This window comes from Crassostrea angulata, chromosome 8, assembly GCF_025612915.1.
Source record: "Crassostrea angulata isolate pt1a10 chromosome 8, ASM2561291v2, whole genome shotgun sequence".
Lineage (NCBI taxonomy): Eukaryota > Metazoa > Mollusca > Bivalvia > Ostreida > Ostreidae > Magallana > Magallana angulata.
Window position 1 is genome coordinate 40,338,818 of NC_069118.1, and position 59,318 is coordinate 40,398,135.

The following is a 59,318-nucleotide window of genomic DNA, read 5'->3' on the forward strand; positions in this document are numbered from 1 at the left end:
CTTTTCAAAAGGAGAAATATTTATTCTTTTTGATCAACCTTTTGCACGGAAAATCGCATATTTACTGCTATCTTTATAGTTCTGAAGCAAGTTTAAAATCATTCAATAGCTATTTTTGAAACTTGGAAGTTATATGGTGTGAATTTACTTTCCCGATTTCTCTTCTCTTTTATACGTTATCAATACTTAATTGTTATGAAATTACCGATGAAAATAATCGCTTTGACTGTCTCACTGAAAAGTTCCAACTACAAAAATGTTGAGAAAAGATTTTAACAAAAATGGCATCTTGTATTTATAGATTTAAATTTACATGCACCAAGTATGATTCCCTCTTTTTCTTACGAAAATTGATTGTAATTCACAGCTGTGTAGAAACAGACAGGACTGAAATCTCCTCGATACAGTTTTAACCATGCAGTTTATCAATTGGTCGAAATCTCCAGCAACCGAAGAAATATCACGGATTGCACGAACTAATCATGATGATGCCAAACTCAAATTCCCATATAAGACGCTTTGACTACAGCTTTCATCTAACGTACTGGTGTACATTAACAATAATTTAGTGACTTTTACTTACTTATTACGATCAATTCAATTCATTAATTTATTAAAAGAAAGATGTAAATATAAACAAAAAATGCTTTCTTCAGTGATACATGCGGGCTATAGAGACATCCACATTACAGAACGCGGGTTACGTTAATTTTTTCGGTATTGATCGCTACCTTTTGTTTATGTTTATTGTTTAAACATACTCATACACACCTAATTAAGAGTATCAAATACGACAGACTAACTAAATCCACCACCACCCCCCCCCCCTTCAACGTACTGAATCTACAATTCTATTCAATCGCTTTGTAAGTTCATGCGTACCGTTGTATTTTTGTGATGCGATTTTTATAAACCATAATCGTTGAAATAATTAATTATATATAAGATTTATTTTCTTTTTTTTATTCAAAATGCAAGATTGCATGTAACTTTTTTAAAAGACTTCTGCATTTATTATGTCCATTTTTGTTTACACTAATCGATAGTACAGTGCCGATAGACGTAGCTTATATTCAGTGAGTAGTAGCATTTTTACATGTTGACTTCATTTAATTTTCTTGCATTGTATTATCGATGTTACAAGATGAATGAATTAATGTATCTCTGCATTAATTTACTCTCTCTCTCTCTCTCTCTCTCTCTCTCTCTCTCTCTCTCTCTCTCTCTCTCTCTCTCTCATTGAATACGAATATCGACCGAGTGATTATCAATTTTTAAAAAAAGATGAAAAATTAAATAAGAGTCGTTTATAGAGTGCATACAGTTGCATACGGTAATCCGAAGTTTTTAAGAAATATCGCGATTCTCGGATTTTTTTTTTTTGCTGTACATTGTAAATTGTAACATACACACATAAGCATTGACTTCGGTATCATCGAAATTTGTTTCTTGTATAAAAAAGAAAAGATGAGAAACCATCATCTATGAAGATGAATTGTACGTCCATGCATGTTATTGATTGTATAAGTGTCGCACATCTAGTGTTTAAATTATATTTATCGATAAACATGAATTGTTTATTCATAAAACGGCAATTTTTTCGACTTGATATCAAAAGTATAGTAGTATAATGACTGCATTTACCAACCTGTTTAGTTTTAAGGAATTTTGAATCATGTACGTTACTGATTTGAGATGAATATTAATAATCATATAAAAATGCTAGAAATCCATGAAAATGTGGTGAGTTTTCAGGCATGCTTTGATTGATTTTTTTTTAAATTTTACGTAAAATAGCTCAAAAAGTACACATAACACGTGGATTTGGGTTGTTAAATTGCACAAGAAAATAAAATATGCTGCGCACAAATAATACACAAGTTTTTCAATCGTACAGGCAGATATAATTTTAAGTTGTTTCATTAAAGGCACTTTACATGAAAATGTCACTAAGAATAAGATTTTTCCATGAAATCAAATGCGATACATCAGAGTAGATTTTTACGCTGTGAAAAAAATCTCAAACTTTTCGAATCCGTTAGTTACATAAGTTTTAATTTGTTAAATAATTTCAAAATTTGATCGCAACTTCTTTAGTAATAGAATTATGCGAGAATTTATTTTGTATGGTGGTCGTAGCACTATAATTGAGACATAGCCGCTTCTCTCGTGTTCCTTCTGACTTATTTAAGAAGTGGTGCAGAATCGTCTCCCGTAGGGTGAACTATTTAAAAAAAAATCTTTTGAAATATTTGGCTTCTATTGTTTCACAGTAATTACTGCGCAGATAATTGTTTGATTTGAAAAATACTGCTCTGCATCGAATCGGTATATCTCAGTCTTCAACCCCTCTTATCAACAACGAGTATGCAGCGTAGTTTTTGTTTTTCACTTAAATAATTCATACATGTATTGCTAGTGCAAACAAGAGTACTTTATTAATCATCATCGTAAATCAACGATCAGTCGCATTCAATCATATGCAATAAGTAAGCATATGCAAGACGAGTCTTTGGTTTCGATTTATAAAAAAAAACTGATATCCCAATTAGAGCATATACATGTAAGTGATTTCCAAATTAGAGCATATTTTCATCACACAGCAGAATGGAAAATATGGTGTTTAAGTTTCATAGCTGATGCAAAAGCAGCATTTTTATGATATTTCAGCATCAACTTGTGTGCAATATTACGCGTTCGAAATGTGTAGATATTGACGTTACATGTGTATATTTCATTTATTAAATGTTAATTTTTTAAATCAACATGTAATATTTGATTAAAAAAATATTAATCGCGGTATAAAAACAAGGCTAGACTCTAGTTATTCAAAAAGCACAACACAGACGCAGAAAAAAATAGAAAGAGCAAATAGAAAAACTGCGTTTACAATGCCGCTACTTTGACGTCGTTTTCTGAGCATTGTGACGTCAAAAGATAAGGGCCCTTTTCTCATGACGGTAGTCATTTTTTTTTGTAAACTGTATCTTATTATATTGAAGTATTTTAGAAAGATACAGCATTTATTAGATTGGGCGAATAGTGTTTTTTTTTTGTAACAATAAATGATTAAACTGTACAAAACACAATCCAAATCAAAAAGGGAAAATCAAAATTCCTTTTTTTTGACCCCGTTTTTCATATCTGCATCCATATACACCCCTTTTTGCCAAAAATAAGCCTTTACAAGTCAAAGTTATGGAATTTTCCTGAATCATTGACATTTAAATGCATTACACAGGCATTTAAAATGAGTAATGTTCCTCTTATTCTTATAAAAACTTATGAAGCATCAGAGGAACGTTCCTCTTTACCTAAACTAAAATCTCTACACTTCATCTGAGGAACGTTCCTCTTTTCACTTCAACAGAAATCTTCACAAAAAATATGAGGAACGTTCCTCTTTTCACTTCAACAGAAATCTTGACAAGTCATCTGAGGAACGTTCCTCTTTTCACTACAACAGAAATCTTGACAAGTCATCTGAGGAACGTTCCTCTTTTCACTACAACAGAAATCTTGACAAGTCATCTGAGGAACGTTCCTCTTTTCACTACAACTGAAATCTTCACGAGGAATCTTGAGGAACGTTCCTCTTTTCTCTTTAACTGAAACCTTTACATGGTACTTGAAGAATGTTCCAATTGAAAGTAAAAACAGCAATAAGCAAAATACCGGTAATCTTAAATTAAATAAGCATTTAAACATGTTATACTTTACGTAAATATTAAGGATGTTAACAAGTACTCGAGTACTTGACTATCGCTCAGTCCTGAATAAAAACAAAATAACAGCTTAGACATACATAGGCATGTAATTAAGAATACCAATTTATTAATATTTCTTTTTATATTAAATATCAAGTTTAGTTTGTAATTGGATTAGATGTTTATATAATTAAAAATTTAACTATATTAATAATTGTCTCAGTGCATATGATTTTATAATTACTAAAAACATAAAGCTCGCATCCATCAAATTCAGGATGGAGTTCCCAAGTAGAGCTGCATTTTCCAGAAAGCACTTTCACTTAATTTGGTCTTCGATACATGGTTGACATGAATCAAGGTTTATCTTCTGTTCTGTTTATCTTCTGTTCATACTGTGTGACTGGCTGGATGGCTTTTGAACTTTTCTGTGGCCTCATTGATTTCCTCCCAGGGGGGATGTCCAGATCTTCTATAGAATCTATGTATAATACATATTTGCATTAAAACTCATCATCGCTAAATAACTTCCTGTTATTTCATTTCATAATGAAGATCTGGTGGTAATGCTTATTTTTGTTGATAACACACAAATTCTCAAACATACATTTGGGTATTGACATTCTTTAAGAAGAAATACCCAGTATATTAAAGGTCACATAAGTTTTTCACTGCTTAACTTGAAAGAGAGAGAGAAATTAGAGAGATGTAGCACAAGAGAGAGAGAGAGAGAGAGAGAGAGATATATTTGTACAACAAATATTTCTCTTCAGATATAAATACCTATATACCTAAATACGTTTAAACATTTACAGAATCCAAGCAGGATACTTAAGCATGAATTTGATTTGAATCTACCAAACATCAATATACTCTTGAATTTCTGCTCTAATCTTAAAACACATTGGTATTATTGCATTATTTTTTTTGGATGGCGACAGATCTTAACACTTCACATCAAATCCCAAAGCTATTGTTATCGGGGCCGGTCATTCTTGTGAGTATGAGAATGGTTCACAGCTCTAAATTATTGGTTTTAAGCCAGACAGCTGAGCAGATGGAATTTGCATCACTTAAATAAAGCAGGAATTATTAACCACGTCAAACAAGAAAGCTGTATAATTCAGATTCTGTTCATCCTATCAATTTAATGTTGCAGCAAGGGAATACTAGATTCAGTAAATAAGCTTGATGAGCTTCATCAAACTTATTTTTTTTTTAAATTTAGAAGCATAAATTATTCAGAATACTTGCTCATCATAAATTCTGACTTGTTATACTAAGGACTTGATGTTTGTTTCATCAAAATTCTCTTCAATTTTTTACATGCTCCCAAAAAAATGGGGGGGGGGGGGGGACTCCATGTTTATTCACTATTTGATATGTAAATTTAAGAAAATTGTTTTCTGTGAGAAAAAGTTAAGGGGGGGGGTCCCCCCCACTCTTTACATCCTGATGCTACGTGCCTGCTTAAAAGGGTTGATTTAAAAATAGGGTGTTTTTTTAAAAAAGAAAACGCTGCAAATAAATTTATATTGACTGATAGAAGAAGTGAGGATAAAAGGCAAAAATTTCTGAATGAAACAGCATTCTCATGGATGATTTAGCATCAATATTCCCAAATCACTTAATTTGCGGTAACTCCTACCCCCTACCCCCTTCCCCGACAAAAAAAAATAAGATGAAGAAAACACCTAACATTTCTCCCCTAAAAGAAAAGCTAATTTTGTGGAGGGATAGGACAAATCATCCAGTCATTCTTTAATTGAGTATTTATGTAGTATTTATTCCTTTTAAGATATCAGTAATTCTCAGGCATGAATAACTTAATTATCATCAGTGCACTAGCTATAACTATATACCCGCTATCCATCTGCGCGTGCAACCAGATAATCTAAAACAATTGAAAAAAATTAAAAGTCTACACCAAAGAAATTAATTGAAGAAATATATGTATAATTTGATAGTTCTAATGTTTTCAGTTTAGAAGTAAAGTGGATATATTACAACGAGAGGACATACATAGGCTAGCTATGCCTGTTGTCCAATCCTATTGAATTTATTCAATAAAACATGTTTAAATAAATTAGAAGTAAAGTGAAAAAGTCTTAATGATACCCGTTATCTAGTATTTTTGTTCAACTTAAATGTGCATATATAATTCATTTCAATATAATATAAACAGTCACCATGTTAAGTTTGTTCCTAAAACATCAATTTACCTGTCTTAAAGTTAAAATTCATAATAAGTAATGAACTTTAAGGAAAAAGTTCTTTCCTAAGATATAACTTTAAGTCTTAATTAAGTTTGCTTTGTGAAATGGGCCCCTGTGCACTCATTAGATTAATCCTTTCACATTTGTACAGGTTACAATTGTGTGATAATTCATTTCGGCAGATTAATCATATATTTAATATTTAACTTTTTCTTAAATAGAGCATGTTCCTATTCCATATGACCTAATATCTGTTTATGATTTTCCTATTTACAAAGTCTGATTTGAAAGATTTAAAACTCACATCATGTAAATGGAGTTTATAGTGTACAGAATTCATTTGTCCCAAGAGGGCCATTTTCCTAGCAATGGTGTTGATAAGCATTTGTAGGGGAAATTGATAACCTGTAAAATGAGAAGTGGCTAGCCGATTACTCTGTTTCAAAAGAGCCTTGTGGGAGTATTAGTCCCAGAAGGACAGCTATAGTGTGAGATTAATTTTAAATTAAGAATAACAAACCTTAATCTTCAAGCATCTTTCATCTCGATCAAGCTCTGTCCAAATTAATGCTACCCATCCACCAGACCAGCAAACAATTCAAATGCAGTGATTTCAAACCAAAATCCACAAGGCAAAATATTTTGTCACTGCCAATCATCATCACCTATAACATTACATTGTATTATGATTATATTTTAATTTTGCACATCATTTTCAAAATTTGATGATTACAATAATTTTTTTAAATATCAGATAATCAAGGATTTTGTATCAATTTAATCTAAATGCTTTAGATTTGCAATTACCTTGATTGTAGTAAATAAGCAGAAGAGCAAAAGAAACTCAGTTATGTATTTTAAACGTTTGGATATAATAAAAGTATTTATTACCTTGATTCAAGCATCCTGCGAAGTTTGCAACTGCAATTTCCAAACAATATTTCTGTTCACCTTCATAAAGTACACATGCAGCGTTGATCTTAAATTAAATTTGCGACCACATTTTGCATCTGTTCCTAAAGCAGTGATCTGCTGTTGAAAGCTCTCAAATTTCACACAGTTACTATTATTAGCACACCCCGAACATCTTATCAGCATCCAGTTAGTGATTGACATCTGATAGAGGACCTTAGCATGTGCATGAATGGCCGGCGGTGCATGACATATTAGCAAACCAAATGTAGCAGAGGAATATGGGCTTTAGGTCATGACATTTCTATTGACCATGCATGCTGAGAAGTTATTTACAGAATATACTGGAGTATTTTGATATTAGATATTTTCTAGTTGATAAACATGAGGTACTTCAAGAAAGCCAAAAAGTGAGTTGGGTTTTTTTTACCTAAAATATCCTACTAATACCAGAGGTAGATTTGTAGATTTATCTAAACTATGAGTACAGTATTGAATTATAGCTTGTGTATGTTGTGATTTTATTAGGAAGGGGGTGGGGGTAATTGTTAGCTAGTGTAAGATATAATTTACATATATATTGATATAATGATTGCATTTCATATGAGAACTGTAATTCAAATTTTACATCCTTTTACTATAATGTTTGTTACTATCATCCAGCTCAAAGAATTTGACAAATGCAAATTTCTGGTAACCTGATTGTTTTCTCAAAGCTTAGGTCCTGTAACACCAGATTGCATTCCCCCAGAGTTTCACGATACTGTTATATTTCTGGAATTGCTGTGGGTTCGCTGGGAAATTCAAAAACATTGTACAGTTGTATTTTAAATTTTTACAAGGTGAAAATGTGACAGTTGACCAAGGGATTTCTACTCAGCTCCTGCGGCGTGTAACTGCATTCCTACAAACTTTGACTAACAAATGACTGCACTCCAACTGAGTGCTCATAATGTGCTTAGAGTTGTGACCTCGAGTTTACGGTGTGTGTGTGTGTGTGTGTGCACCCTTTTTCATCAGTCCTTATATTACTTAACCAACATCATATTGTTGTTTCAGCGGCTTGACACAAAGTTTTTGATTTTATATTTAAAATTGTTAAATTATGGGCTGCAAACCCGCTATCATCAGGAGTAATTTTGCACACTTGTTAAACAAGTTATTTAATAAGTGACATAATTAGCATGTCTTCTAAATTTCAATTGTGCTTATTAGCTACATGTGCAATAGGGGTGAAAATCATCCCTGCAATAATAATCACCGCAATGTATCATTATATAAATAGTGCCTGTTTGGGAGGGTAACAGTTGAAATTGACACCCCGAGGAAACCATTGTCAACCGACGCGAAGCGGAGGTTGACAATGGTTTTCGAGGGGTGTCAATTTCAACTGTTATCCTCCCAAACAGGCACTATTTATTTTGTTATACTGAATGTCTTAATTTTAAAGAAAACATCACTGCTTTTAGATAGTAATAACGTGAATTCTACGGCGAACCGTACGAGCATGATTTTCGCGCATGTAACATTTTTAATGTTACCCGTTGCTAAGTGCGTTGCTAACGCTGAGGGTAATAGAACGGATTATGAACTGCGTCTTAACCAATCAGATTTCAGTATTTAACATGAAAGTATAACAAATCAATTTGCATCATGATAGATATTAAAAATAAAATCAGGATTTTCCAGTAAAATGTTGACAATCGCACATCAATTATTTACAATTAATTTAAGCAAAACATTTTTAAGTCCAATTGCACAGAAGACGAACAGACGGATATTCGGACGGACGGACGGACAAGGTGATTCTTATATACCCCCCAAACTTTGTCTGCGGGGGGGGTATAGAAACAATAAACTTAAGGTCAGTCGCGGGTTTACAATGTTGTGCCCTCTGCACAGGGAATTGCACATAAAAGGAAATAGTTTTAATGTCGTAAAACACAAATGCAGAGTAAAATGTTCTAATAAAGATTTCTGTTGAAGTGAAAAGAGGAACGTTCCTCAGATTCTTTGTGAAGATTTCTGTTGAAGTGAAAAGAGGAACGTTCCTCAGATTCTTTGTGAAGATTTCTGTTGAAGTGAAAAGAGGAACGTTCCTCAGATTCTTTGTGAAGATTTCTGTTGAAGTGAAAAGAGGAACTTTCCTCAGATTCTTTGTGAAGATTTCTGTTGAAGTGAAAAGAGGAACGTTCCTCAGATTCTTTGTGAAGATTTCTGTTGAAGTGAAAAGAGGAACGTTCCTCTGATGCTTCATAAGTTTTTATAAGAATAAGAGGAACGTTACTCATTTTAAATGTCTGTGTAATGCATTTAAATGTCAATGACTCAGGAAAATTCCATCAACTTTGACTTGTAAAGGCTTATTTTTGGCAAAAAGGGGTGTATATGGATGCAGATATGAAAAACAGGGTCAAAAAAAAGGAATTTTGATTTTCCCTTTTTGATTTGGATTGTGTTACAATGTTTTTATTTTGATCTTTATTGTATTTGTTTTTTATAATTTGCCCAGAACCCAGCTGTCCAGTAGGTTGCTGTAAATAAATCAGCAGTAGGGGACGGGTAAGGTTTATCTTTTAGTTTTTATTATACGTTACAAAATTGAGATGATTTGAAATCCAGCATTTTCTTCAAACGCAAATGTAAAAAAAAATGTGATGAAAATCTGTTTCATACTTTAATTGGTAAAGATTTGCAAGTTTAAATCAGAGATGACTCGAAAGATAAAAAAATTCTGGTAGTCAGTGCTATCAAATAACTCCCAGATTATGTGTGATACTTTGAATAAGAAAGTGCGCAGGTAGGTTAAGGCAAATCAGAGTTTAATGGCCGTCGATATTATGATCAATTAAAATATTGTTTATCTTTATGAGAGCAGTGATGAATATTAATAACAAGTGATAGTGATATGTTCTAGATAATCCTTACAGCAATGTTATTATCATGTTAATATTTTACAGTTGTTGTTACCAGTCTTGATTAACAGCTGAATTCATTGTACATAGGAAATTTTTTCTCATCAATCAATCATCATCATTGTCATCATTTTCATCATTGTGTATTAACTTATGAAATCGCATTCAACTTTGACGGATATCATTCATGTTGTAAAAATTGATCATGACTGCTTATATCATAAGAACTTTGTTTCTTACCGTCTTATTTTTTATCAGCCTATGATTTCTGAAAAGACGAAAGACAGGAGAGATGTTTAAAGTAAAGGAGCACTCCGAGATGTGAAAAATTACTTTCTGTTGCGTTTATTCCCTGGTCAGGTGTAAAAGCAGTGATCTATATGTTTATTGATATTAACATTTATTCAATTGTAAGCAAATTTATTAAGGAATAAATTATTTTGTTAACGTGAACAACGTTTTCTTATAGTATTTGAATTTGTTAATAATGTGCCTTAAATTGATTAATGAAGTAAAATAATAATAAACTTTGGAAGCATGATTCATCCTATAATTGATTATAACATACAAGTACCAAACAAACATTATTTTTTTTTTAAATCCTGGAAGCAGCATGTTTTCTCCTTTCAATATCATTGCAAATCAGCCAAATATATACATCCAATATACCAATGTTATCTAGTTTTATGGTTTTTTTCCACCTTTCTGGAAAAAAAAAAACTAATTTGCCTAAAATACTGTCAAAAAGCATTTTTATAATAGGTAAACATATATTGTAGTAAGAAACCTCATACCATACAAATCATAATAAAGGAATATTAAACAAATATCTGTAGCTTTTATCAAGATTTTTTTAATCAAGACAATAAAAGAAGTTTATTCAAAAGTTTTAAACAGTTTTTAACGGATATCTATTTGTCTACAAATAAAAAGCTAGAATATGAAACTCAATTTCAGTCAATTTGAAACTGGTTGTTCTTTCAAATAAAATAAGAAGAGAATCTTAATGCAAGCGTCAAAGATATCAGACCGCTAAACTTTAGAAGACTCGTATAATATTGCTGGGTAATATTTATTTTAGACTTTGAGATTTATTTTTTCGTATATTTGTTTATGTTTATTTTTAAATTAATATTTAAGTTGCAAATGATTTTTATGCCATATATGTATATATTATTTTCCATTAAAATTTTGCAACGATAGAGGTGTCTTTTAAACGCGCCAATCTGCTTTTAAAAAAATCTGAGACCGCGTTCTCAAATGCAGTTGTCCATGGGATGAGATGTTTGACGTTCATATCTTGAGATCAGTGGCATTTCACAATCAGCTGAAATAAATGATAAACAGATAAATAAATGATGGATTACATAACCCGAAACAAACACCGTACAAGTTCCAATCTTCGGGTGATCTAGTTTACCTTCTATCAGTGTAATCTATTTATGAAATAGACAAACTATAGAAGACTCTAGCTACAGTATCAAAGTACAACTCATATTTCTTTAATCGTTGTAATTTTCATTATCAAAAAATATTAATAAAACTTATATGCTCATATTTTGTTTAAAACAATCGTTACATTGTTCATGTAGAAACGCATGTACAAACTCAGTCCTGCAGAACACAATAATGTAAATACTGAAAACCCGTATTAGGACAGATCGCGCTTTCTTTGTGCGGCCTGTAATAATTTTCTACAATTTAATGATTGTTTGCATAAATATTGTTATTCAAAACCATCATTTGATCTTGACATTGATATTGATATCAATATAATAACAGTTTAAAGTATACATTAAAAGCATAAATGGAAAGCATGTAACTTCCGGATAAAAAAATACCGAGGAAATATGCTGTTATGTTCATCTAAGCACCAAAAACTGCCGATTTAAAGATTCATATTAACCATTTTTGTCAAAAATTATTTTCCCGATTTTAATTTTTACAATGCTTTCCTAGACATTTCTAATAGACTGGTTGAGAGTCAGTCGTTGAGTTATAAGCGAAATACAGTGCTAACAATTCTTTGCTATATACATGACTGTAAACAACGCATACGCCATGTTTTTGTTGACATTTTGAATGTTAAAGTGAAAACTCAGTATCAGACATTAAATGAATGAGGTGAACGTTAAGAAATATTTATTTTTTTTAAAAACGAAATAGGAGATATACAAATTTGATAAATTTTTACTAGTATATTTAACCGAATAAATGTGAACAAAAACAAGACAAGGGCGTTGTTATCATGGCAAAGAATTGTAAGTTCTGTATCTTGCTTATAGCTTTCAAATTTCGATTGATCATTTGAAATACATTTCTAAAGCATTGTAAACAATAAAATTAAACAATAAGAAAAGAAACTATTATTAAAAACAAAATTGTGACAGTGTCTCTTTCAGAAAAAATGATACTTGTATTTTGCTATTCACTTGATAACAAAATGATTCATTAAAGTTGATGAGCTATAGACCGAATATTCAGTATACGTCGCACAGAGTGATTCGCAAACTTTCGACATGATAAAATATTGATGTACACTGTTAACCAGGCATCATTAATATATTCATACCTTACATGTCAAACTCGTGTATTTGAAAGCGAATAATACATATTATCTGATCAAATTTCGATTTTGCAGGTGTTTAAATACCCAAGTTCTGTTTTATTGCAACACAGATCTCTCTAAAGCAGGCATTCTTAAAGTTCTGATTATTTCCTGTATTCCATATTATAATTTCACAGTTCAATTATTGATTTGTTTTGCTCTTTAAATATTTCAACATATTACTAATATGCGTTGTACTTATTTATATGAAGTGTATGAATTTTTTTCGACGTCGACACATATTCAAACTCAATGTACCCATGTAGGAAAAATAACTTAACTCCTATATACATTTTTTTATTGTAGCTTACAATGAAAGCTGATTGAGCCTAAGAAATAATTATCATTCTCCTATATGATTTTCATTATTTTTAATTTCACCATAGAAAACTGCTAGGGTTAATTTATTTTTAGATTGTTAAATTTCGGTACATTTCTTTCTGCCTTATTTATCATTCTATGCTTATGATAAATTTTCTTTTGAATTATTTACAATGAATAAAAAAATGTGGATATTCAATTTAAACATAGACCATAATTGCGTGATATTGTAAAAATAAAATGAAAGTGAAAGTATACTTCTTAAAAGGCATACGTATATCATGTACGCACATTTATCTTTGCTTTCTTGTCGCAAAGTTTGCAAAAATATTCTGATATCAGCACATCTTCATAATTTTAATGTTTTATTTGATTACAACAAATAAAAGTCATCAATATTCTAAACATCTAACTTTTAAAAAAAGATTAAATTTATACATAGTAGTGTATATATACTATTTCTTTATCAAAACACCACAATCGGCTGCCAAACATTTGAGTTACACATATATATAGATCCAATTTACTCGTCTTATGGAGTGCAATGTACCTTGTCATTAAAGCATCCGGATGCGGCCACATATATTGGTCACAGTGGTTGTGTTTAATGGTGATCTATCGAACGGTATGCTACCCCCGACGGTGTGCCCCTCCCGGCGGTATGCTCCTTTCCGTTCAGGGTCGTAAAATACATTGTAGATCGTGACCATCACATTAATTTGGGATTAGTGTCCCTATTAAAATCAATGATGTAGAAAATAGGGCAGTCTACGTCGAATTATCATGTGCGAATAATTGAACCGATGTAAAACAATTGACATTGTTCGGCAAATTCAAATTACCGTCTGTACAAAAATCACTGTACAATATTCACTGTACAAGGTTCAGCTGTGTGCGTGATGTGTTACAGACGATCGAATGAATAGTACATAGAGTTGTATGATCATGCGCCCCTTAAGCTTCACTAATTAAACATCTGACAGGTACTACATGCACTTCATTTTGCTTGAAAGAAATCAATATTACATTCCTTCTAAATTTGTCGTTGCACCATTAGAATATAAGCAAGGGTTTTCAGTGCATATTGTAATCTTAATAATTTTGTGAGGAGTTCAGCTCCGATTTTAAAATAATACTTATTCGGGTATGCGCGTCGACACGTATAATTTTTTCCCATTAAATATGTTGTACAAAGAGAAATTTTCAAACTAAAAGAAAAAAAAACCACGAAAAATGAAATAGATATACAAATTGAGTAAAGCCTCAAAATGACTGAACTATTATTTCTTACTTTGGATGTTTCTTAGAATTCTATGATATTGACCGTATTAACGCGTTGTAAATATTTAAAACAAATGCGTTAATCTGCTCCCAAAATTTATGCATTTTGAAATTGATCAAAGTGCATATTTAAAATATCTAAAATTAAACGTTAACATTACCGCCTATGGAAAATGCATTAGTGGACTACACCTACATGCTAACATTTACTATACAAAGTGATAATGCTAAATTCTGTTAAATTTGGTATTACAGGATGGTTTTATTCAAATGTGACAAATTGTAGCTCGGTTAAATTCACCGGATTTTAATTTATTTTTCTCACAAATTTTACTATCATAATGTTGATTGGATCTGTCATACCTCCTAAGGCCATCATATATATATTGTTTTCTTGCATTGCTTTTTATAACAAAAAAGTAACAAATTAATTCTATAAAAAAAATTACACATCGCATGTTTTATGACCTTGTAAAGCACACTTTCATACGTAAGTGTTGTATCTGTTTACGTTCGAAGTTTACTGTCGTTTCATCAATATTCGTTTAATACCAATTTTCATGGATTTCGTTGTTAAGTTTTTCTATGAAATTAAATGTTCATTGAAGTTCAATTTCTATTAACAATTCGTATTGATAAAGTTATTGGCCACAAATGTACGTATCTCGGAAAATGTGATTTTCACTTTATTACTGATAATTGATACATTAGCCTTGAATATTAATGAAACCACAGTATATATTGAATAATTGTCATGAAACAAAACAAATAACAATCAGCGGACGGTAAAAACCCAATTATGATATACCACCCCTAATACAAATTACTAACTTGCGAAAGAGATAGAAGAAAAAAAATATATATAGACAAAGAGAAAATAGAGAGAGAGAGAAAGCGAGAGAGAGAGAGAGATAGAGAGAGGTGCATGGTTCTGTAAATAAATTAAGATGATAATTAACAATGCAAGGCTAGTTCTTTTTTCTTAAAATAAATTCAGATGAGAATTAACAATGCAAGGACAGTTCTTTTTTCTTAAATCGATTATAACATACCAGACGAATATAAATAAATATTACTCTTGTTATTATTATACAAAATTTATAAAGCGCCATATATAATTTATATTAAATTACTCTATAGCGCTGTACATAATTATAAAAAGCTATTGGCATAAAAAGCTAAGACCATAAATGATATACCTAAATACACCAAATTTAAAATGAAATGTGGTAATAAAAAACAATACATACATGTACCTAAATAACACTAAATTTTGTTTCCATGTTAAAATCAATGCTGTGCTGTCTCTGTACTCAATGAAATCAAGTTTAAAATGCGTAAATACATAATAATAGTCTGGATAAGCATTTCTGAAAAGATAAGTTTTCAATAATTTTTTAAAACGAATAAATTTTTCCCTCTAATATATGATTTTGGGGAAGGTTGTTCCACAATGTAGAACTGGCCACGTCGAACCGCCTGTCCCCATACGACCTAGTCCGCGCACGCGACTGAACAAGGTGCATAGAGCTCTCTGAGCGCAGAGACCTATTTGGCTTGTAGACCTGGACCAGTTCTTGTATATGAAATGGCGAAGTTCCGTGTAAGGCTTTGAAAGCATGTAGAATCAGCTTGTATTGAATTCGCTGCTCGATTGGAAGCCAGTGTAACTTGACCATCACTGGTGTTATGTGGTCATATTTCCTAGTACGCGTTATAATCCTAGCGGCTGTGTTTTGAACCCTTTGAAGTCTTGACAAGGAACTGGTACATACACCGTGTAGTAAGGCATTGCCGTAGTCCAAACGAGAGGTCACAAGTGAGCATACAAGGGGTTTACTAGCGCTTTCTGATATTAAGGATCGAATGCGACCAATGTTCCGTAGTTGGTGGTAACATGATTTTGTGATGTTTCGAACCTGGTGATCCATGTTCAGTAACGAATCAAAAATGACACCTACATTTTTTTACAATTGATGAGACGCTACTTTTATTGCCGTCAAAATTGATGCCGAGTTCTTTGAAGTAATTAATTTTGTGTTTTGGAGCGAAGACAATTAGCTCTGTTTTTTCTTGATTAATCTTCAAATAGTTGGAACGTATCCAAGAACCAATGTCAGACAGGCAAGTCTGCAGACGAGATGTTATATCTATCCATTTGCTAGTAGGTGTAATTGCCATATACAAATGAGTATCGTCAACATAGCACTGAAAATACATGTTGTGTTTACGGCAAATATCACATATAGGTTTAGCAAATAGGCTGTAAAGCTTTGGTCCAAGGACCGAGCCTTGTGGAACACCAAAATTCAATTGAAAGTATCTAGACTTAGACTGGCCTATAGCAATAATTTGCTGTCGATCACTGAGGTATGACTGTATCCATGACAAGGCATGTACATTCGTTCATTAACTTTTACTTAAGTATGATATGTACAGTTTTATAAATCACTATGATTGTAGATAAAAGCTTCACGCTCATTAATCAAGCCACAATCCACTATGCCCTTCAAACTAGGCAAACATGCCTTTTCTGCTAAGAGCAGCTGCGTATCCATACTACTACATTAAAATAATAGACCCGAATTTTTCGCCTTTAATACCGATGAATCGGAATAGTACTGTTTTTGATTTTAAATTTGAAACACCATTAGTAGTAAAATATTACAAATTTGTTTTTATATTTTCTCAATTAAGCTTAGCGAATTTATAATCAAAGAACGTTCCTCAAAATAGTCAGGAAATCATCTGGATTTCTTTGGATTTTACAATGTTGCGCGTGCGCAATACATTCACGCAAATGGGATCTTTAGTTGATGTTTCCACAATATCGTATTTGCATGAATATACTCAGAAACTATAATACAAATATGTGTAAATTTGCTTTATATTCTATTCATATACATTTATGATTTCTTACAAGAGAAATTGTAAAATAACAAAGAAACATATCAACTTAGTACTGACTTTTGTCCTCGTAATACTTGAATTCAAGCCAAAAATATTCACATTACATTTCTTAGGAGAGTGAAGATAGAATGTTTTATCGTTAAAATGTCCTACGGACCCGGTTTTACCATAGGATGCGTTCCGTATATTGTCTCTGTAGCAAAGAAAATACGTGTACGTTGGTGAAAAAGTGTTGAATTTTCCCATTATATGGAATCAATGTTTGGACGAAAGATATTTACATTCTCTACTTAATTTGACTATAATGTTCAATGCAACTTCTGTAATTTTCTCCAAAATCATTTTAGAGCGATTCTGCAATTTTCTGCTACATTATGGGTATATGGGAGACATTCTAACTGCGGTGAGGGCCTTTTCCGAGACACAGTTAGATTATTCTAACTAAAGAAAGCGTATTAAAATAAATAGCATTATTGTAGTCTTATAACTTGGTTATGTAAATGTCAACAATACGATGTGTCGATGTCTCTATTTCGTCAATGTCCGATTGCAATGTCAACCCGTGCACGCACGGTTCATAGACCCTTTAGTAGTATCCAAGGGAATAGCACTGAAAATGACGTCTCAAAAATATACTTACAAGTAATTTTATTCCGTAATACATGTATATACTAATTTATCTACTAGTCATATGTACAACATATTTTAGATCTTGTTTTCTTTAATTATAAAACTGAAAACTATTTAAAAATGTTACACGATTTGGTTCTAGTTTTTTATATGAAGATAATGCAACCAAAAATGTATAACTGATGATTCAACCACAAAAATGGAATGAATAATTGACATTTTAACGAATGAACGAGAACATCTACTTTAACATACTTATTGAAATACCATACAACGCTGCTTTCTGAAACTCTGGCACATGTTTAAAAATGCATTTTTGTCATAATAGATATTGTTTCACTTTAGATAAAAGTCCATCTGATTTAAAACAAGATACAATTTGTATTTATCAGTCTCCAGTCGTAATACAATGTTTACATATGATATCCGTTTTTAGATAAGATATAATGAATGTTTGTTAAAATTTAAAACAAGTATTTTGTTAATATGTGCATTCTTCAAAATTCCGAAATACAATCAACTGCTAGGCATTTCTATTCAAAAGCAATATACTATGACCGATCACAAGTAAGTGAAGTGAAAAATTATTCCAAGAAGTCGTTGATCCCGGAATCGCTATCTCAAAAATTTAAATCCTTTTAAATGGTAACAAGAATTATGTAACAATTCATTTCCTTTTTAATCCCAGTTGTATTCAATGAAAACATGACGAATACCTGTCTGTTTTTTAATCTTTTTTTTTACTATGAAGCATTCTCTTAATCATCGATCATTGTCTAGCTGCAACATCCATATTTCATACTTTATCAAGCTTTGCTAATTTGGCATTAAAACAACTGATTGAAGAAAATGTGCATTTTTTTCTTATTTGATTATGAAAGATGGAAGTTTGTTAATTAAGTTCACTACTCAATCATATAGCAATGTTAAACTTGTTAATGCATACCAAACGTAATCCCCCCGGGGGGACAAATATATATCCCGATTTCCGGGGAAAAAGCTACTATGGGGGAAAGATGCTATACAACAATGGTAACCATGTTACAATGTATTTGCAGTTAAACAGTACCAGTACCATACATGTTACGAACGAACATTCAGAAGTTAAATAAAACATTATGTAAACATTTTACCATAAGCAGGTAATCGTTACAAAGCTATAATTTATATACGTAAATGATATGTATCTAGAAACTAATATGGTATCTGACAGGAGTTACTTTCAAAGTTAATGTTTTCTTTAAACTTAAATATCATTTTGACCATGATATAGAGTATATTTCTAATTTTTTGTAATTTGCGTTCAAGGGGAGTGGGTCTCATTTACCTTGAAAGTATAACATATTTTGATCAGAGTTATCTTAATTTTTTTGCAAATAGTTCATTAGTGAACAATGAGTAGTAATGTATTATCTGTATGTATATTTGAATATGATTGAATATTTTTATGCTGAACATATTGCCAACATTTTTATGCTGATATCTGTCATTATCAATTACAGGGGTTAATCCTTTTATTAAATTGGAATAAATAAAGAACCCTATCAGTGAAATTGTTGGTTTTATTTCGGGACAACTCACTATTAAATAATTCATACGAGTATATTTTCATTACTGATACAAATACGTCTGTAAATTTGAAAATGTTCTTTAATCAAGCTATTTTAAATGTTCTGTATTAAATATTTTTTATATGTATACATATGAATATTCAGAAGGTACACATATTTCTTTGCATTTCAAGACTAACGTGCATTTTTTAAATACAAAAACTATTTAATATACAACTTAAACTGCTTTATTTTGATATCAAGATTATAAAGATATAAGCTACAGTTTTAGTCCAGAAAAGAAGCACCAATCTCCATGGGCAAACTGTCCCCAGGTGTCATGAGTTCGGATCCATACTTTATCGCCTTTCTTCATTTTGATATTAGCATGTGATGTTGACATATCAAATCCTATGCGACCTCTTCCATCAGAAAAGTTCTTTGCAATAATTTCTCCATTCCGCACAATGTCAGTGCCGAAAGTTTTACCAGCGTTTGATAATGTTGTCCAGGTAAAGAAATATATTCCATTAGATGGTGCTGTAAATTTCCCGGATATCTTGTCGTAAGCGTTTCCTTCGTTTAACGAAACCTTATCAAAAACCACAGTTGATCGGGAACTCACGTATTTCAAAGTCTTGATAAGTGACGATTGGAAAGCAATGGTATCTATTTTAAAATAATGAAAAAAAAAATCTGTTTTGAGAGGAAAAGTAAGAATAAAAAGATCAGAGAAGAAATGAATTTAACTAAATATTATTTTTTTACCTCCACATTAATCTATTTTTTTATCAGTTAAAATGTAAATAATGCGGAACTTTCTAAATCAAAAGACCCATCCTTTTAAATAAGTGAATTTTTAAATTATCTTTGGTGATCTACTAGACAGCTAGATTTCCCATGCTCAGAATTGGGTTAGTATGGTTTTATGTGCAATTTGCTCAGGTACTTTGTGTGCGAATTGCAGCAATCAAAACAAATGGGTGATTTGAAAGGAATAATTCTTGTTGCTGACCTTTTCCACATTCGATATAAGATATGGCATATTGAGACGAGTAACACAGTAACTTTTACAGTGACAGAGAGTAACTTACTTTTGGGCAAACAAGCTTCCAGTGACGCTGCTGCATAATTAAATAGGTCACGGAAAAGCAATAAATACTAAAATGAAAAGATGAGAGAGAGATGGAGAGAGAGAGAGAGAGAGAAAATACCTTGTCATATTCTTATCTTATCTGAGAGAAACAATACTGACAGTGTTTAGTTTAGGAAGATTATATACAAAAGCTGCAACCAGTTTTATTATTGAATTTCAGACATCTCACGCAAAACAATCATTTGTTGGAAATGTTATTCTCTTCTTTATATCAATTTTGAAAGGCTTCGTTAGCAGCAAATGAAATGAAATCAACTCTCATATTTCTATTTTATCTGATTTTATTGACAAAAAATGTTATAAAGACACTTGCCCTCCACTTATCCCATGAGTTCAATAATTCATATCTTATATCGAATCTTGATGATTTATAATAAGTATATATGCTTTTGTATCAACTATTCAATAAGATTCCCGGTAAAACCTATTTCAGAGCCTTGCAGACATAAGCACACTGAATTTCATTACAATCAATTTGTGTTTAAGCCTCAAGGTAGACAAAAAGACACAATTAAAATTATTAACTTATAATTTTACCTTGTTGACCATGGTTATGTAAAATTCGATTTTTTGTTTGAATATAAGCTGTATACAAGAGGTTCACATGATCAAACTTTTATTAAGTTTTCAAATTGCGTTGCAAAATTTCTTATATTAGAATTTTAAAGCAGGTACATGTAGCTGATGTCCTGTTTGTAGAGTAACATCACAATTCGTAGCAGACCTTGTAAAATATTTAAAATTCAAAATGTTTTACTTTGCATTTCTTTCCAATGGGTCATAACATACATACATATTTTACAATAATTATACAACATGATACTGCAAGCTCTTGGAATATGTACAAATCTGTCATCCCTCCTAGGGCAATCAATATCAATAATAGAGAAGAGCAGACCAGACATGATTTCATAATCACTATTTTGTATTCTTTTTATATAAAATTGTGTGTGGAGAGAGAGAGAGAGAGAGAGAGAAAGAGAGAGAGAGAGAGAGAGAGAATAACAGTGAGAGAGAGGCATGGTTCTGTAAATAAATTTAGATAAGAATAAACAATATTATGTTACGTCGTCTTTAAATCGATTAGAACATATCAAACAAATATTGGTATTATTCATTTATCAACCTTTATTGACTAAAGGCACGAAACATCAGATAAATACATGTACCTAATTTACAAAGCGAGAATTGATTGAAAAATATGATATGAAGAGCTCTAAATAAAATCAATGTAAATGTAGCTTACCAACAGTTGCACGTTTGTAATTCAAGCCAAGATCTACCACGACCTTCACATTGGATAAACATGCCTTTTTATCTAAAAGCAGTAGCTTATAAGGTTTATATAAAATGACCTCCCAGAAGCATCCCACGTAGTGACGCTGATAATGACGTCTCTAAAATATTCTGATTCATAAATCAATTAAATCTTTATTTAGTCATACACTAGTGGCAGGGATAGCGAATTCATGTTTACATTTAGATGAATACCTATACTTGTACATGTATGTATATTGGAAATATCAAATGCTATGGTTTTTGTTTTGAATATAAAGATAATACGACTTAATGTCTTTTAGAATTTTTTACCGTGTTTTTGTGTCATTTCTTTTCAATTTCATTGCAAATGTTCATACTCACTAGACCAATGTTGTTTAGTTTAAATTTATATATGATTTCACTAGAAAAAAACAACATTTTCTTTAAATCCTGTCAAAAATGCTTGTTTATGATAAGAACAAAATATATTGTAGTTTCAAGCCACGTATTTATCATATTAAACGAAATAATGTCGGAAGCTTTTTCTAGACTTGGTGAGTCAGGACATGGCAAAACAAGTTTTTTATATAAGACATCCTGTTTTCAATAAGTGTCTTTTAAAAGAAATATCAGCTTAGTATGATTAAAATAGTTTTATGAATGATTATCATAAACACAATTGAATAAGCAATAACATTTAATGACTAAAATGCGTGCCTAAAGAAATAACTTTTTTTTTGTGGATCTATCACCCACCTTATATATCACTGAGTCATGGTCATGTTAATTAAAATCGGAATATTTCGAGATAAAGTTTCAAATACTCCTACAAGTATTTATAAGACTAAAGGATCGAACTCATGTAACTTCAGGAAGGAGGTGGGAGAGGATGGGTATTTCTAAAACTAAGGAAGAGGAATCGTATCCACGCAGTGTAAACTGTACTGTTTATATATATATATATATATATATATATATATATATATATATATATATATATATATATATATATATATATATATATATATATATATATATAGACAATGGTTTGTAGGTACACATGTAAACATCCTAATATATGTTCATTGACTTTTAGATGTTTCTCAACAACCACTTGTACCTTAATTAATTGCACAAATAAATATAGATACATTTTTCAAATATGAATACAAGATATTTTCTCGCACAAAATTCAATGATTTTCTTATTTGGAACGTGTCATTACATTCCGATCAAACATAATATTTGCCGCTTATTGTTTATGTGATAAAATACAAACTTCAAAACGCCCATGAATATCTAGAAAATAGTTATAAAAATGTAAAAATAAATCATCAATCAAAAATAGGCCTCGGACACCCTCAGGTAAGCGAACGAAATTATTCTTGCATATATTTTTTTGTATTATTTTAAAAGTCAAATTAAATAAAGGGTTTACGAATATCTAAGCATATTAAGTCATGAAATTTAAAAATGCTGTATCTTCACACAACATCCATATACATGTTCATATTTAGTCTGTGCGCTTATCTATATAGCAAAGTACAACGACATGACGTATAATTATATATGTTTGCTCCCCTTTAAAAAAATGGTTGTTCACAAACTCCATATTTATTAATGACAATGAAGAGGTATCGTAAAATAGGATTGTTTCGTGAAACTGTCTTAAGCCTAAGATACGTCCTAAGGTAAATCTGAGACACATTAGTCGAAGATAGATTCATGTACATAGCCATAGAGTAAAAGAAACGCAGATGCATATATATCTTTATCAAGTAAACATAATTTGACATTGATGATATGGAAATTAAACACTTCGCTGAAGTAAAATTCTAAAGACAGTATTTAAAATCGCACAGACGATAGCTGATGTAAAAAATCAATATACTTCCATGTTTTCATATTGATGTCTCAGCATAGTCTCAGCATAGATAAATGTAAGACGGGACAATATGGAAGCATTAGACGCAAAATTTCATTCCCGAAAAAATCAATCGTTAGCTCGTATACATGTACATGTGTTTACAGAATAGTTCAAACTTATTTTTAAATCGATCTCAGATCACTCTTGGGTGCATAATACCTTTCCTTAAATTTATCATTTATTATTAATTTTATTACAAATTATACAACACGTATAGTTGTTGCACATTTTTTAAAGTCATTTGCGTCTTCAAATTATTTTTAACACGATCCTAATCATCGTTTCCCCTTTTTCGATACTCATTTTCAAAATACATAATAAATTATTGGCTTTTATAAGGATTTGATTCCAGGTGTATCCTGTGCTTTCTATTAATTTATGAAAGAGATGGGTTTGTAAAAGTTGTATACTCAATCATTTTCACGTAATGCCTCTAATTTTACTATACATCTAACACCTTTCTAATGATTCAATCATTCTTTTTTCAGTACTGCGTGATTTTATTTAATTTATTTTGTTTTGTACTGTTATTGAGCTACTTCATGAACAAAATAGAAATGTTTAGTAACTGCTTAGGACATGTTGTTCATCACTATGAAATAAATTATTTCCTTAACACACATTTTAAAAACTGTACAGTTTCGTTATACAATGTAAATGCTATTATGTTTAATTCCTATATCATTTTTTCTTACATCACGCGTAAAGTACGTTTTATTTTATATCAATAGCCTAGGGGTGTCAAATCTACTAGGAGGAACAAGTATTTCTAAAACGAGTGTCTTTTCCTATTGTTTGATATTTAATTATAATGCAACAAATGAAATACATCAAAATTCTAGAAAGAACTATATATGATACAATGTAAGAGTCAAATTTGGCCCCCATAATTCACCAATTTTTTAAAGTGTTTCGGGTACAAAAAAATGATATGTTATAATTTAGAAGAGTTGATATCAATATATTTTTTCACATATTTGTTTGATTTATTTGCACTCACTTGCAGTATATGACGTCTGAAGTGACGATATTTCTATAATTCAATCAAAATTAGTCGAAATTGACATTTTTCTCAACTTTTTACGAATGGGAAAAATAGAGCGCATGCTTGAATCAGGACAACTTGTTTGTCACTTATTATACTAAGTCTTGTCTAGATACATCTCTGATTAAAATATTTTGTTGGTTCAAGCATGCGCTCTATGTTTTCTGAAAGAAAAACTGCTTGAAAACACGCTTTTTTATGCTAAAATGCGAAACTGGCGGGAAAATGTTGTCTTTACAATGCCGTATTTCTAAATTGTGTGCACTTGAATCAAAATGATCATTAAGTTAAAACATCACATATATGTCTGTACAAAGAAAACAAAGAATTACAGTAAAATAATGATATTCCTTTTAGGGGGCCATTTTATGCCCATACCATATATAGTCCAAATTTAGGGCACCAATGGAAAGACTGTAACTTACGGATCAAAAAAGCCGACTCGGGGAAAAGAAAGCTGTCATTTTTATTCTTAGCCCCCAAAAATGTTGCACAAAGAGAAAACATATTTCGAATTTTATTTTCTTTATAACATATGATCGACTAAGATGATTGTTGTCAATGCTCGTCTTAAGCATTGTATTTGTATCCGTAGAATTGTCAAGGTGCTTTATTCTGACGAATTGAGAATCAATGATATGTCAAGATAATTGCATATCAGTAATAATATGCTTCACACCATTTGTGTTCTTGAAAATTATTAAAAATTACTCTTTGTAAAAACTTAATCTCCCCATTGTTGCACAAATACAAGATATGCCTCCAGAGATTCTTGTTGATATTGATATTGATTAAGGTTCTTTTTAAGCAGTTCTTTAAATATTGATTCTTCCCCGTCGTTCTTAATTTGAAAATGCGGATGCGGCTACTATTTACTGGTCACAGTGGTGTTGTTTAATGTACTTGAGAACATTTAAAGTCTTAAGAGCAATAAGCACCGCGCGTTCAGGGCCCTTATAATTATATTTAGTGACCAATCATATTATATACAAATTATTGTCCTTCAAATTCAGGGATGTAGAATGTATGGCAGTCTACGTCAAATTTGAGGAAAACCTTCTGTTGTACTAGTCATAGTTTGGGTGTTATTCTACACAGATTATTATGAAATCGAATATACCATTTAATATCTGACAGGTACTACAAGCGCTTTATTAAACGATATATTTCCTATAAACTTTTATTATAAGAGATTTCACAAAATTTATTTGCGCTAATTGTATTTATTAAGTTGATAACAAAAGAAGAACTCAATATGTTAAAAATTCTTACAGTTATGTGTAAGTGTAGATTTATATCATACTGATCTTTGCAAAAGAAAATTTGCAACCAAAAAAAAATATATATATATATATATATATATATATATATATATATATATATATATATATATATATATATATATATAAATGCACACACATGTCTGAAAGTCACATTTGCTAATCTATGTTACATGTTCCTCAACTTTGATCCTCCGATTCCCATATGTTCTATCATTGATTACAATTGTGATACCCATAAACTATATGAGGAACATATTTTGCATCCAATTTGGGCAGTAAAGTACTAATTGTGATCGTTTCATCACCCATTCTCTGTTCAAGAAAACATACATATGTCTGCATATAGTATTCCAAACCTTATATGTACTGAAAGTAATATGTATTTACGGCCGACCAACTTTTAACAATTTATGATTTTTTACATTATAAATCAAAACAGTTCACTCTTATTCTTTCAATATTTCTATCAATCAGAAAAAAAATCGGGTGAAAAATGCTTTGTTTAATAGTTTTGATAACGGCGAACACTTCGTTTTTACCCAAATCAGTTAAACAACTGGTATAAGAAACTCAGTGTGAAGGGCCTCAGAAGGATTGTGGACTTCGAGACAAATGCATTAAAATGTATGGATAAAATGTGTTCTGATACATGTACATGCCAGGTGATAAAATGAAAAAATAGTATCAGGATATTATCATAAAAAAGAAGAAAAAGAAAGAAAAACCATATTGAAAGCGGAAGACCTTAATAATCAATTTCACGTTTCACACTTTTTGCACTACCGTAAGACTTGGCGAAACCGTTTGCATATATAGAAGACGGAAAAATCTTGCAAATATGACCCTTGAAGGCTTTATACAGTGTCAGCACTTTGGTTTTTTGTCGTAATTATCCATCAAAAGAGGAAAAAAACTTAAATTATTAGTTATTAACCTTTTATCCCTAATAATCGCTGATAATAAAGACCGAGTACAGTACAAAGGCCCAAGAAGAAATGCAATGTATCTCATATATGTGTTGACAAAATCTGGATGTGTGGCAGAACATCATCATAAGGTCAGACATGACATACTTGTACCTTCCTTTATTGTCAATTTTTTGTAATTACTTAATGTGACATTATATACTTCAGTTATTAAAATTCATTTTACTTTAAACTATTTGGATATAAAGTGTCAATAAAAAATATCTATTTTAACATTTTATTTGCATTTGTATGCAATTTTTATGCTATGGTAAAGGCATTTCAAAATATTCGAACTCCAATGGACCTAGTAATACACCTTTGGTGTTTGTGTACATGTTTAAATGCAAATTTAGATAAAAAATAAATTTTCATGGAAGTTTATCTATAATTAAGAAACGTAGCCTGTCTCATCTAGTCTCGTCTCATGTGTCCTTAAAGCATAGAAATATGCAGGGAGAACTACTGAATTTAATCAAAACCCATTCAAACAACATGCAACATTACACCAACGTGATGATAAATAGCGCTTTTTTAATACTGACATTGATAAAACTTTGGCCAAAGTGAACATTTTAAGGAGGCCGAATCGGGTTTTTGTTTGTGTGAAATAACTACAATAACAAAACTTTTTAATTTTTAGCCATATGTAAATTACACCAACGTTAATTTATTTGCAAAAATTCACGAAAATCGACCGGCTGCTTCTTTTTAGGGGTCATCTCAAAGTACAGGTACATTTATCTAGGAATATATAGGAATGTATGATATTTCGCAATTCGAATTAAAAAAACCCAAAAGCTTTTCTTTCTCAAATTGCAATATATGATGAGTAACATATTTTTTTTTTGGTGTCTCTGCTTGTGATTTCGGAATCCAGTATATATACCTTTTTCTTTTTTACAGAGATGATTTTTCATTCATTTTAAAATACCATTGTTTAGACAGTGTTTTAATTTCTTGGACAGTATAACTATGACGTGACCAAATGTTGTAATCTATAATGTTTTATTTGTTGAATTGGTGAAATGTGGTGGATTTTGTCAGAGCGGTGTGGACTTTCTAGTATGGAGGTTTACTACAAATACATCTAAAAGGTGTTGAAAAAGATATTGAGAACTATGAATATTTTATAAATCGATTTCAACTTGAAGTGTAAGGTATTTATTTAGGTATGGAGTAATCTAATATCAATATAATACATTAAGTGGTTATTATAAAGAAATCAAGTAAGAAAAAAAAGTATTTCTATGTTTTTTCACATGCAAAATAAAACTCTTCTGGTTGTTTTTGTCTGTTCTGACATTTCACTAAACATTTAAAAATTCTACTATGTCGTTACTTTTGGATAAGCAACGATTGAGGTATATAGTGAAAGGTCTTTAAAAATATATATGACAGCGATTTGAACTGTTAAACCGAGTTGCCGTTCTCCCTATCACCAAAAATATATATGTGGTATAAAACCGACAAAAAGTGCCTTTATTTTTGACAATGATTCTCGGTTTTTTCTATGGTATTTCTTATAATCGTCACTATTATTGTAACATGAAAGATCTAAATGTTTTCAAAGAAAACATGTAACAATTATCTAATTAACAATAGAAACAAATGATATACGAAACAGTATATTTCATTGCACTTTTATTTTCTAACGCAAAAATTGTACTAGAATTTTATTCCAGAGAAATTGCACCAATTTGCACCATAAACATACTGTCCATAGTTGCGGTGGGTTCGAATCCATACTTTATCACCTTTCTTCATTTTGATGTTAGCATGTGAAGATGACATAGGGTATCCTCCACGTCCTCTTCCATCATTATGATTATATGCAATAGGTTGACTATTCCGCACAATTTCAGTGAAAAAATATTTTCCTCCTATTGTTAATGTTGTCCAAGTGAAGGAATAGATTCCTTCGAATGGTGCTATAAATATCCCAGTAGTCTTGTCGTAAGCTTTTCCTTCGTTTAATGAAACTTTATCAAAGATAACAGTTTCTTGGTTTTTCATATTTTCCCGGGTATTTGTGATTGAAGATTGAAACGCAACTGTATCTGTTTTATCTGTATTAATTTACAAAGAAAAAATAAAAAATTAAATGAATTTTGAATTGAGAAATTACAAAATTTTTGCAGGTATTGTTAAACGAAAGTAATAATAATTATTAAAATCACTGATTCCTTGTCATAATTAACCTTTTTAAATTAACTAATGTTTAATTTTTTGTTGTTATTTTTTTGTCGGCTGTCGAAAATCAACAAATATAAGTTGAATTAATTTGAAAATGAATATTCTAGCATGCATTTATCATGTATTTGTATCTTACCTTTGCAACCCAAATTTTTATAACCCAGTCCATTACATATCGCCTTATAATTGTTATATCTAGATACCACTTGTTGGGGCGTTTCATTGGCAGTTCCTCCCACAATAAGAAGGACGCTCAACAACAAAAGGTGGACGCTGAAAATTGATATCAACAGAGTAATTTTCAAAACACATGAGCACATTTTTATATGGATAAGAGAGAGAGAGAGAGAGAGAGAGAGAGAGAGAGAGAGAGAGAGAGAGAGATACCTTTCTGTCATTTTTGTCTGAAATATCATATGCAAGCTTTGGCCTAAAAATATTTTAAACTCATTTATATAAAAGAAACTGTTATCACGGTCAAAGTGTTATATTACATGTTGCTCACGATATACAATCATTTGTCTCGTTTTCAAACTGGCAATTAGCAATTTATACATATCAGGTCTCATAACACAATACGCATATAAATATTCTAGAAATATTTGTCTCGAAACCAAAATTAAAAATGTTTTCTGATTGAAATTATTTCATATGTGAATATCAATCTAAGTTCTCGACGAAAGTGAAAAAGTACATACTTATAATAGGTTTATTTAAACATTCATTTTTGGTCTTGCCATGTATTATAAAGAGTAAAAATGCTCACACTTTTGGCTATCTTGCATTCGTATGCTCAGTGTGTTTTAATTAAATGTCCTCCAAGCAAAGATATCAACTAAGTCATGCATGCACGCACTAATGATTTAGTCTACGCTATGTAAACAATGACATGTATATTCATGTATGTTCACACACTTGCATTGTAAATGTGGCTTTTTACAGCATTGCAAAAAGTCATAGCGACCCATATTTTGACGTTTATAGTAACCATCGTCTGACTCAGAGCAAGTTTTCAGTGTGGAAAATATAAAGATTAAATGATAAAATGTTGCCACAGACCAACAAGTCAAGACAGCACCTTCTCATCCTTAAAGTAAAGTCAAATTAGACATCATACAACTTTTTTGTTTTTATGAAAACTCTTATATAAAACATTTTTATACAGTAAGTGTACTTACAAAAAAAAACTATTTTGCGTAAAGGGCAATCACTGATACTATTGAATAATTATTTGTGCAGAAGAATATCTATTTTGTTCGTGTAACTTTGTTGCATGCGAATAGAATTATTTTTTTTTAAAATGCGTTTTCTAACAGGTAATAGACAACTTCAGAATTTCAGAAAACGACATGATTACTTTTAGTTTAAACCATTATAATAAATATCGATGAAAATATTTTTCAGGCTCTGATACAATATTCTATACACTCATTTTACAAGAGCGCAAGCATTAAATATCACATGATGAAATGTAAGACATAGGAGCTGGTTGATTATTAAATTTTTGTTTTGTTTTAATTAAACAAAGTTCTCTGAAAAAGAGTTTTTTTCTTATAGTCTTGCATTTGTTTTTTCCCGTTGCCCTGATCCGGTAAAATGTTTGTCCCATATAATACCATTGTTGTTAACTATTGATTAGTTTGCCCTTAAAATATATCAACAGATTGTCGATATGCGTTGTAATTTCACGATATTTGCTCTATTTTTTCAACGATCAAACAAAACCTGTGATAGAAGATTTGATGGGTAAAACACGTGTACCAGCGAAAAAGAAATTGGCATAAAGACGTATCATACAAATAGGGTATAATTCTTTATACTTAAGCACGTTAAATGTACTTACGTATTGAATGCACACTATTTATAAGTTAATTAAGGTCTTCCGTTTCTTTGTCCATTATTACCTCTTTTTTTTCTTACGTATTCTTGTGCAGGCGATCTCTCAGCCATGGCTTGATCGATTTTCACGAAACGTTCAGATCCGATAGATAATCATTCTAACTAAAAATATTTTTTTTTTAATTTTGATGACTCACTTCCGTTTTCTAGTTTCTAAGTTTAAACGATTTTTAAAAGGCAAGCCTGTCCTGGAAACGCCTCCAAAACCATAAAAGTTATCAAGTTCAAACTTTCAGGGATTATAGACATGAGATTGTAGATGGGTCATTAGGCATGTATATTTGCCTGGCTCAAAAGGCATTAAAGCTCGCCTGGACCTGAAAATTAAGAATAAAAAAGGCATGTATTTATAACATGCACAGTGCCCAGTTAGTGAATAACTCACCAGGCTGAGTTGTATTGATCGCAGTGTCGGCGTGAACGTCCGTCTGTAATCAGGGTATGTGTACAACTTTCGATTTCGCGCACCTGATCAGCCGATTGTTATTGAACCCCGAACCCGATGTAAATAAAGCACTACATTCCTCCCCAATTTATTTAAAAGGACTGGTATATAAAAAGATATAAAAACATATTAAAACAATCCAGCTTGCCAAATGACACAAATTACATTCAGCTATGGAACAATCAGACATTCCGACTGTATCGACAGCAATATATAAGTGTGCCATAGCAATGAGACGCATAAAAACAAAATGAATATACAGAACTATACAATGAAGTGCTTTATCCTAAGCTTAAAATCCTCTATCATTTCTGCAAATTCTTCCAGTGTTTCGTCTGCCTTCTGTTGCATCTCTTGCAGTTGGCGACGAATTATGTGAGGCTGGTCCTTCCTGTCAAACCTTTCTTTAAATTTCTGACATAACAACTTAAAGTCCTTTTGTACATTCTCTGGTCTAAAACTAAAGAATTTTAATGCTTTTTCTCTCAAACATTCAATCATCTTGTCTAGTTTTTCTCTCTCATTCCACATGTATTGTTTAGCAATATGATTAAACTGAATGTAGTAAGGCTTCCACTCTGTTTTTCCATCGTAAGTTGACAACTTGGGTGGTGTGGGACTGTTTTGTATTTTTGAACCTTTTCTGTCCTCAACTTTTTCACTGATGGGGTTGTGATAGACACTATGTGGGGCCAACCTATTTATGTTTGAGATAAACTCTTCATGCTCTCTTTCTTTTTTCATTTGTCGTTCTCTCTTTTCTATTTCCTTCTCTCTTTGATCTATTTCTCTCATTCTTTTACTGAACGACTCTTCTCTTTCTGATCTCTCTCTCTCTTCTAATAATCTCATTTTCTCTTTCTGATCTTCTAAAGTCTGTAGCTGTTCATCAAATTCTCTCTCTCTGATTGCCAATTTTTCTTTCAAATCTTCCTCTCTCCTTAAACTCATCAGCTATTTTATCTCCTTTTTCTCTGGTTGTTTTCATGCTTTTTTGCCAAAATGATAACTCTTCCTCTTTTTCATCTAACGTATGGTCTTTTTCTTTCAATTCATCCTCTCTTTCTCTGATAATATTCTCTCTTTCTCTGATATCATTCTCTCTTTCTCTTATCATTTCTTCTTTCTCCACCAGCTCTTTCTTCAACATATCAATTTTTTTTAGTAAGTCTTGTTCTTGTGTACTAGACCCTTCTTTGTCCCCTGTGTGTACAGATTGTTCCACATTGCTGGTTTTTACTAAAGTTGATGGTACAACAATTAAACCTTCATCTACCAAGGGATCCCAAATTGAGCTGGGAATGCAGGGAATGATTTTGAGATCTTCTAAAGTAATTTTACCTTTGATGTTTCTAATATCGATAATTTTCTTTGCTCTTTTGTCCCCAATATTTCTAATGTTTTTTAACTCTTCAAATGTTGCTTTATTGATATCAATAGGAGTAGCCATGATTTTGATCGTTTACTCCTGCATACACCTTCTCAGTATTGATCTTACTTTATGTATAAACTAAATCACCAGACAATCCGACGAAATAGTCATGTTGTGATCTTAAAAAACATGAAGGTGTACACTAACGCAATAGGACAAAAAAAATCAAAAAAATCAAGAAAAAACAATACAAATCCTTCAATAATATACTAATACTTTAATTGAAATGAATAAATATCTTCCCGATCGAATTTGGAAGACAAGAAAAAAAAAATTCAATTATGGCGCCAAAATGCACGAACAATTGTGCGGGGTATTTAATCTGAAAAAAAAAAATAACAGATCTATACGACAACTTCTGACACCATTATAGTGAAGGTATGTATTTATAACATGCACAGTGCCCAGTTAGTGAATAACTCACCAGGCTGAGTTGTATTGATCGCAGTGTCGGCGTGAACGTCCGTCTGTAATCAGGGTATGTGTACAACTGTCGATTTCGCGCACCTGATCAGCTGATTGTTATTGAACCCCGAACCCGATGTAAATAAAGCACTACAATATTATAGTGAAGGTATGTATTTATAACATGCACAGTGCCCAGTTAGTGAATAACTCACCAGGCTGAGTTGTATTGATCGCAGTGTCGGCGTGAACATCCGTCTGTAATCAGGGTATGTGTACAACTGTCGATTTCGCGCACCTGATCAGCTGATTGTTATTGAACCCCGAACCCGATGTAAATAAAGCACTACATTCCTCCCCATTTTATTTAAAAGGACTGGTATATAAAAAGTTATAAAAACATATTAAAACAATCCAGCTTGCCAAATGACACAAATTACATTCAGCTATGAACAATCAGACATTCCGACTGTATCGACAGCAATATATAAGTGTGCCATAGCAATGAGACGCATAAAAACAAAATGAATATACAGAACTATACAATGAAGTGCTTTATCCTAAGCTTAAAATCCTCTATCAAATAATCATTTCCTATGTCAGAAAGATGAACACCATCATCTCTGAACAAATATGATTTTCTTGCAATAATTTTTGGATGATGTATGAAATGTTCTCTATCTAAGATTTTTTTAACTTCTGAATTAATAATCGTTCTTTCTTTCTCCCCTTCTGTCCATTTTAAGTTCCGCCAAACAAGCCTAGAAAGTATTTCTGAAAATAAAATATGACTCGAAGAAAAATTTTTCATAACAGCATTTAAATCCCTCTGAATTTGTGAAAATAACCTTTTTGAGCATGCAAATTTTATATCATTGGAACCAAGATGGATTATAATGAAATCTGGGTTTGGAAATTTTGATTTACAAAATTCAATGATATCTATTAAACTCTCCCACTTCATTCCTCTAACACCTTTCCAAAAAATCTCAAGAACATCTTTATCAAACTCTAAGTTTTTGACTCCTAATTCAGTTGCTCGCTTTTCACTCCAGTATACAAATGAAGAACCTAATATCCACACAACATATTTTTTGAACACTTTTGTAAGTAATTCAGCACTATTTGACAAATTAATTAAGATACTTAAAATTTTCCAATGTAATAGACAAGCTGCATTTGTAACAGGATATGGAACCAATGGTATTTTTTCACCTTGTGAACTTGTGATTACGAAACAAATAAAGAGTCTTTTTACAAGAGCGTTCGTTTGATGAGAGAAAAAAGGACTGACTCCTCAAATTAGAGGCTGAGAGGGTTTTAAAGTCTTTAATCATTAGCACTTTACTGGGAAATATTTTATCATATGTTATAGTAACGAAATTGTTTATCTCTAATTTAACTATAGACTATACAAATTTTCTCATGTGTTACGTAATCAGGGGATTTAAGGGCCAGAAGTCGAAAACTTTGATGACTTGTATCTCAAAAAGGACAACTATTTTGAAAAGCAATATAGCATAACAGATGCTAAAAATGATGTTGTCAACAATATTTAACCATTAAAATGTCTTTATGTGGTCCCAATAATAAGATAAGGGGTCGGCCCCTTGATCATTTTTTCCCAAATAGCTCAATAACGGTAACGGATGTCTAAACACTTGTTAAATAAAGTGTGTTAAGAATTAAATGATCTTTTATTTTATATAAAAAAAGGAGCTGGCCCCTAAAATGAAGGAACCAGAGGACTCTCAAGTCTTTTATTTGTAATCCTTTACTGAGCCATATTTTGTGAAAGGTTATAGAAGCAAATATGTTTATCTTACAGTTATGTGTCCAAGCAATGTGATGATTATATCATGTGTTACGTAATTAGGCGTTTTCGGGTTCAAAAGTTGAAAATTTTGATTACCCATATCTAGGTAAGTAAAAATATTTTGAAATTTAGTATGGAAGAGAAGATGCTAAGAATGATGTTCTTAACAATATGATATCTTCAACATTTCGTTAAACAGACCCTATATGGAGAAAGGAATGGACCCCTAAAACGTTCTTTCCCATATATCTCAAGAACGGTAACAAATTTCTAAACACTTGTTGAACAAAATGTGTTAATAATAATTAAATAACCTTTCATTTGATATCAGGAAAAAGGAGCTGGCCCCTAAAATTAGGGGACTAGAGGGCTCTAGGGTCGTTTATCTATAGCCCTTCATTAAGAGATATTTTGTGAAAGTTTATAGAAGCAAATATTTTTATCTTACAGTTATGTATCCAAGCAATGTAATGATTATATCATGTGTAATGTAATTGGGGTTTTTAGGGGTCTAAAGTCAACACTTTTGATCACCCGTATCTCAGAAGGAAAAATATTAAACTTTGAAATACAGCACAGAAGACAAGTATCTCAAAAACAACGTAAGAGAACTTATGAAAAGCGATAGAAAAGCTTTAGTACTCCAGTCTTTTTTCTAGATAATGTTTTGTTGTCGAAATTGAAAGTCGATGATGTCATACATGGATCATTTTCTTAAAATCAGACAAAAGACCTCTTCGTTGCTCGCAACGAGTTTGTGTCTAGTTTAAATTTACATTCAATAATAAATATAAAATCATTTTCTGAAGCATCAAGGTTTTCTTATCACCTTAATGTTTTACTATAACTGTAAATAATTCACAACTTTATCAGTTTAACATTGAATTGATTTATATTGTTTCGACTATTTACTGTGGAATCATTTTGATTCGTTAGGCTCAATGTTCATGGCTAGTCAATTTTCTTTCTGGTTCGTAGGGACGAAATTTCGTTGGTAGTGTAAGCGGGATATTTTTAATAGATATAAAACAAATGATTGTACAAACGTTCGCGTGGATGTGAACTCGTCGGTAAGGGTTACCCACGAAAGCCATTAATATTGAAACCTCCCCCCCCCCCCCTCCGAACAATGATAATTCCACAGTATTTACATTTCAGGTAGCCATATTGGCAGTGAAACATATGGTTTTATTTTTAACTACATTTAAAGCTTGGTCTAAGTAATGTTTGCTACATCCTCTTTATTTTGATTTTCGCCATCTTGTTCGTGATAGGTTTGAATTGATACAAACCGAATGATAAAATTTCATATTCTGATCTTTAATTTTTTGTACAATTAATATTACCTTAATAAAATGTTAAAATGAATTTTGAAATTTCTCTGAAATAATTTCATGTATAAAAAGATTGACATTTTTGACATATGGTTTTAGATTCAATTATTAAAAAAAATAATCTTTTATAAATTGGACATACCGTTTTCAAAAGGCAAAACAATGGCGACAAATATGGCCAAAGAAATGATCAACCGATCATATCCCGCGCCATCCAGGTGAGCTGCTATCTACTGTAGAGAGAACATAACTATCTCTACTTTTTCAACTATTGTGTAGGTGGTTACATTTTGAAAAAAAGAAAAAAAAGAAAAACAAGGGGAAAGAAACACGTCTTATTGGATCGCTGTTCACAATAAAAAGGGATATGATCCCACCACACAAGTCAGGTGACTTCAGGTATTTGCAGGAAAATATATAAAGTACTGGTTTTGGGGGTCATAAAATAATCTCAGTTTTGGTCTCAGTTTCACTTTAATGAAAGGAACATACAGTAGCGAGATTGAGATCAAAATGATAGCGTAAAGTTTTGTAACTCAAGCTCTGGTGTTTTATTGGGAATAAAAGTTTTTGAAACTGTTTATTTACTTCATATTGAATTCCGATATTTAGTCTTTTTGTATGATTTTGGATGTAAGGAAAAGAAAAGTAATTAAAATAAATTTCTTTGAAAGTAGCAACTTGTTATTTTAATATGTTTTTTAAGTGAACTATTGAGAACAATAGAGCATGTATTGAATTAATATGGCTTATACACTGTACTGTGGTTTCATCAATATTCTTTGAATTCAATTTTCGTTGAAAAATTATATTTATTGAACTTATACATCCCTGAAACTGTGATTTTTATCAAATCATCATAGCAAAATTGATGGCCATAAATATAAATTAAACCTAATACATTGGGGCATCAAATATCCGGACGCCAGATAACCGGACGCTTCGGTTTACGGACGATTTTATTTGGGAACAGATTTTTTTATACGTTATTTTGTCTCATTTATCCAGAATTCCGCGTCCCGGATCCGGACGGTCTGTTTTTACCACAAAACACTGATTTACTACTAATCTTGCTTCATTTAACCGGACAGTAAAAATTGATGATACTCTACTCAGTACAAAAGATTACCCCGTCAATTAAGTTTCACACCTTTTATACATGCTAGACCCTCATGAGTAGCTTGTATTCACTGACTTCCAAAATCACTTTCAAAAATTGAAAAAATTGCGAACAACAGTGTATCACATACACATCACACTTAGACACAAAGAATTTAGCTAGATTCGGTTATCATTATTGTCAGGTTAATATTTCATGACAAAAAAATAAAATAAAGCAGAGTTCTTTATATCTAAAAACGTTCATATCAACAGACAACTCTAGCATGTGTTGCTATATGGTATGAAAGACAAAAAACCTAGTATTAACACTGGGAGCCATTGTATACAAATACATTATCATTCAAGACAACAATTGACACATTTCAGATATCCGGATGCTTCACCTATCCGGACGATTGGACTTGGGAACGAAAGCGTCCGGATAACTAAGGCTCCACTGTACAATCAGTAGTGTTTTTATTTTGAATCATTTTATGATAGAGACAACAATTTTCTTTATTTTGATATAAGTTGTATATGATCTTGATTTTTTGGCTCCTGATGGCCAAAGTCAAGCTGACCATAAGGTCGCAGTAAAGAGAACAGTAGGAGGAAATAGGTAAAGATTTTGTTATATCAATTTTACAGACAGGAGAGGACTTGAAATCAAGCAATTACTTCAAACTCAAATGCAGATAAAAAAAAAGTCACATAAGACATGGTGTCACATAACGCAGTCCAAGATGTAGAAAAGATAATTATGTGATGAAATTCTGTTTGGTAGTTTAATAAGTTAATAAGCTTTTCCAATTTAAATCGGAGACGATTGGAAAGATCAACATTTCTGCTGGAAGTCAGTTTTATCCCAGATTAATTTGTAAGAATTTGAATAAGATTTGCCAAAATTTGGATGCCTGGAAGAAATCCTATAGTCTGTCCCAAGATATTCTGAATTCAGATTTTGCTTAATTGCTTGCTATTTATAAATACCCTAGGGTTCAAACGATGTTCATTCAAAAGTATGAACAATTTCCAAGATGTCTCAGTCTAAACGCCCAATTCAGCTTGTCAGGTTTAAATACAATGCAAAAAATGTGATGTCTACGGGGATTTTGTATTGCAGCAAGCCCGGATGATAACGTTGAAAAAATTGTGCGATGTATTCTGAGTGTATTCCGAATGGAGAAAAAATATAAATATTTCCCATTAAAAATCTCCGTAAGGAATCTGTTTTTGTTCCTGTGATTTTTTCCGAGTGATAGATGATAATGTGTCAATTAAATTATCTTGGACAATATTCCTTTTAACTATTTCAATTGCAATTCTTTCACAGTATGTGTATTTTTATTAAAAATCGCCCAAATGTACTGCATAAATGTCTTGGGACAGACTTGAGTTAATAAAACTACAATATAAGCAAAATACTTAATGGTGTTTCTGATATTATGATGTGAGAGTTCTGAGAATTTAACAAAAATCACCATTAACTCTTAATCGGTAAAATTTTGTAAAAAAGATATTCAATTTACACGACTTAATGTGAAATATGGTATAATTTGTGTCCCAATCAGTTTGTGTAGAAATTAGAAAAAAATGATGATGTTGTAATTATTTTAATAGACCTCAAGTAGTTTAACAGCAATGTTTTCATCATGTTTAAGTTCTTTAGTGAAATTTTATTTCTGTTGTTACAAATCTTGAATTCGTTGTGCATAAGGCATTTCTCTCATCAAATTTCATCATCATTATCATCATTGTAATCACTGTGTATTAACTGATATAATCGCACTCAACATTGACGGATATCATTCCTGTTGTAAAATGTGACAGCTAATATAAATCATGGAGGCTTTTTTTCTATTTCTTTTTTTTTAAGCCTAGGATATTATCTAAAAACTCAATTCATGGTTCAATACGTTTTTGAAATTGATTTCTTTCCATGGTCTTCTTTTTCACTTCAAGTGGACTAAAACTGACTTTTTAACTGAGCAAAACATAGGTTTACCAATGGTGAAATTTTTACAAGTAGATGTAAATGTACAATGTGTATTAAGAATTGCAGGGGAGTTACATGTTCTTGGTGAGAATTTAATACTTGTATTCCTACCAGAGAGACAGTTGTTTTAAATTGCAATTCTTTGTTAATTATTTTTTTTTTTTTTGTTATGACAAAAAAATGTGTCGATGGCTTTTAATTCTAGAAGTCAATTGAATTGTTTTATAAGTACATGTATTAGGTATTGACGAAGAAAAGAATCTGTGTATTTACAGTTCATTGACTTACTCATGGGTTGTGTTTACAAACATTTACAACATTATTGTTTTAAAATCTAGGAAAAAAGATTTTCAATTCTCAGCAACTGAAAATAATTTGTTGCTTTAAAAAATATGATGTTATTCTTCAAAACTAATAGAACACTGTGAAATACTCGCCCATATTTTTTTTTTATGAGAACTATAATACTGTTCACTGATTGGTGGACTGTATCGGAATCACGACCATATTTTTCTCCCAGCGCAGTCGGTGTGCTACCAAGTCAGAATGTCATAGATCTGTCAAACTATTTTGTACATAAGCTGTATATGTTACAATTAATTAAAGTCAAAATGAAAAAATTAGCATACTTGTTTTGTGTTTTGTTAGCTCTGACACTGGAGCTGAAGTTTAAACCGGTTTTTTTGCCAAGTTTGAAACAAAACCAGAAGTTTACCAGTAAAATGAGCTGTTTACTGCGGAAAAAATGCAACACATGTTTTATTTGTATTAATTTAGTTCTAATGTTAATTAACGTGATGAGAAATGAACATATATAAACTATTCATGTACACTATGTTTGTTTGCGCATGTATGCACTAGAAAATTAAATACATGTTAAGTTCACTAAAAAATAAAAATACCTTTCTGACGTGGAGAAATTGAGTTTATTATTCATAGGTATAACTCAATCTCAAAATGGCTCACCTGTGATAGATGTGACATTTTTGTTTTTTTAAACACGATTTTATCAACCACAACATGCAACATATCCCATAGTCGAGTGCATAAAGTGTCGGGCTTGTTAGCCCTGTATTTTTCGAATCCCGTAGAGGCTTTTGTTGTTACTTACTGAATTAATTTTATTTTATTTTCATCCTTTATCCCCACACTGCAATTTTCTCGCTTACTTGACATGTGTACAGTTTATTCATCGTAATGTATTTCACAATCAAATAATCAAATTAACACATTAAGTCTTTCCAACTTAAATTGCTTTATTTTGATATCTATACAGACATGCTACAATTTTAATCCAGAAAAATAACACCAATGTCCACCAACGGCGTGCTGTCCCAAGTTTCCATAGGTTCTAATCCATACTTTATCGCCTTTCTTCATTTTGATATTTGCATGGGAGGTTGACATTTCATATCCATCACGACCTCTGCCGTCGGTATAATTCTTTGTAATTACTTTTCCATTTTGCATTATTTCAGAGATAAAATATTTACCCCCTGTTGTTAATGTTGTCCAGGTAAAGGAATAGGTTCCATCCAATGGTGCCGTAAATATTCCCGAAGAACTGTCGTAAGCTTTTCCTTCATTTACCGAAACCTTATCAAAGACCACTGTTTCGTGGTTCTTCATGTTATTCAAATTATGGGTAAGTGAAGATTGGAAAGCAATGGTACTAGTATCTATTTAAAAATTATAAATAATTAGAATATTAAAATTAGAAGTACAGAGTATTATAAAACATGTGAAAGAACATTAATTCGAATACAGATTGTTTTTATTAAATGATTTTTATGGTTACACATCATTAGGATTATTCATCACCTCTACAGTTACTAGAGCAGTCATTTTGATTAAATAAAGAAATTTGTCTAATTTAGAAAATAAATAATCTTTGATTATGCATCTCATGCAATGCTTTTTTCAATATATATTTCGTTTTTTGAGCGTAAAATTAAGAAATTGAAAAAGTGTTAAAGGGTGAATTGCAACAAATATTTCTTTTTGCTGTGCTTTCATTTTCAAAAATTATCATAATACTAGAAAGCATGAGATAGGTACCACAGTAAATTTTACAGTGGCACATAAGATCTTTATTGTTAGGAAAACGATTTTTTAATGACATTTCTACATAGTTACACAGGTCATGGATGATCCGATTGTAAACTACAGTGCATATGTGTATCAATAAATCCAAATATCAAATGGAAAAATGCATTTCCGAACCTTTGCAACCCAAATTTTTATAACCGAGTCCATTGCATATCGCCTTGTAATTGTTGTATTTTGTCACCACTTGTTGTGGAGTTTCATTTGCAGCTACCGCCACAAGAAGAGGGAGGCTCAACATTAGATAGCAGGCTCTGAAAATGACATTTACATTGAACGATTTTTTCTTGTTGTAATCTTTTTTACAGTGCTCTCCATAAATAAACATGACATAAAATTCAAATTGTAATAATTTACAAAAGAGAACGAAAAAAGGAAAGGGAGAGAAAGAGAAAGAGTGAGCACCTTGTCATATTGTTATCTTTCCTTTAAAATTCCGCTGATGTTGTTGTGCTTGGGATGATTTTTATACAAAATTCCGAATCACGATCAAACTATAGAATTACAAACATATCACGCTAAACGATCATTTGTTGGAGATTTTTGTTCTTAGTTATATCAATTTTTATATTTTCGTTACAACCAATCAAATGAACTCAGCTATAATATGTTTATTCTGACTTTATTTACAAACAGTATTTAAAGGACATATGCTTATTCCATGTATTTTTTAATTCATTTTCTATTTCGGATCTTTATGATTCATAATTAAGATCCGAGTTTTTGTTTTCAACATTCAGTAAGGTACCCAATGTAATAAGGTTCAGAACTATGCAGATATACACATACTCGTATGAACATAACTTATTCTAGTAAAAGTAAATCACGGTAGATTTAATTGATTATAGAAAGATCACATAAATGATTACCAAAGGTTACGTTTGATACCTTTATATTTCACAAAAAGTTAACGTCTGTTTTCTCAAGCTCCAAGTTGAATAAAAAGAAACAATTGAAACCTCAACTAACAATTTTTTTTTGCATATTGTCAATTATAATGTCAAATTCCGATTCTTGTTAGAATATAAATTTTAAACAAGGGAATCACATTTCTTACCCCAGATTAACTTCTCGAATGAATTTTTAATCTCTTCGTACATTTGTTTACATGAATATCATTATTGGAAATCAGGTAGAGGATGCAGTGAAAACAGTTTGTAGAGTAATATCACAATCTTTAGGACACAATCTTTAGGAGGTCTGTAAAATATTTTAATTTCATAATGCTTTACTTTGTATGATTTTTGTGGGCATCCCACGGGTCGCACACTTAGTCAATGGGTCATTTGAAGCTAAAGTTTGCAAGAACAAAACAACGTGATACTGTCAAATTCTGATAAAATGTGCAAATTATAAGTATTATATGTGCATGCGTTGTAAGGTAACGCATTTTAGCTATATTAATCTTGAGAAGCTATGATAATCTTCAGTAGCTATGTTCATCTTTTTTTAAAAGTTCACTCTCAAACATTCCTTTGTTAATTGAATCTGTCATCTTTTTTAGGGCCATCACATTTCATCATTTTCATGAATTGACTAGACATCGATTATTTGATGATTATATTCTTTTTTATGCTTCCAATTTACAAAATATCTTATATTGATTTATACATGCATGTTATGATGACTTTGTAAAGTAAAGATATGTATCTGTCATAAAACAAGATCAATAAACAATAAAAATATCAGAGAAGAGAGAGAGAGAGAGAGAGAGAGAGAGAGAGAGAGAGAGAGAGAGAGAGAGAGAGAGAGAGAGTCTTAGTTTAACATAGGAAGGATAATTTGTCTTTAAATTAGAACACACCAGAGAAACATTATTATTAATTCATACTTTATCTTCTGTTACTTAAAGCTCGTAACTTCGCACAAATACCTAACTCATAAAGCGAAACTTTAAAAATACGATATATTTCCTCAATAGTATAAATTGATATCAACGTTGATAACCAGCAGCTGTACCTTTGTAATTGAAACCACGATCTAGCACGACCTTCACATTTGGCAAACACGCAAGTTATGTTGGGATCAGCAGCGTATAAGGTTTATATAGGATATAGCCTTCCAGTTGCATTTCAATAAGTATGTATTGATATATCTACATGTACTAGTTATATGTATATCACATTCAATGTCATTATTATGATTTTCCTCAATCATACAACTGAAAACTATTACAGAATATTAAAAGCTTTGGCCCCTTTTTTTTTAATAATGGAAAAGAACCCACACAATGTCGAACAGATATTTCAACCAATATGTGATAAATAGACTTTAGATTTTTAAAGAAGATAAATGTAATTTAACATACATGTACATGTAGTCAGATACCAGACAATATCACTTCTGAAGACGTTTGCAATGTTAATTGTATCTAACTGCTTATTAATTACTCAATAGGTATTTTTTCACTTTAGAAAAAAAATCTATTAGAATAAAAATTAAGATACAATTTGCATATATCAGTTTTAGTAATGTTTTCTCCTGTCGTAGAACAATGCATTTTACATATGAAATCCGTTTTTAAACATAATCAAGCTCTGTGTGAATTTACAGACCCTGAAACGTACTACTACACCACACGCTCGCTGCACGCTCGCTACACGCTCGCTAAACGGTTCACACGAAACGCTGAGCGGTTTACACGAAACGCTGCACGCTTTGCCCGAAACGCTAAACGATTTACACGAAACGCTGAACGGTTTACACGAAACGATTCTCGCACGAAACGGTTTGCTCGCTTTTCACACGCTTTGGACACGCTTTTATCCTGATCGATTCGGGTCCTCTCGGATTTTTACCCTGAATCTGTTATTAAGAATTTATTTTAAGAAAACACGAAATAATAGAAATACTGATATTAGAAACATATATGTACATACGTATTGAATTGATTAATTAAATTAATTTGGTACTTACATGTATATTTAAAGGAAAACATTATTTATTCACAGAATTAGCCAAAAATACTACTTCTATAAATATATTCATTGCTCAAAAGAAATATCCGTGATTCTTATTAATGCCGTAAATAATAAAAATTCCGGAGAAAAAAAAATACCGTAACACAATATTCAATACCAAAAAGAAAATCCGTATGAATACAAACTGAAATCGGTTTTTCAGTATTCGGCAGGATTTGTTTTTTCTTCTCACATTAGTATTTTAATTGGTTTCAGAGAATACGATGTAAAAATACTAACAGTAAATAAACCTGTAATTATTTATATTACTTATAATTTTGAAAGTTATGTAAAATAAAATTAGTCACATAAGTCAGAAAAATGCGATAAAACAATCGATTATTTTTTTTCTTAAGTCATATCATTCGCGTTAATAAATGTTCCGTATATAAAATCACAGAAAAAAAATCAATCGATTAAACAATAAAGAAAGTTGTCATTACTATTTCGGATTTCGGAAAAAACAAAAAATAAAAAATGATTTAATTTTTTGTCTCAATATTCGTATACATAGCCGGCGACCCGCATAACGGCGTACAATACATATCTATCATAATCTATTTGAATTAAGTACCATGCATGCATATAGATTCCCATAATAATTAATTGCATGTGTACATTTCAGGAAAATTTTAGTGTGTTAATTACTTGTTGTTTTCCGTAATCAGGGTTTAAATAATTTAAATAATAGCTTGTAGAAACATTTTTCATCGGGATTCAGAAGAATTTACTTCCTGCATTTCATAGAAATGAACAGCATATTTTCTTTCTATGTTTACATTTAATTATGTTCAAATTAATGTAAAATAATCTATCATTTAAATTGTGTGCATCATCAAATACTGATTCCGACTACCTTGAAGTCATTAAATTTCTATTGGCTATTGACAAAAGAAAAGACGCGTGACCATCCAATGAAAACGAATACACAGAGTTTGATTGACAGGTTCAGCCAGGTCCAGGTCTTACCCGATGTCCGAGGTTATGTGTGCTGGTTGTACACAGCCGAATAGTCTCAGTAACTAGTCTTCTTTCAATATGCGTACTTTTTTATTGTTTGTTAAAAATTAATTCAATTTTGTAAAAAGATAAGTATATCATTTCTTATAGATTTTGTTCAAGAGAATATCTACAAAGGAGTTTTGCCAATCACAAACAGTTTAAAGTAATGTTTAACACGAGCGCTATTTTGAATCAATTAAGTCAGAGAGTTCCGAATGAAATCTAATGAACGTTTCACACGGTTCTCGCACGCTTTGCCCGAAACGATTTACACGCTTTGCCCGAAACGCTGCACGCTTTGCCCGAAACGCTAAACGGTTTACACGAAACGCTTCACGATTCACACGAAACGCTAAACGGTTTACACGAAACGCTAAACGGTTTACACGAAACGTTTCTCGCACGAAAGTCGCACGCTTTTTTGGTGTAGTAGTACGTTTCAGGGTCTGTAAATAATTATCTGAAATACTTTCAAATGCTAGGCACATATGTAGGCATAAACATCTATCTATATATGTATCTATCTATGTATCTATGTATCTATCTATCTATCTATCTATCTATCTATCTATCTATCTATCTATCTATCTATCTATCTCTCACACATTGATACATACCCGTAAATACGTGGTGGTAATCCTGCCATGCAGTTGAATAGATGCTGTCATTAGACAGTAATACCCACACCATTAAACAGGAACCTGGTCTCGTGACAGGCAACGGAATCAAACAGGAGGTTCACCACCTAACTCTTAACGTGTCCATACCACTGCAGATTGGTAGTGGAATTTGGCCGAAAGACATAAAGAACACAGTTTAAAAAAGAGAGACGATGTACTATACGGCCACTTCCTGGTTTGAAATTAAAGGAAACAGTTTGCAACAAGGCCATATAAATGACGCAATGTAAAATATGTTTAAATTTAAATGTTTGAAGTGTTATCTATTATTCATATAATTTTCAACAACTGTACGATAACATATCAAAATAGGTATTGATGTTTTGAGTTATACATTACAAAATTGATTCTAGTGTTTTAATAGACAATGTAAATATAAAAAGACATGTGTTCTTGAAATAAACTCCTCGAACTTTTAAAGCTTATTTTGTGTTGATGGTGGAAAAATTAAGCATCAGACACTTCAAAAAAATGCATACCACATGTATCCTTGGGTAAGAGTTTTAAATGGTAAATGAATAGTCAAAACAGTTCATTATGTTTTTATCCCTGGACAACGCAGAAACTGTGCCAAAGACCCTGACCACACCCATCAAAAAGGAGGGCAATCAGTGGTATGATGTGGGGATCATTAAGGGCACCTCCTGTGTGGTGTCACACTTCCATCTCTCTACAGAAGTTAAGAAGTGATTTTTAAATCATCGATGAAAGTTAATAAAATTTATTACATTCTCATCGTTGAAATAAAGAAATTTTTCACAATGTTTTATTTCTCAAATTAGAAATTTCTTTAAGAAAGTATATTTCAGACTAAACTTTAAAGAAAATATGATCTTGTAATTAATGTTAACCACAATCAGAATTCTGGGGAAAGAACTACTTGAATTAAATCAGATTTCAATGGAAGACAGAGATTATTGTAAACACTTTCCTACATCCACGTAGATGTAGATGTGGTAAATGTTGAAGATGTTGATAAGACGCAGAATGTAATTTAATATACATTTATTCCTTTCTGACACAGGACATTGATGTGGTCAACGTTGGGGATGTGAATGTTTTAAAGAAAAAGGAGTTGCTACAGGGCACTGCCTACAAGTTCCGAGTAGCTGGCATCAATGCCTGTGGGCGAGGTGACTTCAGCGAGATCTCGTCCTTCAAAACCTGTCTCTCCGGTTACCTAAGCGCCCCTTCCACCATCAAGATCAGCAAGGTAGGAGGAAAGGTTAGCATCACAAGCGGTATTTGCTTCTACCATCTGTCTATTATCTGCTTCCTGCTTCTTTCATATGTCTTTTCTCTGATTTTATGGTTTTAACAGATTTTCTCTTTTTTTTGTTCTGTAGACATTATTCAGATTTGCTAAGCAATGCATGGCATTTAATATTGTAAAGGCATGAAATTAATCGATACAGCAATGTGGGTTTGGCGGGTGTATCAGGTTTTTTTTAAGGGGGAGGGGTTTTCTGGGTTTTTTTCCTGCACCAGTACTTTACACCTACACAATTAATTTTGTAATTTCACGTTTCTTTAATATTGGCAAATTCAATCACATGATTTAAATAATGTCTATTACATTAAAAGAGCAATCTAACGTGTCAATTTTCACAATGGGTTAGATGACATCTGTTTTGCCTTTAAGATTCACATAAGTGACTTTTACAGAATACGGAAGGTGCCCATCTTTCTTGGGAACCTCCTCAGAACACGACGGGAAAGATAACCGAATACTCCGTTTATTTGGCGGTCCGTAATGCGGCTGCCCACGTGGACCAGAAGCCTGGGGCTCCAGCCCAGTTGGCATTTGTGAGGGTGTACTGTGGCCCCGCCCACACATGTACGGTAACAGCTGCAAGTCTGGGCTCTGCCCACATTGACTACACCACCAAACCAGCCATCATCTTCAGGATTGCTCCCCGCAATGAGAAGGGATATGGTCCTGCCACACAAGTCAGGTGGCTTCAAGGTATGTTAAGTAAAATATATAAAGTACTGGTTTACTGGGGCCATAAAATAATCTCAGTGTTGGTCTCATTCTCACTTTAATGAAATAATTGGGCTAATGCTGTGGTTTCATCAATATTCCATGAATTCAGTTTTCTTGGATTTCTTTGTTCAGTTGATCCACGAAATTAAAATTTATTTGAAATGCAAATTCTGATAAGTTTTATATTGAAAAATTTAAAAAACAGATTTAACGAAGTTATGCATCCATGAAACTATGATTTTCATAAAGTTCACGAAAGTTGATGCTCATAAATACAGATAAAACCATATATAGTCAAAATTGTTTTACTTTGAAGCATTTTCATAGAGATGAACATTTTCCTTATTTAGATATAAGTTTAATATGATTTTGATTGTTTGCCCAGATGCCCAGAGTCCAGCTGCTCAGAACGTGGCAGTGAAGAGAACTGTAGGAGGAAATGGGTAAGGAGTTGTTTTATATTCATCTTTCAAACAGGAGAGGATTTAAAATCAAGCTATTATTTTAAACTCAAATTAAGATTTGTGATCAAATTCTGTTTTATTTTCAATTGGTTAAGCTTTTCGAGTTTAAATCAGAGATGATTGGAAAGATCACAGATTAATTTGTAATAACCAGAATAAGATATTGCTAAAACTTGTATGCATAGAAGAGGTCCTAATTAATTAAACTACGGTATTAGCAAAATACTTTACGGTGTTTGTGATCTGAGAATTTCACATATTAGAATTAAATCTAAATAATTAAAATTTTGAAAAAGATATTCAATTAACATGACTTTATGTGAAATGTGGTATAACTTGTGTCCCAATTAGTTTATGTTAAAATTAGAAAAAGAAATGATGATTGATGTTGTGATTTCTTTCCTGTAGAACTCAAGTAGTTGGAGCTGTCCAGGCTAAGAAACAGAAAACCGATGATGAAAACGAAAAACCATAAACAACAGAAAAGGAATGCAACTTGTTTGTGATAGTGCAGTTATATACAGGACTAGAAAAACTGAATTCTGTGAACCTAATGAGGATATTCTCATTTTTTACAGCAATGTTATCATCATGTTAAAGTTCTTGAGTGAAATTTTATTTCTGTTGTTACCAATCTTGATTAGCAGCTGATTTCATTGTACATAGGGCATTTCTCTCATCAATCTTCATCATCATTATCATCATTGTGTATTAGCTGATATAATCGCATTCAATATTGACGGATATTATTCCTGTTGTAAAATGTGACAGCTTATATCATGAAGGCTTTTTTTTCTTTTTTTAAGCCTAGGATATTATCTAAAAACTCAATTCATGGTTCAATTTGATTTTTGAAATTGATTTCTGTCCATGGTCTTTTTTTCACTTTGAACTAAAACTGTAGCTTTTAAACTAGGTAAAAAATAGGTTTACATATGTTGAAATTTTTACAAGTGCATGTAAATGTACACTGTATAAATTATTAAGAATTGCAGAGGAGTTACATGTTTTGGTGAGGATTTAATACTTGTATTCCTACCAGAGAGACAGTTGTTGTTAAAGTGCAATTCTTTGTTTATTACCTTTTTTTGTTATGAGAAAAAATAAGTGTTGATGGCTTTTAATTCTAGTAATCAATTGAATTGTTTTAGAGGTACACGTATTAGGTGTAGAGGAAGGCAAGAATCTGTGGATTACAGTTGGTTGACTTACTCATGAGTTGTGTTTACATACATTTACAACATTATTGTTTTAAAAATTAAGATAGATTTTCCTAATATCTGCAACTTAAACAATTTTTTCTATACAAACAAATATGACGTTATTCTTCAAATCTAATAGAACTCTGTGAAATACTCGCCCATGTTTTATATGAGAACTGTAATACTGTTCACTGATTGGTGGACTGTATCGGAATCACGACCATATTTTTCTCCCAGTACAGTCGGTGTGCTACCAAGTCAGAATGTCATAGATCTGTCAAACTATTGTGTACATAAACTGTATATTTTACAATTAATTAAAGTCAACATTAAATATAAACATGCTTGTTTTGTTTTAGCTCACCTGACTTATTGATTATTTTTTTAGCAGTTAGTTCAAATGACAGCTTTTCAATTTGACAGTACAAAACTACTGAACGTTTAAAACCTTTAAATGCTTTATTTTGATATCCTTATAGATATTCTACAATTTTACTCCAGAAAAAAAGCACCATTCCCCACCATCAGCATACTGCCCCCATGTCCCATGGGCTCTTATCCATACTTTATCGCCTTTTTTCATTTTGATGTTAGCATGTGAGGTTGACATGGCATACCCGTCCCGGCCCCTCCCATCAGAAAAGTTTCTTATAATCATTTCTCCATTCCGCACAATGTCGGTAATAAAAGTTTTGCCAGTTTTTGTTAATGTTGTCCACGTAAAGGAATAGATTCCATCGGACGGTGCTGTAAATATTCCGGAAGTCTTGTCGTAAGCTTTTCCTTCATTCAACGAAACCTTTTCAAAGATCACAGTTTCATGTGACTTCAGGTTTACCAAATGTTTGGTGAGTGTAGATTGGAAAGCAATAGTATCTATTTTAGGATCTAGAGGAGAAAAAGAAAGGTAAAATATCATAGGAGAAAACAAAGGACATTTGGAGGGAATTAAAGAATATTTACATTTTTAAAAGTGTTTTTGTAATAACACTACCAACGACTTTATATTGTACAGTCCAATAAAATTCAAATGTATCGTTGGGGCGAAGGCAATGTTTTCACAATTGAAATAAATGAAAATCGCACAAATATGTCAATATTCTAATATTTACCCGTACAATTGCTGAGATTATAAAAAAATAAGGGATAAAAAGCATTCTTTGAGTATTTTGAGGTGATTGTTTAGGTTGAAACGTCGTCAAATCAATCATACAAAGCCTTGGTTGGGGCGTCGTCAATTCAAATAAAGCCTATGTGTATTATGATAGATTTGTCCAAAATCATCACTTCATAATATTGATAAAAAATGATTCCTTACTCCTTGATTAATATCATATACTTCTAGGTAAGAATTAATAACATCAGCCTTGAGTAAAGTTCTCCATATAATTCCAAATGTCAGTACTTTGGCGCTCAAATGCTGAGTAAACCCTTCTCAGAAGTGGTACTTTTTAATAGTTACCTGCGTAATTGGCTAAGGTAATTTATACAAGAAATCTAGCAATTAAATGATAGTATACCACAAAACCTGTATAACTGCGCAGAGATAATTTACTGTTGGACTAAAAAAAAGTTTATTACACGCTTCTATATAGACAAACGGGTCAAAGACAACCCTGGTTATATATTAAATATCTTTATCGATCAAATCCAATAAAATCAAATTTTAAAAATAAAATGTTTTCCGAACCTTTGCAGTTCACTTTTTCAAAACCAATTCCATTGCATATCGCCTTGTAATTGTTGTATCTTGTCACCACTTGTTGTGGAGTTTCATGTGCAATTCCCGCCACAAGAAGAGTGAAGCTCATCAATAAATAGCAGATTCTGAAAATTATATTTACAATTACAATTTTAAAAAACCCACCAAAACTCTTGTAGTAATATGTTTTTTTATATATGAGAGAGAGAGAGAGAGAGAGAGAGAAAGAGAAAGATTACCTTGTCATATTGTTATCTTTTCTGAGAAAACAAAACCCACTGACATTGCTAGGTTTTGGAGGATATTTATACACAAGCTCAAACCACTTTAACTATCAAATTACAGAAACACCTCACGCTAAACGATCATTTGATGGAGTTTTTTTGCTCTTACTTAAATCAATTCTATAAGCTTTGTTTTGGCAAACAATCAAATGAAACAAAGTCTCAGATGTCCATTTTATCTTCCTTCTGGGACAAATAATATCAAATGACATCTGCCGTCTGCTTATCACACATGTATGTCTTCATTGATTTATCTCTTGATTTCAATCCTTTTATTTAATTTATGACTAGGATACATTTCATTACTTTCAATCATTCAATAAGGTACTTAGTGAAACATATTTCAGAGCGTTGCAGATGTACACATACTTGTGGGAAAATCGCTTGTGAATTCAGTGAATAGTGGTGTCCGTTATACTAAATTAAAACCATATTCGTTTTGTTTATTATGCCCAGGTTGCTTATCTTGTCAGAGAGGTAAGTCCAACTGAGTGTCCAACAGTGACATGATTCATGCAGACTTTTTAATACCACACCAACTTATTACCAAATGACTAACATAATACTTTCCAAATATTACCGTTCATATTTTAATGTAGAACTATATTATTTTATTTTCTGATTTTCAAGTATAATGTAATCTTTGAAATATCAATTAAAAGATATCAACTAACAATTTATCAGTTTAATTTGATTTTTGTTGTTGTTGTATACAAATATAAGAGAATATAAGTTAGTTTAATAGGTATTTAGATAATTATAACATAAAGACATAACTTTACCTCAGTGTAAGTTTATTAATAAATTCTATATCCCTTTGAACATTTTCTCACGTTAGAATTGAAAATGAGGGTCTGTCGGAAATGCACTGGAAAAAAATGCACTTACTACATATACATACGTATTTTAATATCAAAGTGATTGTAGAGTTATCTTTCAAATTTAAGCCTTGTATGTCTTGTAAAAATAATATCAATAAATTGGTCCCACTTATGGGTCGCACAATTGGTCAATAGTTAGAGTAACCATAACATTTTTGAAAAGATACAATAAATATTAAAGTGAAAGACTATCTATTATTACAATGCTAACAACGCTATGCAACAAATTGAAGAACTCTAAATCTTGAAAATATATTCACTTTCCCTCTGAATATTCTTATGTGGAATTTTTATCCGTCGAAACCTTTCTATTGGACTAGGGGTAATAATGTACATTTAAATCTACATCCTATCAGAATGCATGCACAATGAAACCACAATCTGTATTATTGATCGAATTTAAAAAGTAAAGAATATTTACATCAGTCCTGGGCCACATTATTGGTTTAAACAACACTTTTCATTTACAATGTTTGCATACTTATATTTTTCGTAAAAATTTATTTATTTATATATAAGAGTAGCGAGTATAATAAATATTTTTCTAGACACTCTTACTTTGCAATATGCACCTCTTCTCGGGTTCCACTATTCATTAAGGGTCCATTGGGTTAGATATTTCTCATATAATATTTCTATATTCAGCTGGCTGTATATCAAAACCCTTCTCGGGTCCCGATATTGATTCAGGGGCCATTGGGTTAGATATTTCTAGTTTGTTTTTTTCCAACTTCAGAAGAATGAATTAAATTTCTCCTTTCATATTTTTGTTATCCTTCCTGAGAAAAAAGCTACTACATGTAGTTACATTATGTTCTCATGTTTTTCCTAAACAAAACAGAAACAACATATACTTATCTCAACAAAACCATACGTTGTTGGTTCTTCTTTTAAATATTAGGATGATACCAACAAATGTCTTGGAGAAAAGTCTACCAAACGGAGATGATGATTGATATTTCGACAAATATATTGATTTTGATAAGTCACATACTTGATAATGGCACTTCCTGAAACTTTTGCAAAATGTTAATTGTAGAAAATGTACTTATAATTAATGCATATTAATTACTCTATAGATATTGCTGGATTCTCATACAAAAGTCAATCGGATTTATAATTGAGATACAATATATACTTGCATCTTAAATTATGTTGTCTCCGGCCGATAGTAAAATGTATTTCACCGATGAAATCGGTTTAAGAAAACACTCTTGCTGTTTGAATTTTAAAACTATTCTTTTGTAGATATTATCAAATAATTGTGACTTATTGTGAAAGAGATTTTTTTATAATTATCATTCTTTTTCCAGTTTGATAAGAATTATTTTTATCAATTATATCATATGTTACCCACTTAAGTAATCATGTAGTATGAACGATCACAAGTCAAAATATTAAGTGAAAATTTTTTCCAAAATCATAGATTCATGGAATCAATTATTCCAAAACTGAAATATCTTTTAATCAAACCTTTGCCATCAAGATCTGCCAAGTATGAACACTACAATATTTCTATTATCTGCTTCCTGTTTCTTCATCTGGCTTTTTTTTTCTGTGCGAATGTTTGAATTCATTTTTTTCTTTTACTGTTTTGTAGGCATTTTTCAGATTTGTTAAGCGATGCACGATATTTGATAGTGTAATCCATATCAGATTTATATTTCTTTTGTTAAGTAATGGAAAAACAACGTGGGTTTAGAGGGTTTATCTTCCCAGCATGTACAATTTACGCCTTTATCAAATTTAAATCATGTAACTTCACATTCCTTCTAAAACTGTGATTTTTTATCAAATCCACGAAAATATGGCCATAATTATTGATGATACATGAGTTGTGTTTACACACATTTACAACATTATTGTTTTGAAATCTAGAAAAAAGGATTTCCATATTCTCTGCAACTTAAAACAATTTTTTAAAAAAATAAATATGATGTTATTCTTATTCTTCAAACTAAAAGAACTCTGTGAAATACTCGCCCATGTTTTTTTTTTTTTTTTTGAGAACTGTAACACTGTTCACTGATTGGTGGACTGTATCGGAATCACGACCATATTTTTCTCCCAGTGCAGTCAGTGTGCTACCAAGTGAGAATGTCATAGATCTGTAAAACTATTTTGTACATAAACTGTATATTTTACAATTAATAAAGGTCAAAATGAAAAATTTACATTCTTGGTTGTTTTTCTTAGCTCTGACATTAAATTATAGAACTGGTCTAAAGCACTACTTTTGCTATGTTTTAAACCAGATCAGATGTTGATCATATCAAAACGATTCATGAACTATTTGTATATTTGTGGATGTGAACGGGACATTAAAGCGAGAAAAACAGCAGGAGGGAAGAGGCATGACAGGAAATATATTTAAAAAACTACAGAAAGAAAGACCTTTACGTTGACAAATATTATTCCTTCTTACCATTCCTTACGACGGAATAAATGAAAAAAATATCTGATTCAGTAAAAATATAGACCAAGGTTTCACTCTTGAACAAAGAAATAATATAATAAAACATCAATATTACACCTTTCGTGGGGCGCCTCGACTTCAAAACAATTTTTACGCGTTTGTTTCCCTCTTTTTTTTTTTTATTTCCAAATGCTTTATAGCCGAAAACCAAAATGTCGATCACGCTTTCGCTTTAACTTCTTTTTCACAGTGAAGAAGCTTGAGACAACGTTATATAATGAATGTAATAAACGGGCGTTCAAAGTCAGGACCGAAAAAATTGGAAATTATATTCATTGCAATGAGTATAATTTCCAATTTTTCCGGTCCTGACTTTGAACGCCCGTTTAAGTGCGTTTGAATTAAATTAGCAGAAAGTTCATGAATTGTAAAGCTTGATAAGAAACACAAACATTTCTTTCTTTAAATTTTAAAGCATTCATTGAATTCGACATAAGTGTCAATATACATAGTATGCAATTTTACGTAATGTATTGCATGAGTTATTGTTCTTGCAATGTTTTATACGTCTCTATGTTGTTTTCAGCTCGTTCCCGTTGGAATTAATTAAGACGATAGGCGATTATCATCGTCTCAAGCCACTGTCCTGAGTACAATTTTAAAACCAAAATTAAACAATATGTACATCTAATATTTCATATTTTTGTATTTCAAAACTGTCATGAATTCCTTTGCGTAGGAAAATACAAAAACTATTGAAATTTTTAAACCTTCAGATACTTTATTTTGATATCCCTATAAATATACTACAATTTTACTCCAGAAAAAGAACACCGATCTCCACCATAGGCATACTGCCCCCAGGCTGCTTGGGCTCTAATCCACACTTAATCGCCTTTCTTCATTTTGATGTTAGGTGGCAGGGGATAGTGTTTTTTTGGTCGAGGAAATGTGAGGCAGATAGTGCTCATATATGAGATTTAATTTTTCAGTGGATTTTTAAATTGGCTAAAATTGGTTTGCATGCAGGGGACACATGGTCCCGACTCTTGAGAATTTTTACACATTTCAAAATAAAACAAGTACAACTTACATATAGCACTCTAAAGAATAGCCAGGGACGGTCTCAAAATGTTCGGAAAAATTGCCCTTTTTCACATTTTCACGGGTCAAGAACCGCGCTCCAGTCCCGAGCAACTGCCATAAACTACCATAGGATTGGTAGCTTAATGTATTCTCATGCAAATAATCACAATTGATGGGTCAATCACCTTCTTTTCGAGTGACATTTCGTGTTCTGAACCCACCCTACTTTTCAAGCACAAAACCGAAAGTGAAAATTATCTGCCACCTTAGCATGTGAGGTTGACATCCATCGTGACCCCTTCCATCGGAATAATTATATGCAACTTTTTGGCCATTTCTCACAATTTCAGACACGAAATTTTTTCTAGGTTAGTGAGGATTGGAAAGCAATTGTATCTATTTTTGGATAATAAATAATATATCTTAAGAAAAGAATAAAGTGAAAACCTCTTAATAAGAGGTATACATGCGTCGGTATTTAATAGAAATCAATTCAGTATGTGTCCATGTTATGTTATGACAATAATGCTATCCTAAGTGCAGTTCTACTAAAAATGGAAAACTCAACGCGTCCTATAAAGTAACATGAAAATGTATGATAATATATAAAACAACATAAAGTACATTACTAGGTGTATGCGGTACTACACATACTTATAGCTTTATAACTATATTTGTTGTATATTCATACCAAATCACACATTTTTAGATATTCGTCGTAAATTGGAAGCGACGATCCTGACACTTTTTTTAAGCTACCTCCCCCCCCCCTAAAAAAAAAATAAGTATATTTACATCAAAGTTAAACATGCTTGTGTTTAAAAAATTATCCCCTTTTCTTTTTACTACATGTACCTCGGAAACAACATGAATCGAATATTAAAAAGATTTCCTATCATTACAATAATAACATGAACAGAAGTCTACAATGGCGATTATATTCTAATAAAAAGAAATAGCGCCTGTCGCACAAAACGGCCAAAATATTAATCCCAAGCTTTTAAGGTGAAATGGGGATTATTTTGTCCAAGTCATGGTTTGACATGACCCTTCGAGGAAAAAAAAATTATGACAATTAAAAGGTCCAAATAGCTTGACCGAACTTTGTTATTTTGTAGCATTTCACAATTATATAGGGCTAACAGTTTGGTCATTTTCTCTTATATCTAAGGGTGCATCAAAGGAATACCATGGCAGTGAAGCGGACCTATAAGGCTATTATTTCCTGGTCTCAAATTTGGGTTGCAGGGGTACCATCATGTGGTTCCCAGCGTTTAGGGGGCTCATTCCAGGTGTTTATATCTCATATCTAGAATCACTAGGATAATGTATAGTACCTTCCCATGTGTTCATAACAAGCGTTAGAGGGTGTCGATCACATCTAAGAGTATTAATATAACTCACCCTAATTTTGTCACTTTTTAAATGTTAACAATGATATAAGGGTAAAAGATGGGCCGTTATCTCTATTGTCTTTGAAGTGTGCATCTAAGGAATACGTGTAGCAAGGGAGTGTAGGAAACCTATAGAGCATACATTTTTTGGTCTCAAATTTGGGCTGTAGGGGTATCACCAGTAGTCCGTAAGGCTTTGGGCTCATTTCAGGGATTTAAATCGTTAATTATCCCACAATTTCCTCTGAGAGAGAATGTTAATTATTCATTGTGTATGAATGTGTTTTTCGTTTCTTTTTTTCAATTACGAAATGGTTATGCAGCACCTGCACACATTTTTGATCATATTCGTGTAAACATTGTAATTTGTTGTCCATTCAATTGTAAAATCGCGGTAAAATATAGTTCAGCAAGCTGTGCAAAAATTGTAAATCAAATATCGTTTTAAGATACATGTAATAAAGCTATATAAAATGTTGTTCAGAAGTATTTATGGCTATGTAACAAGTACTCTTCAGGAGATGTCTACGCTAGTGCAGCGTCATTTTCCCTCCATATGTCGACAAGAGAACAGTTTTAACAACTAGAGCAGAGCTCGTGGCAAAGCCCCGAGTAGGTCTTCCGTTGTTGCTGCGAGTTGAAAATATATGTTATATGGTGTCAAACGATTATAATTACTATACTTTCAGTTCTGCTTTTGTTATAAAAACGTGTTGTGATTGAAAGCCTGTATATAAAACGTGTTTTGAAACAAAGAAAGGAAGAAAATATTTTAGGAAAACTATTTGTCGAGCAGAGTTTATGTAATCGTTTCAAACATTCTTTAAAAAGTGAGATGTTTAATGGCGAGTTAAATTTTCAAGGGTAGCAAGCATTGTTATAAACAGTATGTACTCATGATTCATGTCAGGAATTGTATTTCTTTTTTAAACTGAACCCGCCTACAAAACACGTAAACCTTTCTCAAAGATAACTTCTATATTAAAATATTTCTAAATTTTTGAAGACTATGTGCACGTTTAGAATTGCGTGCTGACAAAATTTACAGACCCTAAAACGTACTACTACACCAAAAAAGCGTGCGGCCTACGTGCGAGAAACGTTTCGTGTAAACCTTTTAGAGTTTCATGTAAACCGTTTAGCGTTTCGGGCAAAGCGTGTAAATCGTTTCGAGCAAAGCGTGCGAGAACCGTGTGAAACGTTCATCAGATTTCATTCGGAACTCTCTGACAAGTTAATTGTTTCAAAATGGCGCCCGTGTTTTACATTACTTTAACAAAATTGAGCGAATTTTTAACAAACAAAAGAAAGGTATATATATTAAAAGACGACTAGTAACAGATAATTACATGTATATTTAACGTTTTCATGCGATGTTTCAGTACTGAAACAATATTAAAATTCGCTATACATAAAAAATATTAAATACAGTTAGTGAAACATGATTTCTATTGGAACAAACCTAAATCAACTTTAACTTGCACGATCATGTTTTGATAAGCATGTATTTTTATTATTTATTTACATCGATAACTCTTACTGAGACCATTCGGCTGTGTACAAGCAGCACACATAACCTCGGACATCGGGTGAGACCTGCACCTGGCTAAACCTGTCAATCAAACTCTGTGTATTTGTTTTCATTGGATGGTCAGGCGTCTCTCTTTTGTCAAAAGCCAATGGAAAATTAATGACTTCAAGGTAATCGGAATACGTATTTGATGAAGCACACAATTTAAATGATAGAAAATTTATTAATTATTTGAACAAAATTAAATGTAAACATAGAAAGGTAATAAAAAAATTAATTATTATGGGAATCTATACGCATGATACTCAATTCA

The 59,318-nt window shown here is 31.6% G+C and overlaps 4 protein-coding genes, 1 long non-coding RNA gene and 1 pseudogene across 5 annotated transcripts; 1 reads left to right on the forward strand and 5 right to left on the reverse strand.

Moving 5' to 3' along the window:
• Positions 1-3,790: 3,790 nt before the first annotated feature.
• LOC128159283 (uncharacterized) lies at positions 3,791-7,235 on the reverse strand. The gene is made up of 3 exons (XR_008240130.1): positions 6,815-7,235; positions 6,444-6,588; positions 3,791-4,188 (listed from the first exon to the last, which is right to left on the reverse strand). It is a non-coding gene; the product is annotated as an uncharacterized LOC128159283 (long non-coding RNA).
• A 21,094-nt stretch (positions 7,236-28,329) lies between these two features.
• LOC128160956 (complement C1q tumor necrosis factor-related protein 3-like) lies at positions 28,330-29,202 on the reverse strand. Its single transcript, XM_052824237.1, has 2 exons — positions 29,019-29,202; positions 28,330-28,755 (listed from the first exon to the last, which is right to left on the reverse strand). Exons 1-2 carry the CDS (start codon positions 29,200-29,202, stop codon positions 28,355-28,357), a joined length of 585 nt encoding a protein of 194 aa, XP_052680197.1. The 3' UTR covers positions 28,330-28,354.
• A 4,208-nt stretch (positions 29,203-33,410) lies between these two features.
• On the reverse strand, positions 33,411-34,400 carry LOC128160957 (uncharacterized; annotated as a pseudogene).
• A 6,154-nt stretch (positions 34,401-40,554) lies between these two features.
• On the reverse strand, positions 40,555-41,880 carry LOC128159272 (complement C1q tumor necrosis factor-related protein 3-like). The gene is made up of 3 exons (XM_052822337.1): positions 41,822-41,880; positions 41,534-41,670; positions 40,555-40,989 (listed from the first exon to the last, which is right to left on the reverse strand). Exons 1-3 carry the CDS (start codon positions 41,827-41,829, stop codon positions 40,592-40,594), a joined length of 543 nt encoding a protein of 180 aa, XP_052678297.1. The 5' UTR covers positions 41,830-41,880; the 3' UTR covers positions 40,555-40,591.
• Positions 41,881-46,595: 4,715 nt separating this feature from the next.
• LOC128160958 (host cell factor 1-like) lies at positions 46,596-48,984 on the forward strand. The gene is made up of 5 exons (XM_052824239.1): positions 46,596-46,736; positions 47,083-47,271; positions 47,724-48,024; positions 48,431-48,488; positions 48,918-48,984. Exons 1-5 carry the CDS (start codon positions 46,596-46,598, stop codon positions 48,982-48,984), a joined length of 756 nt encoding a protein of 251 aa, XP_052680199.1.
• Positions 48,985-50,195: 1,211 nt separating this feature from the next.
• LOC128159279 (heavy metal-binding protein HIP-like) lies at positions 50,196-51,540 on the reverse strand. Its single transcript, XM_052822342.1, has 2 exons — positions 51,402-51,540; positions 50,196-50,599 (listed from the first exon to the last, which is right to left on the reverse strand). The coding sequence occupies exons 1-2, from the start codon at positions 51,520-51,522 to the stop codon at positions 50,196-50,198; spliced, it is 525 nt and encodes a 174-aa protein (XP_052678302.1). The 5' UTR covers positions 51,523-51,540.
• Between the last annotated feature and the right edge of the window lie 7,778 nt (positions 51,541-59,318).

What these genes read in the sequence shown, in the direction of transcription:
- LOC128160956 (XM_052824237.1), bottom strand. Translation starts at nt 29,202, where the DNA reads ATGTGCTCATGTGTTTTGAAAATTACTCTGTTGATATCAATTTTCAGC. An exon ending in TAAAAATTTGGGTTGCAAAG is followed by an intron (nt 28,756 to 29,018) that starts GTAAGATACAAA and finishes AAATTAATACAG; the next exon opens with ATAAAACAGATACAGTTGCG.
- LOC128159272 (XM_052822337.1), bottom strand. An exon ending in TAAAAATTTGGGTTGCAAAG is followed by an intron (nt 40,990 to 41,533) that starts GTTCGGAAATGC and finishes ATTTTTAAATAG; the next exon opens with ATACTAGTACCATTGCTTTC.
- LOC128160958 (XM_052824239.1), top strand. Translation starts at nt 46,596, where the DNA reads ATGTTTTTATCCCTGGACAACGCAGAAACTGTGCCAAAGACCCTGACC. An exon ending in ACTTCCATCTCTCTACAGAA is followed by an intron (nt 46,737 to 47,082) that starts GTTAAGAAGTGA and finishes TTTCTGACACAG; the next exon opens with GACATTGATGTGGTCAACGT. An exon ending in CCACCATCAAGATCAGCAAG is followed by an intron (nt 47,272 to 47,723) that starts GTAGGAGGAAAG and finishes TGACTTTTACAG; the next exon opens with AATACGGAAGGTGCCCATCT.
- LOC128159279 (XM_052822342.1), bottom strand. Translation starts at nt 51,522, where the DNA reads ATGAGCTTCACTCTTCTTGTGGCGGGAATTGCACATGAAACTCCACAA. An exon ending in TGAAAAAGTGAACTGCAAAG is followed by an intron (nt 50,600 to 51,401) that starts GTTCGGAAAACA and finishes TTTCTCCTCTAG; the next exon opens with ATCCTAAAATAGATACTATT.